Below are 72,089 nucleotides of genomic sequence, written 5' to 3'. Positions count from 1 at the left end.
TCCTCAGCAGCAATCAATAACCCAGTCAAGAAGGAGCTTGCATCTGCTGCTGCTTCCTTGTTCTTCCAATTTTTATTCCATGCAAGCCATCATCCTATTGGTTGGTGCTGCCCACACTTAGGGAGGGTCTCCATTTCAGTTGGCTATCCCACATGCCAATCATTCCTAGACATACCCTCATCAACACACCTGTAATCCTTGGCATCTCTTAATCCAATCAAGTTGACAATTCAGACTAACCAATTGTGTTGGCCAAAGAATACCTTTTCTCCTTCCTGGTGACCTTTTTTTTGGGGTTCCAGTAGATGAACTATATTATCCAGGTAGCTAACCCGGGAAGTTCACCTTGGCAGGCAGACAATATGAAGATACTATGTGTTCTCCCTCCTGTGATTCAGGGAGCTTCAAGAGACTGTGTGTATGTGCTGTAAGTGTTGATCGTTTGCCCTTTGTTGATAGAAACTGTTAGAGAGCCATGCGTGGCAGTCTCCTGTCTCAGGATTTGTCTAGAGCCACTCTATCCAATGCTACTGTCAACAGCCACACAGGGACCTGAAATGTGGCAAGTACAACTGGGAACTGAATTTTAAATTTTGTTCACTTTCTTTTCTTTTCTTTCTTTCTTTCTTTTTTTTTTTTTAATTTTGACAGGGTCTTGCTAAACTGCCCAGGCTAGTCTTGAATCTTACAGCCTTCTGCCTCAGCCTCCTGAGTAGCTGGGATGACAGGTATGTGCCACCAGGCCCAGCTAAATTTTGTTAAATTTCAATTAATTTAAACATACACTTAAAAACTGAAACTTGATTGGCTTATTTAAAACATTCTTAAGTGTGTTTGAAATAATTTAAATATGTTATCTACTTTTTCCAGTGTTATTTTTATAAATTATAGGTATAAACCAAATATTTCTGATGGAACTTTAGCATCATGATATCATCAAATCAGGTTGCACTGTCAACTCTAAAATACCCACGGGATTTCAAAGGCTTCGTAGGAAAGAGAAACAAAGATCTCTCATTAGCAAATTTTGCATTGATTACATTTGAAATGACAAAATTGTGGATAGATTGGAGTAAGTAAAATACTTCATTAATATCACCAGCTTCTCTCCTTGTCTCTTTCCCCCCTTTGGTACTGAGAATTTAAGCCAGAGGGGTTCTACTTCTGAGTTAAGTCCCCAGATCTTTTATTTTTAAATTTTGAGACAAGTTCTTCCTAGGCTGTGGAGGTCGGCCTTGAACTTGGGATCCTCCTGCCTCAGCTTCCTGAGTCTCTGGAATTACAGACCTATGACCCAGCACCTGGCTAACCAGCTTCTCTTTATTTCTTAAAGCAAGGCTATTAGAAAGTTGAAAATGACGCCTCTGGCTTGCATTATCATTCAGAGAGAGAGAGAGAGAGAGAGAGAGAGAGAGAGAGAGAGAGAGAGAGAGAGAGAGAGAAAACGAGCACTGCTTTAGATTCTGCCACTAAGACACCTCAATGCTGTTTTGATCTCAGGGACAATCACACAGCTCAGGAACCACGATGAACTTTCAGCAGAGATTTAAGGTTCCAATGACACGGAGGTACTAAAGGAGACAAAGGGGGACATGCAGGCACAGACGGGCATGTGCTGATGAAGTGGGCCAGGGTGCCATGTCCGAGTCTCCTCCCTGCTTCTGTCCCCAGTGACCTTGTTGGCTCCTGCTGCTTTACTCCAGCTTCCTGTTTCTAGGGACACAAAGTTCTGGTCTCTTCAGTCCAGACTTCTGGACCCCCTTCTCCTTATCCCTCCCTGCGCTCCCTCCCGGGGCTCACGTCCTTCTTACTCCATACACCACCCATCTTTGCAGAAACGCAGGACAGAAACCCGACTGTCCAGCAGAGGCCGGCAACCTCTTGCTCTAGAGGGCCAGAAAGGAAATATCTGAGGCTCCGTGGGCCACGGAGTCTAACTAACCACTGATCACTTTGGTCTCTGAGTGTGAAAGCAGCTACAGACAGTATGTCAATGAACAGGCAGGGCTGAGTTCCAATAAAACCTGAGGTGTGGACCCTGGAAATTAGAGCTTTGTGTGTTTTCACATCAACATTTATTCTACTTCTTTTGACACCCACCCTCCCCATTCTTTCAAATGCAAACACCATTCCATGGTCTTGGGCTGTATAAAAATAGGTGGGCAGGATTTGGCCTCAGGTCCTGGATTGCTGACCCCTGCCATAAAGCCCAAGCAAAGGCGCAGTGTCTTATCCTGCTGCCTCTGTAACCACCTGGAATGCTGGGGTTCAGTTTGGAACATACCTGCACATGGCCACAGGGAAGCCATCTTTGGTCCTCCATCTGGGAGGACCAAAAGGCCTGTTTTCTTTTCAGTGTCTTGGAGATACTGAGGCAGAAGGATGTGTCCATTCACTGAAAGGGGAGCACCTGCCCCTGTAGGTGCTCAGCGCTTGGCCTGAGTATTTGGAATTTCGGGAGCCTCTTGAGAGCAATGTGCAACACTGGATTGTCAGAAGACCCGACATTGCGGGGAGCTTCTGCATAGTCATCGCCCTCAGACTCAGGAGAGAGGCCTCCCTGCCCTGACTCCGGCCTCTTAAAGGGCTGCTTTGGTTTTGGTGATGAGTCTTCAAGGGCACCAGGGATGTCTGTCCCCTGGAGCCTGACCCCACTTCTGTGCAGTGAGTGTGTGGGGTCCTGAAGTTCCTTCCCAATGACCTCAAGTCAACTTTTAAGTGACTGTGGCCTCCTATAGCTGAGAGATGGCCAAGACTGCAGCTGTGTGCCCTGGATGCAGCCCAGCTAGAGCCTGAGCATATCCAGGGTGAGAAGAGGGGGGTTAGGGCTGCGGAAGAGGGCCAGAGATGGCTTCTACATGGCCACGTTCAGACGTGTTCTAAATTCAATCCTGGCATTCTGTGTAGTCAGGAAAGCAACAGGATCAGACATATAATGGAATCATTTGTTAGGTTGATTTGTGACTTAAATACTTAGATATCCAGTATGGGGGTCTCCCTTGGCACCCTGACCTTGCACTCACAAATGTTAGGGGTGAGCCTGCTTCTGCAGTAAAGATGTAACTTTGAAAGGGGCAGGGACAGGGAGTCAGGGGATGATGAAGCAGCTTGTGCTGCCTGGACAGCCAGTCCACTGTGTGCATTTCTTCTCGGCTCTGTGCTCAATGACACCATCTTGGTAGCCCCAAGTTGGCCAAGACAAGAGTGTCTACACCATGGAAATGGGTAAATACCACCACCCAGAGCTCAGTTGCCAAGCTCTGGGTGCTAAATGCTCACCAGGACACTGCACAAGGTGATCGCCCACTCTCCTCTGAGAGATGCAGGCTTCTCCCTGCCCTGCATAGGGTCTCTCCCACAAGAACGTAATTCTTATTTGAGATTCTCTTCAGGACATGTGTTCAGCACAGTGTGTCTGTGAGCTCTCCCAAGGTGTGAACCTCCCCACTGCCAAGTCTTAGTGTTTGCAGAATGCATCTAGATTCAGATAAGCACATAAAATGACTTTTATGGTGAATACCTGGATTCCTTTCCTTGAGAGAACCAATAACTGCAAACAAACAAGCAAACAAACAAACAAAACAACAAAAACCCCCCACAAAACCCCACCAAAAAAAAAAAAAAGGTTCGCCTCCTTTTCCTTTACATGCCCGCCCTCTGGTGGTAAATTGAGAGAAATACAAGTGAATTCCTATCTCACAGTTTGGAACTGTCATAGGTAGACATCTCCTGGGGCCAAGCAGGAAGAAGAAAGAAGACAGTAGGATGTGAGGAGATTGGAGATGTGTAGAGTGTACAGCCTTATCCCAAAGGGAAGGACCTGACCCGATGTCTCAGACTACTTCTGGACCAAGTCTCGAGCCGAGGTCACGGCCCCCTGGGTGGAGGTGGGTGTCTTGTGGTGGACCCTCAGTGTTGATCCAGTGTTTCAAAATAGTCAAATGAGTTGCATGAGGGAGAAAAGACGTATTTCCAGATTTCTTGTGGCCATCTGAATATTTGGCAACCCCAAGTTCACACTATCATTTGGCAGCTATCTGGCGACACTGTTTAGAGAACTTTTGAAAATGACAAGTGGTTATTTAAGAACGAGCTACTGTGATTTTCTCAGGCAAAGCAAAAATCATCTCTGAAATGTCCCCAACAGATATGGTTATATATTTTATGCTTTAGAAATTCCAGATATCGGGCTGGGGATGTGGCTCAAGTGGTAGCGCACTCGCCTGGCATGTGTGTGGCCCAGGTTCGATGCTCAGCACCACATACAAACAAAGATGTTGTGTCCGCCAAAAACTAAAAAATAAAACTAAAAAATAAATATATATATATAAAAAGAAATTCCAGATATCGCTGGGAGTACTGTAGTACAGGGGCAGAGCCCTTGCCCAGCATGAGAGAGTTCAATCCCCTGCACCTCAAAACAAACAAACAGTAGACCCTACAGGGCAGTGGCAGACACGGTGGGGCACACCTGTAATCCCAGCCATGTGGGAGGCTGCATCCTGAGGAGCACTGGAACCTAGGTGTTCAAGACCAGCCCTGGCAACGTAACAAGAGCGGGTCATTAAAAATAAAAAAATAAATTCCAGAAAAAAAAATAATCCTTTATTTTTGAAAGTTGCTTTAAATTTCTTTAATATGCTATATTTTATAAACAAAATCTCTCTCTCTTTCTCTCTCTCTCTCTCTCTCTCTCTCTCTCTCTCTCTCTCTCACACACACACACACACACACACACACACACACTATGGAATAATAAATTGAACAGTCTCTCTGGCACCTGTGTCCACTGAGGAGAAAGACCATCCTGTTGCCTTTATCACCCCCTTGATGAACTCTCAGTGATTCTAATGATGTGTTTATAGTCACTTTAGGTTTCTAAATAGGCAATCAGTAGAAAATTCCTGTCTTTCCCTTTCCAGTTGTAACAGCTCTTTCTTTTTCTTCACCTGGGGTACCAACCAAGATCCCTGAGTCAACACTGCTGGGGAGCGGTCAGAGTGGGGGCTTCTTTTCTTTATCTTTGGTTTGAGAAAATTCTCCTGTTTCATTTTGATGGGGATACTTTATACTAATTTAATTTTATTAAATTTCCTTCTATTCCTGGTTTGCTGAGAATAGCAATTATCAATGAATTATGAATGAATGTAGAATGTGACGAGATGATATCTGTGCATCTATTAAGATGATCATATGTTTAGCTTTTTATTTTATATTCACAAAAGTAGAGAGACCCAACATCTAACTTCAATGTTTACCTATTTCCTACTGTTCTTGTATCGTCTCTTGCCTCTTTCCTTGTTTTGATGGAATATTGGAGATTACCCCAGGCATCTTGTCACCTCATCTCTGAATGCAGTAGTGCATGGCCATGATACTCGTGATCACATGAGGTCCATACTATTCAGAATAACAGTAATCACTTATTTATCATCTAATATCCAATGTGTTCAATTTTTCATGATTTCCCAAACTCTTGTATCTTTACTGTTCATGCGAAAAGGGGAACACATTCATTTCGTCAATACATTTCTAAAATCTCTTTAAATCCTTAAACATTCCTCTTTTTTTTAAAAAAAATAAACTCTACTTATTAGATGAAGAAATGGAATTATTTGTACTATGGGGTGTCTTGCCTTCTGTATTTATTTGATTTAATGTTTGAACATGTTATGCCATCCTCAGTGTTTCTGAAAACTAATAATTGGAACCAGAGATTGAATTAGATCTAGGCTTTTTCTTTAAGAAAATGAAAGTGTCTATTTGTTGGGAAAACTGCCTGCAGGTGGCGCTGTGTGCTCTGTCTTGCCTCTCATCAGGCGGTCCACGCGGCTGGTTTTCTGACTTGGGTGATCTTTGGTACTGGGGAGCTGGTCAGGCCTATTCTGTCCATCGTAAAGTTTCCCATCCACCTTCCACCATGCTTTTGGCAGTCATTGATGATCATGATCTGTATCCATGATTTCATTTTGAGTTGCAAAATAGTGGTTTTCTGCTGGGTGTGGTGACTTGCTCCTGCAACCATAGAGAATTGGGAGGCTGAGGCAGGAGGATCACCAATCATAGTCCAGCCTCAGCAACTTAGTGAAACCCTAGGCAACAAGACCTTGTCTGAAAATAAAAAAATAAAAAGGGCTAGAGATGTGACTCAGTGGTTAAGTGCCCCTGAGTTCAATCTTCAGTAAAAAAAAAAAAAAAAGTGTTTTTCTAGATCATAGACTTTTCTTAGCTGTGATTCCTTATACAAAGAATTTCCCCCAGTCATTGGGTTACCCTGAAAATACAGTCTGAATAGAAAAGGTAAGAAAAGTGCTTGACTCCTTTCCTTTAATGTGTCATTCAGAACACATAGGTATCCTGTCAACCTCCAAAAGTATCCAACAGTGGCTGTATAACATTGTGAATCCACAAATTTTTATTATTTGCTGTTTCAAAAATGTATCTGTATAAATTTGCTGTATTTCAATATATTTAAATTATTGTTATCTTTGATGCTCAAATTTTCTCATCTTTGGCCAACGGGGACTCCTTCAAGTTGGCTCCAAGGTGCTATTAGCAGGCCTGGTCCTTGATGAGCTTCCTTAATATGCATTGTGATAAGCAGCAGGATATTGCAGAGAATGACAACACACTAAAAGACTTCTGCATCTCCTTTCCCAACTCCTCACCCACTATTAATGTTTTGTCACTCTTTGAATCAGGATGCTAAAAGGGGAACACATTATTATTCGTCTCTCTCACAGATGTGCATATGGTTTTCTTTCCTGTTTCCCTCCAAATCTTAACAAAGACTTAAGTATTTATTCCCTAAGTCCAAGAGTACTTCTCTGATACAATCACAGAATACTTAACAAAATCAGAAAATTTAATATTTATCTAAGTGCTACGCAATTTGACATTATCTAACACATTCCCATATTCCACTTTTGCCAAATGAAGGTTACATCAGACGTCGTCACTCTTAGACTTTAGAGTCCCTTTAATCTGGGATAGCCCTTCAGAGGTCTGTTAGTCTTTCACGACATTTACACTTTGGAGAGTATCGGATGGTGGCTCTCTCATCTGGAGTTTGTCTCATGTTTCCTTATTTTTAGATTTTAATTATGTATTTTTTTTTTGACCCGGGGATCAAACCCAGGGGTGCTTAACCACTGAACCACACCCCAAATGCTCCCCATTTTTTTGTATTTTATTTAGAAAAACAGGGTTTCACTTTGTGCTTAGTGCCTTGCTAAATTGTTGAGGCTGGCTCTGAACTTGCAATCCTCCTGCCTCAGCCTCCTGAGCTGCAGGGATTACAGGTGTGCATCACTGCACCTGGGTGGGTTATTTATTTATTTATTTTCTGGAGTACTACATAAGTGACATTGTTTGCTTCTCAACAAATAATATTAGATGTCAATGGATGATGATTTGTGATGATAACTTCGATCACTTGGTTAGGGTGGAGTCTAACACTTTTCTATACTAAAATTACTATTTTAATTTTGTATTAAATAAATAATTGGTTGGCCTGGTGGAAATATTCTGCTGCTCCACAATTGAGGTTTAGCCCCAGTATTGACTCTTGCTGGGCATCAACTTTACCATGCATGGTTGCAAAATGGTGATTTTCTAATACCTTCTTTCCCTCTGGGTTTACTAGTTGTCATTCTAACCGTAAGAATGAGTATTTCCTTCTCCCTCTGTTATTAATTTTATTGTTTTTAAATCCCAATAGACTCTATGGCTTTGTCTTTTTAAAAAATTTACAATGTTGTTTATTTGTACCTTTTTCCTTTCTTAGTCAAAATCTGCCAGAACTTTGTGTATCTCATTAAACTTTTCAAAGACACCACCTTCTGATTTGTTGACTGCCTTAGGTCTGGCTCCCCCAGAGGTGGACAGATCCCTAGGCTTTCAGATAATGGTGCCGGGAAGGTACAGTGAGTGGACAGGGAAGGCTGACCCAGAGCCAGAACGCATGTCACTCTTAGTTGGAATGCATGGCTTTCCTTGTCAGGGTAGAGGGATCCAAGGTGATGAACTTGCCGCTGATGGATTGTGTGTCCTTGAGGGACATCAGGATTTGGTGCAGGTCTCTGCCCCTGACAGTATGGTGGTGAGTTCCGCCTTGGTCAGGGGGATCCCAGAGTGATAGGGGATTCATTTGCTTACAGGTGACTTTGTTAGGACTGAGTTGTGAGGACACAGGCTGAGTGGCATTCACTGGACAAGTCAACCTGCCCCCCTTTTTATTTAGTGCTTTAGGGGCACACACGCTCTCTGTTAGGTACTGCATGGGACACAAAGATTGACACATGGTGCAGCCATTCCCGTAGCTCCACCTCCTGGCCTCTTCTGCAGACATCCTTATTTCTAATCTTTCCGTCTTGCTCTCTCAAGTCTGTTCACCACACTGTCTTAGAAGTCCTTGTTTCTGGTCACTTCCTCCCCAGCTAAAAGTGGATGACCAATTGCACTTGAAGGGCCACCTTGGGCAGGTCTGCATACAGCAGCGTCCATTTTTAGCTCACGCTAACATACTGTGCTGACTTACCATTATAAGGCCCTTTCCTAGAGAAATCCCCACGGGCCCTAGGTGTGAGTCATAGGTGTCAGGGCAGGAAAGGTAGGAGGCACGAGGGTCTGGGCCACCTGTTCATAGGATAATCATTTCCTCCATCCTTGCTGGAGCCTGATGTTAAATGTACCATTTTCATTGTATGACAGATTGCAATTGTGCCTGCCTGAGCTGATGATTTGGCAGATCTGTCCCAGTTTATGATGTACCATGATCAGATACAAATTTTCCCAGCATCCAGCAGTGTGTGAGAGCTGTTTTTGGAGTGGCAAATAGTTCTCTGCTGTCGACAGCATGCTTTGCCCCAGGACCTTGGGGTCTGGGCTGCAGCTCCCCTGCAAGGGACTGTCAGGGACTCTACAGAGTGCCCTTAATGACCACAGATGCCTCTAATGTCGTTGGGTCTGCAGACCATACGGCCCAAGCAGTAGGGCTCCTTGTATTATATCCTGAACATGCTTCAGAGCTCTCTCTTGCTCTGGGTCTCCTTCCAAACTGACACTTGTCCACGTCACCTGTACTGGGTGGCAGCCACATTCTCCAATGTGGTACATGCTATCTGCCAAACCAGAAGCAAGCCTCAAGTTTGTTTCTTAGTGGTTGGTGGCACATGTCTTATCCTTTACTTTGGAGAAGATGGCATGCCCCAGACCACTGATTCCTAAAAATGTCACCAACTTAGGAGTTCTCTGAACCTTCGTTAGGGGTTCTCTCCCACTGTCTGGTAAGAATTCATATTTCAGGGACAAGAAAATGCTTGATACTTTGGGGGCAATTAATGTGACGTCATCAGTATGAGAGACTGACTTCTTCGGAATGTCAGGGTGGTCACGATTACTTCAGACCATATTGTAACACTGTATTGTCACATATTGTAGCAAAGCGTGCTGTCTGTAGCTGTCCATCCAACAGTGAATGCGCAGTGATGTGATCATCCGTCCTAATGGGGCCAGATCAGAGGCTGTGTCCATCTGTTCTAATCGACCTCCTGACTCTATGGGGCTCAACACCTGCAAACGTGGCCTCCATCTGGTTTTGCAGGGTTTACACCAATGAATTAAAAGGGGTGTTCTTATCCTTTTAGGCCTTTGAGAGGGGCACTTCCTGGGTATTCATGTCACTTAGCACCATTTACACAGCAGAAGTTGAAGGTCTGCCTGTGCACAGCTGTTGTGATAGACGGCACCCGGTTCCTCTGGGATAAGAATGGGGAGAAACACTACTTTCATCACTGATGTGGAGTCTTCCTTGGTGGGACCTAGTCTTCTGGGTTTGAGAAGTGTCTCATTTGGGGGGATTGACAAGTGGCTGTGGTTTCTCATGGCTGTGGCAGCCCCCAGCCTTCTGCCCACATTGGCTTAGGATCTTTTTTTGGTCATAACAGTGAAGAGCAGCTCCTTGGATTAATGATTTTTTATTTTTACTTAATATAACAAAGCCTAAAGTTAAACAGTGTCTCATCTCTCTTCCTGAATCAGAGCTTCCTCAGACACAAACCACTTTCATCCAGCTTACATCTATTTTTGTTTAGGATTTCAAATCTATTTTGTTATGACTCTGTTAACCCACAATGTGGACCTCGTTATTATTATTATTATTTTTTAATGGAATCAATGCCTGTTCAGATTTGCTCCTGGATCTCCCAGTTCCTTTGTCCTCTACCCCTTCCTCTTGGGTCATTTCCCTGCTTTCTGAAGTGCATCCTGGAAATTCTTTTTGAGGAACCATTGGCAACGAATCACCATGATTTTTTATCTGATGGGTGTCTTCACCACGTTCTTTCTCTTTTTTCTTTTCATGAACTTTTATGTTGAATTATAACCCAGGTAGTAAAATTCACGCCTTGGAGTCTTAGCTCCCTGAACAGCTCCAGGGGCACAGCTCCTCCTGACATAGGAACTGGCTTCACTCCTATCACCAGAGAGCTTTTAGCTCTTCTTAAATTTCATGTAAACGGCACCAAATGCCACATAGGGCTTTCTTTCTGGCCTTCTGTTTGTGAGTCCATCCACATTGTCTTTTTTTTTTTTTTTTTGGTACCAGGGATTGAACTCAGGGGCACTCGACCACTGAGCCACATCCCAGCCCTATTTGTATTTTATTTAGAGACAGGGTCTCACTGAGTTGCTTAGTGCCTCGCCCTTGCTGAGGCTGGCTTTGAACTAGCGCTCCTCCTGCCTTAGCCTCCTGAGCTGCTGGGATTACAGGCATGTGCCACTGCACCCCACTTTTTTATTCTTTATACCCAAACATTCAACTGTTTCTAGGCCACTTTCACTCAAGCTTGCCAGTGCTCCTCTTAGGATGCGGTTCCGAGTTCTCCATGTGGTCTGACCAGCCCAGCGAGGGACAGGAGTGTTTCTCATTAGGGACTGGGCTGGGCACCTGCTTCCCCATGGCACCTGGCTTCATTGCACTGTGTCAGACAGCTCTGTTCTGGTTATACCCATAAAAAGCACTGCCTATCTTGTTTTAATTTTGAAGAGCCCAGGGAAGGTCTTTATATTTACCTCGGCTAAAATTCATTGTTTTGATTTCTTTCTGGGTCGCCTTTTGTTTGTAGGGAGAAGCTTCTTCAGAGTTGATGCGAGTTTCAGCCTGGGAGTTCAAAGGACCTAAGAAATGGTGAAGCCAGTTCCCTCAGTGCCAATTTCAGCCACGTGACAGAGGGTGAATTACTTAACTTCATTGAGCTTCAGACTTCCTCTTTATAAAAGCAAACTCCGAGGGATCTTTCTTGTTAATCCAGTCCCCTTCGGGTCTGGTGTAGTGTCTGACATAAAGTAGGTGCTCAGTATGTGTTTGTTGACTGTATGAACGAACATAAATAAGGTCATTTGCAGGGATGTTGTGAGGTTTAGATAAAATGTAAGTCTGGTGCTAGTTCAGAGGAAATGGCACAGAAGATACTGGTCCCATAGCAGATATTCTTATCAAAAACTTGGTCCAGGGAGCCCAGTAGCTTTCCACACTTTTCATGCTGGGAAAGAGCAAAACCCAACATTTCAGGCTCCTGATGGTGTACCAGGCTTACACTGCCACCTAGCTGTCATTCCCACTCTTCCCACTACGGATCTGGACTGTTGGGCACCACACCATCCAATATGGTAGCCACTGCTACATGTGCCAACTTCCACTTCAATGAATTAAAACGAGTAACATGAGAAACTCTGTTACTCAAATGCCCAGTAGGCACAGCATATTGGACAGAACCGATCTAGGACATTTCCATTATGGAAAGAAGTTCCACTGAAAAGCGCTTTTGAAAGTAGCAGATGGGGGCTGGGGGTGTGGCTCAAGCAATCGCGCGCTCGCCTGGCATGCGTGCGGCCCGGGTTCGATCCTCAGCACCACATACAAACAAAGATGTTGTGTCCACCAAAAACTAAAAAATAAATATTAAAAAATTAAAAAAAAAAAAGAAAGTAGCAGATGGTGTGTGGGTCACGGCCACCAGGGAAAAGGCTGAAATATAGCTGTGTTGGGACAGGCCCCTGGGTCCCAGAAGATGGAGAGGAAGGGCAATCCTCAAGGGCATTTAAACAATATTTATTTTTAATTGTTGCTGGACACAATACCTTTATTTTATTTATTTGTTTTTAAGTGGTGCTGAGGGTCAAACCCTTGGCCTTGCATATTCAAGGTGAGGGCTCTACCCCAGCTCCAGCCCCCCCCCCCCAAGGGCATTTTAAAGAAAGAATGTACAGAAGTTTGTGGCCTTGTGAGGCAGGCAGACAGAGCACAGGCTCTGGAGCTAGGTGGGGTTGAAATTCTAGTTCCACAGCTTACCAGATAGGGGGACAGCATTTAGCCCCTCTAAGTCACTTCTCAGCTGTAAAATTGGAGTAATAATTTCCAACTCTCAAGGTGGTCATTAATGGGGTGGTTGACTGAGTAGCAGGTGCTTAGCATGGGAGCAGACATCAAGGCCTAGGGGATGGAAGCTGTCTGCTATTAAGTTTTTACTTGGTTGTATGGTGAAGGAATGTTGACTGATAAGAACACATCTTGAAAACTTGGAATGGAACCACCATTTGACCCAGCTATCCCATTCCTCGGTTTATACCCAAAGGACTTAAAATCAGCATACTACAGTGATGCAGCCACGTCAATGTTTATAGCAGCTCAATTCACAATAGCTAAGCTTTGGAACCAACCTAGGTGCCCTTCAACAGAAGAATGGATAAAGAAAATGTGGTCTATATACACAATGGAATATTACTCAGCCTTACAGAAGAATGAAATTATGGCATTTGTTGGTAAATGGATGGAACTGGAGAATATCATGCTAAACGAAATAAGCCAATCCCAAAAAACCAAAGGCCGAATGTTTTCCCTGATATGTGGATGCTAACTCACAATAAAGAGGGGAGGTGGCTAGGGAAGAATAAAGGTACTCTGGATTAGACAGAGGGGAGTGAAAGGAGAAGAGGGGAGCATTACCCTATGTGCATAGGTCACTGCAGGACCTGTGTGATTCTACATCGTTTCCGACCAGAAGAATGAGAAGTTATACTCCATTTATGTACGATGTGTCAAAATGCATTCTACTGTCATGTATAACTAATTATAACAAATAAAAGAAAACATATCTCATTCTATTTTTCTTTTTGGGACTCTCCCTTTTCCAAAAACACCCCACATCCTTTTCTCCAGGTTTTTAAATCTCCATGGGCCTCCCTGGCAAGGCCTCAACCATTGGGTTCTTTCCCCATGAGCATAAAACCTTTTCTGTTTCATGTACCATCTGCAAGATGACTTAAACTATGGACCCAAGCCTCAGGCTGGAAGGGACCCAGATGTGTCTGGGGGCCCCTCTCCTCCTGTCTGTGGGAGCTGTTCTACAATAAGAGGGCCTGTCACCATGTCTGTACCTTCCCTATTTGAAGGTCCTCCTGTGCTAAGACTCTACTAGTCACTTTAAATGAAGTGTCACAGGAGCCATACGGTGTCCCCTTTCCCAGAGGAGGAAACTGGGGTCCAGTGAGAGGTAGAGAGGCCCTGGTTGCCCCCTTAGAGCGGAGGATGTTGGAGATTTCCCCAGCTTGGTCAAGGTCTTCTTCATTATTGTCTGGCTGCTATCCCCAGGTTACCAACCAGCTGGGGAGCAGCAGGCTTCAGAGGAAGTGTGAGAAAGAGTGTGATAGGGAGACCTCTGTGTTCCCCAGGTCCACGGTGGAGGACGCAGAACAGAGAGGGGTGGCCTACTGGTCTGGGTCTGGGGTGTGGCTGTGGGGCTATGTGCATTCCCTGGGGACTTAGGCATAAAGGTCGGAGCAGTGAGGGGTGGGGGTGGAGGTGGAGAATATGGTCTCACAGCATCGCTGGTTTCTACCACCACACCTCAATTCCTGTTGGAGCTCTACTGTGCAGAGTCAGGTTCTTTATGCACAAGCATTTTATTCATCTCAATAACCGAGTTTGGGTAACATCATTGCCCTTCATGGATGTTTGTTAAAACCGAAGGCCAGAGAAGTGATTTTTCTACCTAATCAGCAGCACAGGGGGCATTTGAACTCACTTCACTCTCTGCTCACGTTTTTGAAAGAAACTCTTGTTTTTTTCTATAATAATTGTCACTCTTATTTGCTTTTGTACAACTTCTAGAAAGTTCTCTGCCTTATTACTCCAGTATGCTTTTTAACGCATTTCTTTGTACATTTTGGTTGAACTGGCTGCACTTAAGAACTTTTGCCAGCAGGTGGCGCCCTAAACAGTCACTCAGGATGTCAATCCCCCACTTTCCTAGCAGGGAAGGTGACTTGCTGTAGTGTCCTGGGCAGGCTGGAGGACTGGCCTTGGCCTGTGATTCCTGAGCTATGGGGTACTCCATCTCTGCTACCTGGGAGCTCACCCTGGTTTCCTAAGGTCACCAGGACAAAATCCTCACAGAGTAACTGTTTTACTCCCTGCTCACAATGACCCAGTCTTACTCCCAACTCACAAATCTCAGGTGGTTTAGTGCCCTTCTGTCCACCACGCTCTCTTATAGGTCTGGCCTTTGTCTCTGCGGGATCCTCTGTCTGGAGGACCACCTTTGCCCTCTTGGAATGGTTCATTTTTTTCTTATCCAACGGGATTCAGCCTAAGAGTCACCTTCAGGGAGCCTACCTGTCCCCTGGGCTAAGAGTCACCTTCAGGGAGCCTACCTGTCCCCTGGGCTGGTAGGTGAGGCTCCTTCCTGTGTCTCCCTGTCACAGCACTGGTGGCCTCGGGTTCTACTCTTGGCAGGGCTGCCTTCCTCCAACAGTTCCCTAGGAGATGAGAGCTATTTCCTATCTATCTCAGCATTCCCGGTGCCAGGCACACAGATTCCCCAGTGCTAGTCCGTGCAGGAAAACAAACAAACAAACAAACCAAAAAAACCCCCCAAAACATGAGTGAATGAATGAACAAATGAGTATTTACAGAGAAACTAAGTGGCCTGTCCTGGGAGACTCTCTCCAGAGGCTTCCATGAAGCCCTGAGTGTGGGGTCTTTTGTAGTTGTAGCTGCCACTCCCCTCTCCGGGGTGGGGTGGGCAGCCTCTGCTCCATCGGGCGGGGGGGCGGGGGGGGGGCGGGGTGTCTGTGTTTTCTGTTTGGGTCATTTTCTGCTTCATCTCCGCAGCCTCTTTGAATCTCCCCAAATACCTCCAAGGAAGGATACATTTTCTCAAAGATGTAAAAAAAGAGTGATTTAAATAAGTGGAAGGGAAAATGCATTTTAATTGCGTTATTATACTAATTTACGTCTCCTGCCCCCCTTGAAAAAGTACTTTGTCACAGTATGGAAACACATTAGGGTTGAGAGCTGAGACTAATTGTTTGGAAGTCTGCTGAGAGACAATGGGTTTTGTTTTTAGAGCTCCCAAGGCAGGTGGGTAAATGGGTCTATTTTATCCTCTCTGCAGGGCCCAGATTGGATTTTCGCAAGCTCCCTCGGGGCCCACAGCTGCAGTGTCCTAGCGCAGAGCCTGGCACGTAGTAGGTGCTTAGGAAGGATTTGCTCAGTGGACACATAAACGAGTCACAGAGAGGTGGGTCTGGATGTGAGACTGAGGAGGACGGAAGGTACTGGTTCCCTGGCTGTCCTATGAGGTCTGGTTGCAGGGAACGGAAGAAATGGGCCAGCTCTGCTAGCACCCTCTGTACTGGCAGGGGCTGGCAGTCACTGGACGCAGGATATTTTGCTAAATCTTCACAAACATCCTGTGAGCTTGACCCAGTCTAGAGATTAGCAAGTCGAGGCTTTGAAAGAGTTTGTAAGTAACTTGCCCAAGGTCTCAGTGCTGGAGACGGGCAGCGTCCATGTGAGGACTGGGTGCTCAAGAGAGCGCTGTCCTTGCCATCTGAAGTCCCCACCTGCTAATACCTTGACCTCGGGTTAGGTTTTAACACATGAATTTTTGGGACACAAACATTCAGTGCTTGGCACCTGCTGTGTGCAGGCATTAAAATAGGCACCTTCTGTATATCATGGTAGCCTGACAGTGGGTGTCAGGTTAATGGTAGAAATCGAAGCTAGTAAGTATCCTCACAGAATCCATTAGAGGGAGGTGTTGTTACTTCTGCTGTGTAAGCCAGAGCTTGGAGAGTCTAATCAAATACAGATTCTTATTCTAGTCCTGGGGCGTGGCCTGGATTCCACCTGTTTGACACACGTGTTCAGGTTGGTCTGAGGAGCATCCTTTGAGTAGAAGGGATGTAGACAAAAGAACAGGGGCTCTAAGAGAGAATTCTCTACCTGCTTGTCAGGCCTGTGTGTCCAGGCAGTAGACCTCCTGCAGGGCTGTGTTCTTGTCTGGTCATGACTGCTGTAGGAGCCAGCCAGGGTGCCCAGGCCAGGCCTACCCTGACCCCTCCCATGAGGACCACTGCTCCAGGCCTGATGGGCCTGTCACTTTTGATTTTGTCTGGGTGATGTCTTTCATTACACGATCACTGAAAAATACAGCTTTATTGAGATCTAGTTCACTTCCCATCAACCCATTTATAGTTCACAAGTCCATGTTTTTAATACACTCAGATTGCACAACTGTCCTCACCATTAAGTTCTGAATATTTTCATCACGCCTCAAAGAAATCCTGTACCCTGTAGTGGTCACCTTCCAATCCCTCCATCCCTTGGCAATCACTGATCCACTTTCTAGCTCTGCAGGTTTACTTATTTGGGACATTGAATGTCAATGGGATTGTAACAGGTGGTCTCTTCTGACCGGCTCCTCCTGCTGGGCATGACATTTTGAAGTTTTGCTCATATTGTAGGGTGAATCAGCCTCATTCCTTTTTAAGGTCAAATAAATTCTCACCATATGGATTTATCTATGCATCAGCTGATGGACATTTGGGTTGTTTCCACTTCTTTCTTATATGCACGGTGCTGTGTGTGTCCAAGTTTTGTGTGGCTATAACATGTTTTCATTTTTCTTGGCCTGATACCTAGGAGTCAGTGGGCTTTCTGAATGAATCAATAACTTTATGTTTAGCTTTTGGACAAACTGCCAATTGTTTTCCAAGTGGCTTTCTCTCTTACATTTCCAGGAGCAATGAATGAGGATTCTGGTTTCTGCCCACACTTGTTATTATCTGACTTTTTATTACAGCCATCCCAGTGTGAAGTGGACATCTCCACTTCCTGTGGTTTGTTGTGTGTGTCCCTCCAAAATTCATGTGTTGGTACTTGAGCCCCGAGGTGACAGTATGAAGAGGTGGGGCCTTGAGGCCACAGGGACCCCACCCTTGGGAATGGGATGAACGCCTGGCAGCTCTTCCACCCCTTCCTGAGGGTGCAGTTGCCAGCCTTCTTATTTGATGCAGAGAGTCTTCACCAGACCTTGGGGTTTCCAGCCCCCAGAACTGTGAGAAATAAATTTCTGTTGTGTACAAATTATCCAGTCTGAGGCATTTTGTTATAGCAGCAGGGATGGTCTAAGACACCAGTTTTTGAGACTTCTCAAATACTGGGCCACACAATAATTTTTTTCTGATAGCCACCTCCCAGCTGTGCATGTCAACCTCTCCATTCCAGATGCCAGAAGCTGTTCCTGCATCAACATCTGGGCCATATTACCAAATTTTCAGCTACTTCTAGTTATTAGAATCATCCTGTTCTAGTAGGAAAAACTCAACCTCCATTACTTAAAAGAAAAGTGCAGTCTCAGGTATGATTCAAACCTCTCCCTGTCAGCCTCCTGCCAGCTGGGTCCCTCATTTTTGGCAGGGTGGGAGTGGACAGGGAGTGACTGCATCACCAGCCTTCATCCCCTTCTCTAGGTTCTGGCCTCTCTGGTGGGGATGAGAAGCACCTGTCTCCTTGTTTGGCAAGGAAGCTACCGTCCTCTCTGCGGCTTGGAGCTGCCTCTGACCTCAGGGTTTGGGATGCCCTCTTGTTGGAGAACAGCCCGTGTGGGTGTCTTCAGCCTGCACTGCTGAGTTCTTTCCAGGGCCTCCTCACTGCACAACTTCATGATATTGGAGATATCCCCCCACCAGCTCTGAGCCTCCCCTTCCCCAGGCAGCCGTTTCACAGTTCCTCCACTTACCATAATGGGTTATGTTCCAGTGAATATATTTTAAGCTGAAAATACCATAAACTAAAACTGCATCGGATACACTGAAGCTACCGAACACCCTAGCTTAGCAATGCGGCCCTGCAGAGCGTGGCTTGTCTCTTTGTGTGACTGGGGGGCTGGCGGGGAGCTGAGGTATAGCTACCCAACAGCAGGAAAAGATCAGACATCTGAATTCAAAGACACCCTGAGTTGGGGCCCATTTATGCAGGTCTCCAGTTTTGACCTCCACTCCCCGATGGTTGGAGTCTCCTCCCTTGGACCCCGATGGAGAGGAACGCAAGGTCAGGGAGCAAGTGGCGTCTCTGATCACTGCGGCCTTTCAAGGGCCAAGGCCCTACCTCTCTCTTTGACAGCTCTTCTTCCTCTGGCTAGGGCTGGTGGGGGCTGGGGGAGAGGCCAGTAGGGGACTGGAGCCCCTCAGAGGCCCTGTGAGGAGTGCATTGCCCATGGCTGGGGCTTTCTGAACTCAGAATGTGGAGAAGTTTATTGATCCCTCCACACCCCCTTAGCTTTGGGTTTCAATGGTGCTTCCAAGAAGAAGGAGAAAACCCCGCTGTCCGATCCACGTGGCTGCTCTAAGGAGACCTGCACACTGAGGGGCCGATGCGGCCAGGCACCTGTGTCCCCCAGTTCAGAGGCCAAGTCCAAGATCCAGGCACCAGCAGGTGTGATCTCCCAAGGGAAGGGTGAGGGGTCTCTCACAAGCAGGAGGGCTCTGCTTGACATCCTCATCCACCCCCCCCCCAGTACTATAATTTTGGGGTAAGCATTCTAGCATGTGACTTTGTGGGGGGGGACACCAACCTCAAACCACAGTGTCCACACCAACCTCAGAACTTCCTGTTCTGTGGGGCAGGAGGAGGCTTTCCATGGCACCTGGGTGGGATGAGGAAGGGCTGCTTCTCCGGAAACTCCAGCTAGGCAGACAGACAGACAGACAAACAAGACCCCCCAAAACCAAAACCCCCAAAGGCCAAACAACAACAACAACAACAACAAAAACCCCACCAGTGGCCTCCATGATTATAAATCTGAATGACAAGTAAAAAATGTCTGAAAGGATTTCCCAGGTTGGGGTCAGCAGGGGACAAGGCCACAGCAGTCAGCCCCCACAGGTTTGTCCTGCACCTTCTCAGCTCTGACACCCTTGCTGTTTTGGGAGTGGCGGGGAGGGGACGTACTTCCCAAGTCCTTCTCAGGGCCGGTCTGCAGGCCTGAGGGCACTCTAACTGGATTTGCTGCCTGGCTTCCAATCCTACTCTATTAGCCACTGGGCGTTTCTAAGCTCTGGGCTCATCTGTAAAATGGGATTATTAACACTGCCTCCGCCACAGGCCCGTGGGGTCTACAGATAGCACGCGTGTCTTATTTGCCTATTTTGGAGTCTGGACAAATTAAGTGCTCAGTTTTTCCTCCTCCATCCCCACTACAATTTGTTCTCAATGAATAATTTAATATATGAATTTAAGCCACTGCTTTCTCTAATTGCAGAAGGGAAGACTCATTTCCCGGGTAGGGAAAGCGGGTCAGCAGTGAGGGGGAGGGGAGCGTGGAGAGGTTTGACAGACACCCTCGGAGGCTTCTCGCCTGCCACCCAGTCTGCTTCTCCCACCTTCTTGCAAGGTTGGCCTGGATGCCAGAGGTCTCCCCTCCCCCACGACCTCTGGCCCACGAGAGGGTGAGAAGATGCACGAGGGATCTCAGCCTTGAGGTTGCCTGACTTAGAGCTAGGTTAGTAGACAGGTCTGCCTGATTCAGATGACGCGCTAGTGAGGAGTTTTTTCTTTTTTCTTTGTGATGCTAGGGATCAAACTCAGGGTCTTATCTATGCTATGTAAGTGCTTACCACTGAGCTACACCCCAAGCCATGGAAAGGAATATATATATATATATATATATATATATATATATATATATATATATATATATATTTCTTCCCCCCTCATTTTTTTTTTTGTGGTACTGGGGATTGAACCCAGGGGCACTTAACCACTGAGTCACATCCCCAACCCTTTTTTTGTATTTAATTTATAGACAGGTTCTCACTGAGTTGGTTAGGGACTCACTAAGTTGATGAGGCTGGCTTTGAACTTATGATCCTCTTGCCTCAACCTCCTGAGCTCTGGGATAACAGGTATGTGCCACTGTGCCCAGCTAGAAATAGATAATTTTGAAAGCTTTGATTGTGTTTAGATCTGGAAAATAGAGCACTTTCAATTCTATTTAAATTTACTCTAAATTTTGTGAGAAGGGATCACAAATTATTACTGCCCATCTCAACAAGGAAGACTGCTGAGATTTTTTATTTTTTTCCCAAATGGGGATTTTGTATTTAAAAAAAAAAACCAGAGAGGCAGGAATTATTTAATTCTAAAAGGTTAATTTAGAATTATTTAATTCTAAAAGGTTATTTTGAATTAACATTTTAATTTATGATGAGTTACAAGTACTGTGACTGAACCATAAGTTATCTCTTCTTCTCAGTGTTTCATGACATGCCACAATTTCCTTGTATGAGTTTCATACTATACATCTATACAAATAAAGGGGTGTCATTTAGACAATTAAAGAAAACCTCAGCAACATATGAAAGGAAATCTTGCCCGAACTACAGAACAAAGCATGCTTCTGTCTGGTCTTATCTGGGATCTGCGCCTCTGTTAATCAGGCAACCCGAAGCTCTTTGCTTAGTTCCCAAACTAGAACATTCTTATCATTTCACAGATAGATAGCATCTTAATTGTAAAAGCACGTCTGGGTCCTAGGAGATGGGTCTGTATCTTCCTCCTGGTTGGATATGATTTTCTCATTAGAGGGAGATGGACGCTCAGATTTCTCGGCTCTCCCTTGTGGAAGTTTGATCCCGCAGCCCTCGCCTCTCTTCTTGAACCTGGGAAAAGGTATCAGGCCAGGATAGCAAGGATGCTGGCTGCTTTTCAACCAAGGGCTGGAGTCTCAGGTGCCTCAATGACACATGGATGGTGACCTCCACTCCATGTGCCTCTGCCTTCTAGATGGAGTAAGTTTACCAGTCACTTCATTCTGTGAGGGGCAGAGATGACAAATTATGCTTCAGTCTATGTCTGGCACCTGCCGTTCCACCCGGTAGCTCAGCATACCAGCTCTTTCTTAGGGTGGCTTCGCCCTGTTCCTATTGCTTTTGTTTATCCACATCTTGGAATTATGGGCTTGGTACTGATTCTCCTCCCACTACCCTGTGCCAGTCAGTGTGTCACCAAGACCTGACCAGAACACCTTAGAGGATGAGAAGTTTATTTTGGCTCATGGTTTCAGAGGTTTAATCCACGGTCAGCTAAATACTTGTGATGCTGGGGATCAAACTCAGGGCCTTATCTATGCTATGTAAGTGCTTACCACTGAGCTACACCCCAAGCCATGGTGGAAGGGTGTGGTGGAGAACCAGTATTCTGCTTGTGGTGTCCAGGAGGCAGAGAGAGAAAGGGGAAGGGACCACCTGGGAGATGCACCTACCAGGGCACTCCCTCAGTGAGTCCCTTCCTCCACCCATGCCTCTAGTTACCACCCAGCCAGTCCATTCAAATGAGCAGGAACTGATTAGATTTTAGCTCTCCTAAGCTAATTATTTCACCTCTGACTATTTCTGCATTAACACAGGAGCTTTTGGGGGACACCAAATATTCAAATTATAAAACACACCTATGCGGCTGCTTTTTGTCTTTAAGGTTATACCCCTTTACCATTATGTACGTGCATGCATGAGTGATCAGTGTCTGGCCTGGAAGAGGACAACTTCTCCAAATGGATAATATTAATTAATCATTGTGCATTTCATGTATAGAACACTGAACTCTCTTTCTCTTCCTCTGCGTGCACACACACAAAAAAAACCCCACATAATTTAACCTTAAATATAAAACATTTTAAGTGTATGGGAAAATATAGTTAGCATAAGTACCTTTTGCATTTTCTTTCATCTTTAGTAGGTTTTCAAATTGGATTTGGCCTGGGAGACTCAGTCCTTATTTGTTTGAGATAACCTCACTGTGAAATACTAGTGTAACTAGTATCTGGAGTCCTATGTTGCATCATATTGTCAACATTTTGAAGACATTTGCCATAGTCTTCCCAGTCTAATTCTTATTAGAAATTCATCTTTGTCTCCAGTTGGTCATAAGAGTTTCCCCAGGTCCTGGGTACTCCGTACTTCACTATGATGGGTGTGCTGTAGTCTGGATCTTGCATATTCCCCACAGGCCCTTGGGTTAAAGCCTTGCTCCCAGCCCTTGGTGCTGTGGGAAGTGGTGGAACCTTTGAGGCAGGGTCTGGTGGAAAGCAGGTAGGCCATCTGGCCTGCACCCTTGAGGGGGACAGCAGATCCTGGTGCCTTCCTCGGTCAGGTTCTTGGCTTCATGGCCAGGAGGTGAGCATCTTCCTCCACTACATGTGGGCTTTCCTGTTGGGATGGACCACGGTGCCACCATACGCCAAAAGGCCATGTGACCATGGACTGAAGCCTCTGAGCTCATAGGTCAAAACAAGTCTTTTCTCTTTCAAAGTTGATCCTCTCAGGTATTTGGTATGCAACAGGAAGCTGATAACACAGTGTGTCGACCAGGTGGAGATTTACTTTGATCTAATCTTTTCATACCTACCCCTTGTGTTTTCTTAATGTGATGAAGCCATGTCTTCATCAGTTCTGGAACATTCTCAACCACTGTTTCCTCAAATACTACTTCCCTGCTCACTCCACCTGCCCCTGGAAATCCTATTAGGTAGAGGTGGGTATTATTGTCCTATCCTCAGCTTTCATTAGGGTTCTTCATTATTTCCACCTCTTCTGATCTCTTTGTGCTAAGTCTGGGATTTCCTCACGTCCAACTTCTAGTTCATCACTTTTCTCTTCTGCATTGTCTAGTAATAGTCTGCAAAACCTCTCTCTAGGTTTAAAAATATGATTGCAATGGCAGAGTTTTTAACACAGACCTCATTGGGACGTAGTTCATCCATCCCACAGTTTACCCTCTAAAAGTGTATAATTCAGTGATTTTTATAAATGACTGAAAATTTAATTTCCAGGAATTCCCTTTATTTTAAAAATCCTCTGCTCTTCTCCTTCTATAATTCCTTGTTCTTCTCTTACAGTCTTGTTTTCTTTATTTTGGGTTGTTATTTTAAAAATCTGTTACACCGTCTTATTATCTGAAGCAGTTGTGAGTGTGTTTTTTGTTCAAGTTGTTCATTTTGCTGATTCTTGCTCAAGTGGGTTGACTCCTCAAATTTTTAAAAAATTTGAGCCTTTCTTCCACATTCATCTTCTGGAATTGAGCCCAGTGTAGTAAGCAATTGTGTCCTTCCTCCCTTGTTTTTCATTTCCTTCTGCCAGGGCCCAGCGATGTCACTGACTGATAACAACTTTCTTTGTGAATTCATCAGCTTGGCATTTTCTGGACCCAACTGTTATTGTAAACTTGTTTTGTTTGTTTCTGGTGCTGAGAACCAAACTCAGGACCTGATACCTGCTGAGCACACACTTTACTGCTGAACTACACCCCTAGTCCACAGGAGTGTGAATTTTAACTCGAGAGCTGTGGGAAGCAATGGGGGTCTTTAGCTGTTCTGGAAATACTCTATATCCAGATCTGGGTTGAGCTTACATGGCTTTGTGTGTGTATGTGATTAATTGGAAAAAATGAAAGAAATGTGCTCACGTTAGTGACCTCAGCTGGTGATGTGTATGTGTTCATGTGTGTGTGTGTGTGTTCATGTGTGTGCATATATGTGTGTGTGTTTTATCTATGTAAATTGTTTTATGTAGGTGTTTATATATATAAATTCATTAAACTCTATACTTAAGAATTGTGCTTTATTGAATACTAATTATACATCAAATAAGTAAACAAAGAAATAAAAACTAAGACCTCCCAGAATAGCCACAGGTGGCTAACATTTACCTCTCTGGTTTTCAGCATTTCTGTTTCTGAGCCCTGCAAACTTTGTACTCTTTTTCTGTGAGTTAAGCTGAGAATCTGAAGGGTTACTTGTGATGCTTCCCGGCACCCCTGCCCTTACTTTAAGCATGGCTGTTCGAGTCTGCCATGTGGCTGACCTGGAAGTCCTGAGTCTCTTTCGACAGAAATCGTTTTTGCATGTGTGTAGCAGGTAATTCATTGAGTAAAACACAACCTATTTTATTTCTTTTTATATATTTTACTTCAAAAAATGTACATATTTACAGGATACAGTGTGATGGTTTGGTACATGTATATGAAGTATAGTAATCAAATCAGGTAATTAGTGTTTCCATTTCTTCAACCATTTACCATTATTTTGTATTGGGAGAGTTCAAACTTCTCTCTTCTAGTTCTTTAGAAAATACATAATAATTATTGTGGACTATTATTGTTCTGCTGAGCTGCAGAACACTAGAACTTATTTCTCCACTATATTTTAGCATCCATTATCTGATCTCCTTCATTCCCTTCTTTCCTCTACCCTTCCTAGCCTCTAGTGACTACCCTTAGACCCTCTATTTCTATGAAATTAACTTTTCTAGGTTCTCTGTATGAGTCAAACCATGAAATATTAGTTTTTCTGTGTCTGACTTATTTAACTTAACTTAAATGTCCTATAGTTCCATCTATGTTGCTGCAAATTACAGCACCTTTTTCTTTTTTATGGCAGAACAGTATTCCACTAAGCATGCAACATATCTTTTGCATAGTTGTTTTTCTATCTAGGTGTTCACAACAAGTCATTCTCTGAAATCTGACTTGGTATTTGGGCTCAAAATTGGAGTCCAAGAATGATGGAGGAGCATTTCTGACATGATATGGATGAGACAAGAAGCCATTTCTGATCCTGCCTCTCCTGCATGAGAGTTATATTTGTGGGATGATTGCTATGCATGTGAGCGTAAGCTTAAATAATTTTAAAATGAGAACCAAGCATGATAGCAGCCCCTGTTTAGGGATATGGAACAAAAATCACACTCTCTATAGAGTAGAGGTGGGGCTGACTCATTGTGTGGGACCGGTTGTTACCAATGACCCTGCCTTGCAGCAACACATTCAATGGCAGATGGAAAGCGGATGTTCCTTGTGGACAGGAGAGATTCTGGAATTCTTACTCACCTGGCCTTCAGGGTGAATAAACTGTAGTGATGAGGTGGACTCAGGGGCTTCGTTAACCAAAAGCCATTCGCAAGTTTTCCCTGCTTGCTTCTCTCCATGATACAGGGTGAGAAATGAACTTACTCAATTTCCATTTCCTCTTGCAAGATTGGGCTGGTCATGTGATCTAGTTCTGGCCAATAGGATGAAGGCATGTTTCCCATTTCAAATTAAAAGACAAAAATTTCTTTGCAGGCTCCTCCTTCTGCCTACCTGGAGGTAGCTTTACCTGTGACCACAAGAGTAAGGATGTTGGACTAGGACCCTGGATCCTTGAGATGTTCCAGTCCTGGGCTGCCTAATGCTGAATGTCTTTTTATGGAAAGGAAATGCACCCCTAATTTTTTAAGCCACTGTGAGTTGGATTTTCTGTTGTTTGTAATGTGACCTGTTCCTAACTGCTTCGGGGGTGAGGCCTCAGGATGTAGGTACTGTAAGGTTTAATGACGAGGGATGCAGCTACTCAAGTGATTAATTGGAAAAAATGAAAGAAACGTGCTCACATTAGTGACCTCAGCTGGTGATGTGCCTCATGCAGTTTGAGGTATTATCTCATTCATTCCCAAAATAGCTCTATGTCAGACACAAGCAGGTGTGCACCCCTGAGGCCAAAGCCCAGAGATGTTCAACAAGGGATTTTCTAATTATAAAAGCCACACATTTTTACTGCACAAACAGTGGAAAATATACAGAAAAGTATTAATAAGAAGTTACTTGAAATGTCCTCTACAGAACAGTTTGATGCATTTTGTCCCTGTCTTTTTCCTTTGTGCAAACACATACACACACGCACTTTACAAAATTTGAATCATACTCCTGGGATAATTTGACTTTTTTTTAAAACAGGGATTGAACCTGGGGTGCTTTACCACCCAGCATATCTCCATCCCTCGCCCCTTTAAAAAATTTTTGAGATGTGTCTCACTAAGTTATTTAGGGCTTCAGTAAATTGCTGAGCTGGCCTCAAAATTGTGATCCTCTCTCCTCGGCCTCTCAAGTCATTGGGATTACAGGCATGTGCCATTGAGCCTGGATGATTTTTTAAAAATGACTTCCCAAAGGTCATGCTGATGGCTACTGCAGAAACCAGGGTGGAAGCTGGGATTATGGTGTGAACTAAGAACAACTCTTCTGCTTTAATAGATGGTAGTATACCTTATTAGCTTTTATGTTCTGAAGAACAAGAGAGGACTCAGAGAAGACCAGGGAGGGCCATTAGGGGCCTGCGTGAGCAAATGGAAGCTCTCTCCCCCTCACTCTGCTGTGATCTGTTATTAGTAGAACACACCGTCCTCTGCACAAAGATCATCTTGTCCAGAGTCTCCCCAAAGGGCTCAGAGGGATGCTCAGCATCATAGTGGAGCCACCCGCATCCCTTCAGGCCATCAGGAGTCCTGGGGACCCAGCAGGTCCTGGGGACACAGCAGGCCTGGAGGAGAAGCCTGGAAGAGGAAGAAAAGGATAGTAGGAGGAGGGGAAAGGAGGGAGGAGGAAAAGGAGTAACCACAATGGAAAATCCTGTAGACTCTGGTGGGTGGGTTTCTTCCTCCCCCACTCCATCCCTGTTTTCCTGGGGTGGCTCTTCAGCCCCATTGCGACTGGTGAGACCCAGCTTCAAATTCTGCTTCTGCTTCTTTACTGGCTTTGACTTTACTTTTAAATTTCCAGTAGACTCCTTTCCTTCCTGTGCCTGGTGGAATAACAGACAAGGCTTCCCCTGAGTTTGCAGCCCCGCTCAGCCTGTAGTGGGGGTGGTGGGAGGAGCCCTGACACTTTGACTCTCCCTGGGGCTCGCTCTCCAGGCTCTGGAGCAAGCATCTAAAGCACGCTCTGGCTTAAGCCAGTGTTGGGCAGGGTGGTCTGTGTTTGCTGAGTTCTTTGCTCAGAGTAAACTGATTCTGTCTTCTAATATGATTGGCGTGATTCTGAAAGCAGAGGGGGAGGAGAGACATCTCTTACTAATTTCATTTACATACAAAGCCTAGTTTTGGAGAGAGGGAAGGCCAACCCTGCAATCCTCTACCAGCTCCTTTTGCTAGGATATGAGAGATCAAGAGGCGGAGCTGGAGAGCAGGCATGGCTGGGCTCCGGGGCTCTGAAACCAGCATCTGGGGCACTGTTACGAGAGCTTCATCTCTTTGTTTTTTTCTCCTCTTGGCTCTTTGTAAATATGCTTCATTCGCTCCCTGCAAATTGGCAGCTCTTCTTTTCCCACCGGCTGAAACGTTGCATCCTGCACTTCAGAGATGCAGATGTTACAGCCTCACCACGGATTCAGACCAGAGGGCGATGGCCCACTGCCTCTCTGGTCCCAATGCCAAAGATCCCAGGGGAGCATCTCTGGCTGAACGGAGATTAGATGGCCGTGTCCTGACTCATCAGCTGGGGCCATGGAAGGGCCCTTGGTATCCCAGAATCTATATGGATGGGTAAGGGTAGGGGTTTAGACTAAGGGATGTTAGTAAGTTCCCTGGGTTTTCCCTGGGGGAGTTCACACGGGAGCAGGGTCCCCAGGAGGAGGGCTGGAGCCACATTCCTGGCAGGGTTAATCTCGAGGGACCTCAGAAACACCTGAGCAAAGCAAGTGATGAGCAGGGGTGCCTGATGGGCAGGCTTAGGCTGCTGCTTTGCTGGGAAGTCAAACTGTTCTTTCCCCTAAAACCACAAAACCTGACAGATTGACAGACACTTTTAAAATAAAGATCTTAATTGGCTTTACTATTTTTCTAATAGAATAACCTCATTTATTAATTAGTTAACTTATTCATTTCTTAGTTATAGTCATCAGTGCAGATCAATTGTACTAGCGGGTTTCACTGTGACATTTCCATACAAGCCTGTGTCATGCTTTTGTCACGTGTATGATATCTTTTACCCTCCCTCACTCTCCTTTGCTTCTCCGTCCCCCCCTCCCGTTCCCTTCCTGCTCCCTAATAGCACATTTTCTACTTTCAGATGATTTTTTTTCTTTTTGAATTCACATATGAGAAAGCGTGCAAAGCTTGTCTTTCTGTATCTGGCTTATTTTGCTTAACACGATATACTGTGGTTCCATCCAGCTTGTGGCAACTACCATGATTTTTAAAAAATATATATTTATTTTTTAGTTTTAGGTGGACACAATATATTTATTTTACATTTATATGTTGCTGAGGATTGAACCCAGTGCTAAGCAAGCACTCTACCACTGAGCTACAACCCCAGCCCCATGATTTTGTTTTTTTATGGCTGAGTAATATTCCATTATGTATAAAGACTATACTTTCTTTATCCTTGTCTGTTGATGAACACCTAGCTGATTTGTTATCTTGGCTATTGTGAATAGGGATCAATAAATACAGGCACGCTGGGGCCTCTTTCATATTCGGACGTCATTTCCTTTGGATAAATACCAAGGAGAGGTGTAGCTGGGTCATATGGTAGTTTCATTTTTAGTTTTCTGAGGAACTTCTGTACTTTTTTCTAAAGTAGCTATATTAATTTGCATTCCAATGAAAAGTGTGTAAGTGTTCCCTTTTCTTTATATCCTTGCCAGAATTTTTTTGTTGTTGTTGTTAAGTAGTCATCATGACATGATGAGATAGAATCTCAATGTGGTTTTTTTTGGTACCGGGAATTGAACCCAGTGCCACTTAACCACTGAGCAACATCCTCAACCCTCAGTGTAGTTTTGATTTGCATTTCCTTGATGGCTAAAGAAATTGAGCATTTTAATATATTTATTTGCACATTTGACATTTGTACATCTTCTTTTAAGAAGTGCCTATGACTGGGGTTGTGGCTCAGTGGTAGAGCGCTCACCTAGTACATGAGAGGTCCTGGGTTCTATCCTCAGCACCATATATGAATAAATAAAATAAAGGTATTGTGTCCACCTACAACTAAAAAATATTTTTTTTAAAAGAAGTGCCTGTTCAGATCATATGCCCATTTTTAAAACTGCATTACTTTGTCGTTAAGTTTTTTGAGTTCTTCATATATTTTGGATGTTAAGTCCCCTGTCAGATGAATAGTTTGCAAATATTTTCTTCCATTCTGTATATTAACTTGTTACTCTGTTAATTGTTCCCTTTGCTGTGAAGAAGCTTTTCAATTTCATGAAGTCCTATCTGTCAATTCTTGTGTTTGTTAACGGAGGTACTGGAGTTCTATTCAGGAAACAGTTGTTTGGGTCAATATCTTGAAATATTTCCCTTATGTTTTCTCCTAGTAGTTTCAAATTTTCAGGTATTACATTTGATCCATCTTGAATTGATTTTTGAAGAGAGCGTGAGAGAGACAGGTCTAATTTCAGTCTTCTCTATGTGGATGTCTAGTTTTCCCAACACCATTTGTCTAAGAGGCTGTCTTTTCTCCAATGTATGTTCTGGGTACATTTGTCAAGAATCCATTGGCTGTACATGTGTGGGTTTATTTCTGGGTCCTCATTTTATTCCATTGGTTGAAATGTCTATTTTATGCTAATACCATGCTGCTTTTGTTATATGGCTCTATAGTATGATTTAAAATCAGGTATTGTGAGGCCTCCAGCATTGCTTTTTGCTCATTATTAGTTTGGCTATTCTGAGTGTTTGGTGTTCCCATGTGAATTTTAAGGTCTTTTTTTTTTTTTTTAAGTTCTGTGAAGAATCTCATTGGTATTTTGATAGGGTTGTATTGATTCTGTAAGTTGCTTTTTAATAATGTTCATTCAGTTTAATTATTTTATCCTTGAACATGGGAGATCTTTCCATCTTCTAGTGTCTTCTTCAATCAGTTTCTTTCTTCAATGTTCTGTAATTATCTCTTCCTTTTCTTTTCATGTTGGGGATCAAACCCAGGGGTGATTTACCACAGAGCTACATCCCAGTCCTTTTTATTTTGTAAGATGGACTCACTAAGTTAAAGCTTTACTAAATTGCTTAGAATCTTATTTTTTTAAAATCCAACCAATATTATCTTTTAATTGAAGAATTAAGACCACTTATATTCAGGGTTATCATTGAAATGCATAAAGTGTTCCTGACATTCTGTTTGTTTATCTTCCAGTTGAAATTCTGTTTCATTTCTTCTCATGCATCTTAGAGGTTTGGTGGTTTTCTGTATTAATAATATTTGATTCTTCTCTAATTCTCATTTTCTTGTCTATTCTTCTTGTGAGATTCTTCTCTGTGCTCTCATGAATGTATTTAATCTTTCTCCCTCTTCCGGGTGTAGGGTTTCCTTTAGTGTCTCTATAATGCAGGTTTAGCGATCATTAATTCCCTTAGTTTATTCATATCTTGATAGAACCACATTTACTTTTGATTCTGAAGGACAACTTTGTTGGTATAATAATAATCTAGGTTGTTAGTGATTTTCTTTCAGGACTTAAATTATATCATTTCATGTTCTCCTCGTTTTTTTTTAGCATTTCTTCTCAGAAATCCATTGTTATTCTGAAGAGTTTATCTTGAAATGTGAGTTAATGCTTCTTCGGATTTTATATTCTTTTTTTATTTTAAATTGGTAATTTGGCAGTTTAACTATTTTATGCTATAGAGAGGTTCATTTCCGGTTATATCTACTTGGGGTTCTCAATGCATCCTGTGCCTGGATGCACATGTTTTTCCTAAGATTTGGGCATTTTTCTGCCATTATTTTGCTAAATAGGTTTTCTATGCTTTCATCTCCTCTCGAAATTATGTGCATGTGTAGTCTTTCAATGGTAAACCAGAGATCTTGCATATTCAGTCCACACTTGATTCTGTTTTTCTTATTACCATCTGAATGTGGTAATTCCCCAACATTGTCTTCATATCTTGATAGTCTTTCTCTTACTTGCTGTAGTCTATTGATTGGACTTTTAACTGAGCTTTTCAGCTCCAGGGTTTATGCTTGGTGTCTCTCTCTTCCTTCCTTCCTTCCTTCCTTCCTTCCTTCCTTCCTTCCTTCCTTCCTTCCTTCCTTCCTTCCTTCCTTTCTTTCTTTCTTTCTTTCTTTCTTTCTTTCTTTCTTTTTCTCCTTCTCTTTCTTTTTTTCCTGGGGATTGAAATCAAGGTGCTTTATCACTTAGCTATGCCCCCAGTCTTTTTATAAAATTTAATTTTTTTTTGGTACCTGGGATTGAACTCAGGGGCACTCAACCACTGAGCCACATCCCCGGCCCTATTTTGTATTTATTTAGAGACAGAGTCTCACTGAGTTACTTAGCGCGTCACCCTTGCTGAGGCTGGATTTGAACTCTCGATCCTCCTCCTCAGCCTCCTGAACCACTGGGATTACAAGTGTGCACCACTGTGCTGGCTTTTTTTTTTTTTTTTTTTTTAAATTTTGAGACAGGGCTTTACTAAGTTGCCCAGGCTGGCTTTGTATTTGGGATCCTCATGCCTCAGTTTACCAAGTCACTGGAATTACAGGCATGTGCTACTGTGCCTGGCTATTTGTTCTCATTTGCCCCCAATCTCTCTCTCTCTTTATTGAATTGTTCATTTGCATACTGCATTGTCTTCCTTAATTCATTCAGCTGTTTACTGTGTCCTCTTGGAATTGATTGAGCTTAAGAAAAATCATTCTTTTGAATTCTTTGACATTACATTCACTTCAATGTCTTCATTACTAGACAGCTGTAAACTTTGGGAGATGTCACATTGTAATTTTTCATAATTCTGTGTTTCTCTGTTGAGGTTTGTGCATATGTTAGGATGGATATTTCTTCTTCTTTCATGTGAAAGCCTTCTTAGTAAGCAGCCTTCTCTTGATAACCTCATCTGGGACATGAGTTGTGTCATGTTGAGTTGAATTCCAGTTGGACGTGTAGTCCCATTGGACTTTGCCTGTGGCTTCTTTGGCTGTGATCAGTGGGATTTGACACATGTGTATTGTGTCCAAGTCTGAAGGAGCTGCTCTCTTTGTTGGTCTTTGAAGGGTTCCTCTGGTACTTCAGGCAGGTGTGGTATCGTTGGCAGAATACATGGGACACAGCCTTTGTGGCTATTCCCCCAATCTTGGCAGCCAAGTATGGTCTGGTAGGTTACGGGTGTGATCTGTCCTGAGCTCGCTTATAGGTGCAGTGTGCACAGCCCTTGTGTTACTTCTCTGCTGTTTCCATGGGTGTGAATGTTCAGTTTCCCCCTAACTGTGCCTACTTGGGGCCAGATTGATGGCTGGGGCTTTCTTTTCCTCTATTCTCTCCATATCCATCAAGATTCAAGTGGGGCTGGGTCATGGCTGGGCTGGGAGTGTAGCTCAGCAGCAGAGCACCCTCCTATGTGCTCAGGTGCAGACTTAATCTCCCACACCATAAAAAGAAGAAAACAAACAATGAACACAGCAAAGGCAGCACACGCCAGATAAAGAAAGAAAGTAAAAACCCCCAAAAAGCAATAACAGCCACGCCACCAGAAACAGAAAAGATAAACTATATAAAAAGAGCAAAAATAATATAAACTAAAAAGTTAAAAAATAATAAAAATAAAATTAATAAAAAAAGGAAAAAAAAAGACAAGTTAAAAAGAGACAAAAGGGGAAATCAGAAGAAAGGTTAAAAAAAAGTGAAACAAGAAGAAAAAAAAAGAAAAAGGAGAAAAGAAAAAATCAAATATTAAAAAAAGAAAATAAAGAGAAAATATATACGAACAAAAAATAACAAAAAAATATCGATAAAAAATGATAAATGATAAAAAAAATGGAAATGCGCTCTCTGCTCAGGTGTGTGCACAGGCACAAGGGTTGTGCCTGCTGCCACTCAGCTTCTTGGGTTCGGAGGCTCTGCGCCTCTTGGAGGCAGCAATGCCTGGGGGTTATTCACCCCTTTCTTCTTTCCTTGGTGCGTGCCAGGTGACAGCGGGACAGCCTAGTGGCTGGAGTCCGCTGCTCTTCAGGCCAGAGCGAGCTGGAGCAGGGCTCGGTGCTCCACGGGCCAAGGTTTTTTTGGAGTCCTGAGCAGCACACCTGGGCCCGAGCTGAGGTTGGGTGCCGTCTGTGCTGCGCCTTGGAGGGCAGGTGGAGGTGACAGGGTGGGGGTGGGGTGGGGGGAGTACAGCTGTCTGGGCTGCGCACAACCCATCACTGATGACCCCTTTGCTGAGGTTTGGCACCTGTGGCTGCCCTTCCCTACCTCTGTTCCTTCCCTGGGGCACCCACAGTCCAGTTTCCCACATAAGCTTCTAAGCAGGTGTGTGTCAGAGACTCTGCCCAGGGGCTCAAATTAACCTTCAAGGGAACCACCCTCGGGCTTTGTATATTACTGTGGGGATCTAGAGACAAAAAGACAGGGCCTTTGGCTGCAGACCAGTAAGCTGGGACCAGACCTCCTTGAGATGGCTCCCCATCACAGCACTGTGAGAGGATGCTGGCGATTATGCAGAACTCTGCAGAGCCAGCTCCCCAGGCAGATCCAAGTCTATTTACTGTTCAGACTGCAAGGTGCCCATTCACTCATTAGAACTCTCCCTCTTTCACCTCGATCCCCAACCTCGCCACTGCTGTGTGGTGCTGGGTCACTCACTTTCACTCCTATTCTACTATCCCAAAACTCTGGGTCTCTCCAGACCTCTGTCTGTCTACTAAGGAACTTCAGTGTTCTCCCACGGCCCCCCATCTCCATATGCACTGCTTTCTAGTTACTCTCATCCTGTCTTGGGGAGAAGCAGGCAAGCGCTGGGTGCCTGTAATTCACCATCTTGAATCTCTCTCCGGCTTTAGTTTTGATTCTAGAATCAAGAAACATTTTATTCCATAAAATAGAATCATGTTCTGATAGGCAGAACAAAGAAGGTTGGTTTTAGAGTCAGAAAAAGGCTAAAGAAAGCAGAAACAACAAAAATTCCCCAAAAAACAAAAAGCAGATTGACCATTTCTAAGTTACTTTCTTTGTAAAGGAGGAAGAGAGGGACGGGAAAATAAGAAAACAACTGAGAAGTTATAATACCAATTGAAATTGGCCTCTTTGGGGGAATTTAGCTGTTATCTCTCTAATCCCGTTTTCCTAGAAGGTCAGATAAATGGGATTTTTAGCATGAATGACCCCATTTTGACGTTTAGCCTGGTCTATTGGAGATCTGTGCAGGAGCTGAGTCCAAAACAATGGCCTCCTCTGATTTTTACTTAATAATCCCCCCATTTGGTTAGACTGCCACATGCTTTTAAATGCCTTGTGTGAGGGATCTGGGTCATCAGAGGCTTTGCATCATAGGTCTGGACTGTGCCCAGCAGAAGGAGATCCGCTTCAGGCAGTGAGGATAGTGAGGTTAATGCATTTGGAGCTGGAATTTGCCTCAAGAACATGAACTTCCTGGGAATTTTCAAAAATTGAAAATAGTATTGATTTTTTTTTTTTTTTTTTTACAGAATAACAGGGGTGCTTAAGCAAACTTTAGTTTAATATCGGTGGATTCAGGACTTCAGGTGACATTTGTTTTAGTGAACAAAGTGGGTGTAGACCCTATATCAGCAGACAGGATTAAACGGAGCAATGCATATATACAGAGTTTAGTGTTCAGTGAACAGGCAGTAAATGATAGTTCCTTCTCCCCAACCCATCCTTTTTCTAATATTCAGGAACAATGACTTTAAATTCCTTTTAAGATTTGCTTTTGTGTGAAAGAAAATATCTTTGGAAGAGTAGGGGTTTTGGAAATAGCCATTTCAAACTTTTTATCCATCTTTGCCTCAGTAATTTCTGTAATATATCTGACCTCCCATACATCAGGGTCTGAATCTGCACACGGGGTAATCACGGCTCCTCTGGGTCACTCGAGGTCAGGTGAGAGGTGTAGGTGAGGCAGCCCAGTGCTCAGTGCCCCTTGGTGCCCTTCAAACATTGATTCTATCCCTCTTAAGTGTTCAGATATAAGAATGCCATGATTAATGATATTTTATCTTTGTAAGCCACTATGGTATTTGCACCTTTTTTTTTTAAAGCCTTTTTCTCTCGTTTGATTTGGAAATGGTTTTCTGAAGCAGGTGGCTCCAAGTCTTATTTTTCCCTCCTTAAGGCGGAGCTAACTCAGGTGTGCTGAGCCCTAGGCCTGGCGTGTGTGTTGGGAGCTTACTGTTGAGTGGGCTTAGAGTGAGTTCTGCCGGTATAGACACTCCATGCCTACTCTCTGAATCCATCCATTTGTTAATTCATTCAGCAAATATTGATTGACCACCTGCTGTGTGTCCATCTGTGATGACAACAACCGCCCTGTCCTGTGGCATGTACCTTCGGGGAGATAAATGAATGGTTCACAACCAAATGGATTGGGAAGACAAGGCCAGGAGATGCTTGGATACCTGTCTTGGTGGATGTTTTCTTCCTGACCTTGGTTAAGGAATATCTGTAGAATTTTAGAAGGACCGAGGTGGCAGGGACCTTGAGGAATATAGCCAGTGCCACGGAAAGTGCTTTTTAAAGTCTAAGAACACTGTTCAAATGAGAGCTTACTGCTGGCAGCCAATTTATAAAGTGGATTAAGAAAAACAGAGTTTTGTTGTAACTATCTGCAGTTTCTTGACCGCCAATCTCTTTGCAGCAGCTAAGCAGCTACTCCTGCAAAACTAGAGCAGATGTGAACACACGGTCTCCGGGCTCCGTGCCCCTCCAGCCCTCTCCAACCCGGTCCTGCCTGTCTGATGTGGTGCCAGCCCTCCATCAGAACTGCCCTGGGCAAAGTTCCCAGTGTCCTCCATGTCAACAAATCCAGTGGCGCGCGTCTGTTCTCTTTGTACGTGACCTCTCTGTGGTCTCCACACAACCACGTCTTCCTGGACATGCTCTCCCCTCATCTGCCCCACCTCTCCAACATCCTTAGTCTCTTCCCTTGGCTCTCCTCCCTCGACGTGTTGGAGTTTCCTAGGATTCGGCCTTGTTAGGTCTTACTTCCATTTCTCTCCCAATTCAGTCAGTCCCTAATTATTCTGGTTGATGCCCTTGGCTTTAAATATCATCTATATTTTGTTATCTTCTAAATTCTATCTCCAGCCCAAGTTTCTGAATAACTAGAGTTAAAAAGCCACGTGGCTGCTTTACATTTCATATCTCACAGCCAGTTCAAAATTACTTACCCACAGCTGAGATCTCCATCCTTACCATATTCAAATGATGTCACTGCAGTCTCCCTCCCTTGGTAAACTAACGCACCACTCCGCTACCTGCTCAGTCCAGGGAGTCTCTCTGATTTATCATTATTTTTTTGTGGCTTTGGGAATGGAACCCAAGGGCAGGCCACCACTGAACTACATCCCTAGCCCTTTTTGTTTTGAGACAGGGTCTTGCTAAATTATTGAGGACCACCCCAAGTTGCTGAGGCTGGCATCGAACTTGTGATCTTCTTGCCTCAGCCCCCCGAGTCACTGGGATCACAGGCTGGTGCCATCATGCAGAACTTTCCACGATCTTTGTCTCTCCCTCGAACTGAGCACCTGATCCTGCAAGCCCGGTCTCTTCCCTTCTCTTCAGTGTTTTTCTCGACTTCCCGATCATTTCACTTCTGCTGTCCCTACTGTGGTTTGGGTCATATCAATTCTTTCTGGATCACTGTCCTCACAGCCTCTTAGCCAATCTCTCTTCTTACTCTTGCTCTTCTCCATATTATTCTCCATGAATAAATCTTTAAAACTATAAATCACTTCATTGAACGCTGAGGCTGAAAGATCTTGCATTGCCTTGGAGTCAAGGTCAAGTCCCTTCCTGGGCATGCCCTGCCCTGTGGGGATGGACTCTGCAGCTCCCAGGTGTGGGTCTGTCCACCCTCCCTTGCCACTGTGTTGGGTCTTGGGTTGCTCAAGGTCCCCACAGACTCAAAGACTTTCTTGTGTCAGGGCTTCTGCACACAGAGCTTCCTCTCTGAGCCTGGAACAGTCCCCTTCCTTTCCTGGCCTTTCAGTTGTAGGCAAGTGGCATCCTCTCTGCAACCTCTGCACATGGCATCTGAAGAGCTGCCTGATTTCCTTTGCCACTTCACCCTATCGGTTCCTGATGTGATGCTTGTCCCAGTTAGTCACTGTTCATTTATTTCTTCCCCTGCTCATTGTCTGCCTCTCATTAGATGGTGTGTGCATCAGGGTAGGGCCAGGTCCCTAGAGTAGAGGTGAGAGGCAGAGGAGGTGGTGCTGGAGCCCTGGGTGTGGTTGCTCTAGGACTAGCACCTCCTGCCCTTCTTTAGGCCTGTCAACCCATCCTCATTTTGGGGGGGCTTTGGTTTTCTGTACTTACAGAGACAAAACAAATAGAGCATACCTGTAAGTCACTCCACCTCCCTGAGCCTCAGTTTTCTTGTGTTTGACTTTAAGAGTTCTCACGAGGCTCGAGGAGAGACTTTCCACGCAGCTTCTCGGAGGTCCGTCTTTGTGATCAGGACAATGTGCACATTTTGTCCCTCATCATAGACAGGTACAGTTTGCTCTTCTCCCAGGAGGGTTTCTGCACTTGGCATGAGCAGCCGGCTGTGTGATTTAGGAGACCTATTTCAGGTCCCTGTCATGGACAGTCCCTGAGCACACTCAGGTCCTGGAATGGCCACGCTCCGTTTGCTCGTTACCCCTGACATTTCCTGACCTTGACACGCTTGTTCACAGAAATTGCGAATATGGAGGGGCAGGCCTCTATTGGAGGAATGTCAGAGCCTTTTATTTTCATTATATATATATTTTTTTGTTCTTTGAGCTGCTGGGAGACTTTCTTCTTCATTAACAGTGTCACACGGAGAGCCTGTGTGCCGCAGGCTTTGATCTGAAACTGTTGAAAGCGAAAGCAGCTGGGTTTGCTGAGCAGGCTCCTCTGGGGTCCCCTGAGAACGCAATTGGGTAATGAAAGGCAAACAATTTGACCAGGGCTCTGCTGGTGGAGATGCCTAGCCTGTGCAGCAAATATGGAGCATCCTCAGCCTGGCTTCTGGCAGCCTCTCCAATAACCTTCTCCATTTCCAGCTGTCCCCTCCCAGCCATTTGAAACATCTGAGACCTAAAATGCCCACATAAACTTCAAGTGCCCCCCCTAGCTGTTATATGCATCTAAACCTTTGCCAGTCTAATTTCTTCCCGGTGCCAGTGTCTCAGAGTGCCTGGTGCCCCCAGCTACCTGGTGATTGCTAGGTAACTTAGGTCTTCTGAATTCCGGTTCCACGTTGTCCCTAACTGGTAATTGAGTTTCAGTAGACTCCTGTCACTTTGAACACTCAGAGGGTTGAAGTGGAAGTCATTTTGCTACCTCACGGTTCCTAATCTAGTCTTTTAATTTCTTTTTGTAGTTCTGGGGATTGAACCCAGGAGCATTCTGCCATTGAGCTATAATGGCAGGCCTTTTTATTTTTATTTTTAAAAAATTTTCAGACAGAGTCTCCCTAAGTTGCTCAGGGTGGCTTTGAGCTTGCAGCCCTCTCAAGAAGCAGGACGGACGATAGGTGTGTGCCACCGCACCTGGCTCAGCTTTTTCATTTCTCATCTTTCTACCCTTGTCCTTTCCTCTGGATCCCAGACTCTGACCTTCAGACTCATCTTGACCTTTCTCTTGAACTTGCTTTGCAAGTGTAGCACTTTGTCCTGGTAATTTGTTGATTGATGATTGTTCCTGCAACCAAATTGCCAAGGACTCTCTGTCAGGTCCGGTGTAGGTGCCAGGGAGACAGAAAATAGAGCTGCTGTCTCTTGGTCTAGTGCCTGGACCACTGAGGCAGAACAGCCCTGCTCCTGCACGAGGCCAGATGAAGTCTTCTCAGACTGCTTTTCTCTGCGTTTTGCTTCTCTGGTAGAAATCCATCACAGCCCGCATTGTCTGTAGAATGAAGTCCAGCTTGAGTCTAGGCACCAGTCATGTGTGGCTCTGAAGCACCTGAAATATAGCCACTCTGAATTAAGTGGTGAGTGTACAATATACATAGGATTTCAAAGACCAGTTCAAAAGAAAAAAAAAAGAATACAAGATAGCTCATTAGGTTTTTAATCAATTACTTGTTGATTTTTTTGAAATATTGGGTTAAATAAAATATTATTAATTTTTACTTAAATTTTTCGACATGGCTTATAAGCATTCTCTAGAGAAGCAGAGGAGAGAGAGAGAGAGAGAGAGAGAGAGAGAGAGAGAGAGAGAGAGAGAGAGAGAGAGAGAGAGGTGTATTGGGGTTTTATTTTTTTATTATTATTTTTTAATTTTTAAATTTTTTTATTGTTGGTCATTCAAAACATTACATAGTTCTTAATATATCATATTTCACAGTTTGATTCAAGTGGGTTATGAACTCCCAATTTTACCCCGTATACGGATTGGTGTATCACATCAGTTACCCTTCCATTGATTGACATATTGCCGTTCTAGTGACTGATGTATTCTGCTGTCTATCCTATTCTCTACTATCCCCCCTCCCCTCCCCTCCCCTTTTCTCTCTCTACCCCCTCTACTGTAAATCATTTCTTCCACTTGTATTATCTTGTCTTACCCCTCCTTTCCTCTTATATGTAATTTTGGAATTGGCTCATGTGACTTCGGAGGTGGAGAACTGCGTCTATTCTTTCTGCATGCTGGAGGAGTCATTCAGTCTGAGCCCTCAAGGCTGCTCCTATCTGAGAACAGCAAAGGATGGGTGCCCCAGCTCCAGGAGAGAGTGAATTCTCCCTCCTCCACCCTGCTGTCTATTCTATCTGGCCTCAGGGGGTTGGATGCCTGCCCACAGGGGTCAAGGTGCAGATTCTTTACTCCATTGATTGAAAAGCTAAGCTTTTCCAGAAACACCCTCACAGACACACCTATAAATAATGTTTTACCAGTTATTTGAGTATCTATTAACCATCACTAATTTTATGTGGTGACATATAAAATTAACCATCACGTGTGGCTAATAGAAAAACCAAGAATTTTATTTGTGGCTTGCACTATATTTTAATTATCAGCAGAGGTCTATAGAATATGAGGCATCCCATAATATTACTCCTAATGACAGACTCAAAAGCCAATTCCAAAACAAATCCCTAATACATATCTATCTATCTATCTATCTATCTATCTATCTATCTATCTATCTATCTATCTATCTATCCATCCATCCCTTCATCCTATTGGTTCTGTTTATCTGGAGAACCCTATATACCTTGTTAAAAATTTTAAAGTAAAAATTATTAATTTTAATAATATTTAACCCTACTTAACTTGGTTGTGGGGTAAACTCACTTACATTCTCTCTTCTCCTTTGAGGATTATCTACAGTCAGTGTCAAATATGACCTCATTGGACTATCTGCTACAGTGGGGTACAAAATTAGTATTAGTTTGAGTCAAGTAATAGAGACTGTAAGATTTAAAAAAACCATATTTTTTTGAGAATTATACTAAAAGTAGGTTCCCGTTCTCTAGACTTTATCATGTACCTTTATTAGACATCTGTCTGGCTCATTTGCAAGTGAATATCAGTGACTCCATTATTTTCATAATATTTGGATGATTTGAAACAATTTACAAATCATTTAGAGCGCTCCCATATAGGTGGAAAACATAGATACTGCTACAGTATCTCGACTTTCAGATTCCATAGTATTGTTTTTATTAGCAATAGCTTTGTCGAAATGTTGTTTTAGTCAGCTTGATTTTTTTTTTTAAATTTTTTGCTTTTGTGACCAAAAAGATGTCACAAGAACAATTTAGAAAAGGAAAAGTTTATTTTGACTCATGCCTTCAGAGGTTTAGTCCGTCCCTGGTCAGACAACTTCATTGTTCTTTTTTTTTTTTTTTTTTTTTAAAGAGAGAGTGAGGAGAGAGAGAGAGAGAGAGAGAGAGAGAGAGAGAGAGAGAGAGAGAGAATTTTTTAATATTTATTTTTTAGTTCTCGGTGGACACAACATCTTTGTTGGTATGTGGTGCTGAGGATCAAACCCGGGCCGCAAGCATGCCAGGCAAGCGCGCTACCGCTTGAGCCACATCCCCAGCCCCAACTTCATTGTTCTTGAGCCATGGTGAAGTACAACATCATGGTGGAAGGAATTGGTGGTGGTAGGGGAGTTGCTTAGCTCATGGCATCCAGGAGCGGGGGTGGGGGGGGCTCAGCTCATCAGGACTAAAATATAATTCCCCCCAAGGGCATGCCCCCAGTGACCTACTACCTCTGGCCACACCCCACCTACCCAGTTACCATCCAAACTATAGTCCATCATATGAAATGATCAGCTACTTAGGTTACAGTCTCATCATCTAATCATTTCACCACTGAACATTTCTGCATTGTCTAACATGCACTTTTTGGGAACACCTTAAATCCACACCATAATACATTGTCTCTCCCATTTTCCCCTCTCCATTTTTGATGAGCCGGGCCACTTATACATGGTCAGGATGTAGAGCACTTACATTCTGTGTCCCCTGACCCCAGTTTTTCCTAAACTTAATTTTGACATCAAGGTCTACAAGGTCACCTTTGTGCTGTAGTTTGTGTCCTGCGCTCTCTCTTGGTTAGATGATGTTTGATCTTTGTAGCTCCCTCGGGGGCAACATGACATACATCCACACATTTCAAAACCGTGAGTGGCCTCCTTTGCTTGGGAAGGGTGTTCTTTGCTGGATATAAAGACCTTGGCTCATCGTCTCTTTCTTTGGCTAGATCGTAGATGTAAACTCCATTATCTCCTGTTCTCTGTGTTGCTTTGAGATGTCTGAGTCGTGTTGGAGTTCACCTCCTACCTAATGGGGTGAGTCTTGGCTTGGATGGCCAGAGAGAATTTCTTCTCCCCCTCCCTAGCTCAGCCTTCCTTCCATAGCTGTCTCCCTCCTGTGCGCTCTCCATCTGTCTCTCTCTCTCCACCTTCCCAGGATGTATCTCATTGTTGACTGTTCTGATTAAATTTTCCCTGTCCATGGCATGACCTTTGAATATGGAGAATCAAGTCATCTTTTTATTTACCCACTTCCGTGGTTTCAGCGTTATTCTCTAATCATGTGTGTGTTGGCTTTCGCTGCCGTTACTCTTATTTTCTCTCTAATCTCCTTTAATTCTCTCTTCATTTCATTTCATTTTGGTTGCTTTTCTTGTCTCTGTCCTTTATAACCTTCATTGCCTTTTTCTGCAATGTTTGATCTGCCTCATGCCCTTTCCCAATGTCTCTTTCATTTCTCTGATAGATTTTTTTTTTTTTTTTTACTTTTTGGTAACAACTTCCTGGAGTTCTGCTAGTTCAGATTTCATTTCCTCTTGTTTTCTTGCTTTGACGTGCCTGAATTCTGGTATTTACATTTTGTGATATTCTTTTAAAGGCATGGCTGCTTAATTTGTTAAAAAAAAATCTGTGGTGACATGATTACAGATATATATTTTTCTTCATAGCAACACTTTTGGGGGGGACAAGTTCATTTATTGGTAAATTCCACAACTTTTTTCAAATTTTTATTTTACATTACTTTGCAGATGCTGTACCATTTCGCTTAAATTACTTTCTTTAACTTGTTGCATTTTTCATTTTCAATCACCTTCACTGATTTCTGATGGCACGATTCACAGCTCAGAGCTTTCTCTTTTCTTGTTGTTCACAAAAAAGACTGACAGGTAGCAATGAGTATTGCCTCTGCTGTTCTTTGTGCAGCTCTTCCTCCTGCTCCTCTGGACTCTGGGGAGTCCCCCTGGGAGTCTGGTTCCCTTCATCCCTGCACCCTATTGAAAGTGGAGAATATAATTTCCACACTTCAGGGTGAGCCCTGGCTTCAGGGTTTTTTTGTTTTCCATTTTCCCTCCCAGCACTGCCCAGATCTGGCAGCGTGAGGTTCTCTCACCACTCAGTCTTCCTTCCTCCATCTTCCCATGAGGTTTCTATTTGATTCCAGCTGTTTTTGTCCACATTTAAGCATATTTGGGAGCCTGTAGATTTTATTTGGTTCCTAGTTTCACTGAAAATGGAGTTTGCAGGTTGTTTTCAAGCTTACTGTTCCTTTCATGCGATTTTACAGAGAAGATGGACACAGAAGGTGGTGGTCACAGCCTCGTCCATTCCAGAAGCTCTGAGGTGACTCTATCTACTGTCCCATCCTAGGTGTTTCCTGCAATATGAGAGCCCTTGCAAGACCCCTCTTCATTTAATAAAAAAAGGGAATTGTCCAACACACAAAGCACCCTGCATAACCTTGGCTCATAGCAAGCTCTTTTAGCTAGCTCTGAGTTAAAACTTTAGGTACTATACTTTTCCATCTGAACCATTTCAGAAGGCAATCCTAAACACTACCATATTCTTGGATTCATGGGTTTTAAAGAATCAGCTGTGTGTGGATGAGTGGAAACTATGTGTTACTATGACAGTACTGAACTAAAATACTGTTATTCCATTAAAGAGTGGAGGGTCTTCACTTCCACATGAAAAGATTTCAATAAGTAAGTTGTTTTTGTCCATGGATAGTGTCTTTCCCTTTTCACCTTGTGAATAGATTTTCTTCAGGTGCCCTTTCTTGTAGCAGTTACTGTGTTTGCCTGTTATAGTCTGTTTTAGTCCATTTTGGCAGCCCATTGTGGCAGAAGGGTGTGGTGGAGGAGAGCATCTCAGGACACTGACAATCAGGAAGGAGAGAGAGCGTGAACTCTGCTCACTAGGGACAAAATATATACCCCAAAGGCAATGCCCCAATGATCTATCTCCTCCAGCCACACCTACCTGCCCACAGGTTACCACCCAATCCATCCCTGTAGGGATGATAAGCTCTCCTAACCCAATCATTTTACCTCTAAACTTTCTTGCATTGTGTCTCTCATGAGCTTTGGGGGACACCTAATATCTAAATAATAACAATGTGCATATAGTAAGTGCCAGATAAACAACAGCTATTAGCATCAAAATCACGGTATTAATATGTCTCTTCTCCCCAACTAAATGGTAGGTTCATCAAGAGTAGGGATCGTCTATTTTCCTTCTTTTTGTACCCCCCAGACAACTTATCCCAAGGTTAAGCAGATACTAAGTACCTAGAAAACACTATTCTGAACCTGTCTTGTTTAAAGTTATTGTAGAAAAAACCCAAGGAGCCACAGAACTGGTTTTCCCTGTTGTAAGAAAAGCAAAGCTATCTTAAAGCTGTCTTTAAAATGCTGTCCGTTGCCCTGGCTGTATCTGAGGGTGCATGGTGTATTCCAGGGGAGGTGCCGTAATGGATGGGAGGTATGTTTCTGCTGAGCTAGGGGTTATCATGTGCTCTGCATCCAGGCGCCAGATTGATGGGATATGCCTCTATGATTTATAATACACTAATCTCACTGGAGAGTGAAGCACAATTAATCTTAGAATCTTGCAGCTTGCACTTAACAACTTTAGAACCTTCCCGATGTACTCCACCTGCATAGTAAACGTCTGCCTCCCCCCAGACACCAGAACAGCTGGGCACTGAGAACACAAAACACCTTCTCTGCAAGGCAATGGAGGCTACAGCAGTGCTTTCCTTAGACTCTCCATGATATTCCCACAGAAAAGAGATTAAATGGGAAGGGGTGTTTTAAATTATAGTCAAATGTTTCAATGACAATAATATAATATTAATAAGCATACATAAAATCAGAACTACAGAAACACCTGCTCTGTCAGAAATCTGATGTCTTTTGTTGGCCCCGGACTTGCTGGGATTCAGGAAATGGGATTCCCAAGTAACAGAAGCAGATATTTGTTACAAGATCTGTGCACTGGGTATCATTTTATTTGTGGGAAAACTCCTCATGTTGTATATATTTACTTTTACTTTATGTGGAATGCCAGCAATCTTGGTTGTCTGAATTCGGAGTCTTCACTAAATTCAAAGAAGGACCATGTTATAGTTTAGATATTATATGTCCCCCAAAAGCTCATGTGTGAGGCAATGCAAGAAAGTTCAGAGGTAAAATGATTGGGTTCTGAGAGCCTTCACCTAACCAGTGCATTGATCCCCTGATAGGGATTAACTGGGTGGTACCTGTAGACAGGTAGGGTGTGGTGGAGGAGGTGGGTCACTGGGGCTTTGCCTGTGGAGTACATATTTTGTTCCTGGTGAGTGGATCTCCTCTCTGCTTCCTGATTGCCATGTTCTGAGCTGCTCTCCTCCACCACGCCCTTCTGCCATGATGGGCTGCCTCACCTGAGGTCCAAGGCAATGAGTTGGCCTTCGAGGGACTGAGACCTCTGAAACTGTGAGCCCCAAATAAACTTTTCCTCCTCTAATTGTTCTTGTCAGGTCTTTTGGTCCCAGCAGTGAAAAACAGACTAAAACACATACCAGTTGAATACACTAAGAGATTACGCATGAACATGCTTCAAAAATAAATGCTGGAAGTTCAGAGAAAGAAGAGGGACATGCTGGCTGGAGTAGTCTCTAGGGACCTACTGAGGCAGGCCTGCACCGGGTTGGTTGGTGACTCCGGGAGATGGTGCCTGCCGGGTGGTGTGTGTGTAGATGCTCCAGGGCTAGAGTTAGGGAGATGAAATGAGCTTCCTTGTCTCCCTTTTCTCTCCCTCTTCCCTTCCCCCTTTTCTTATTGTGAAATAATAGTTCAAGCTTCTGTCTCTATTCTTGCTTCTTCAATTCTTCCTCTTCCTGGGCGCCAAGCTCGGTCCCTCCTTTTGGCACCTGGTTGCACACTGCTCCCTTGGCTTCTTTTATTTACTCATTCATTGAACCGGTAGCTCTTGAGAATTCCACATTCATCCTCAGAAAATATACACTCCTATAAGGAGGATCATTAAAAATACTTAAAATAGATGCGGCAAGAGAGAACTACAGGCTGCTCTGGGAGCAGAGAGCAAGGGCACTCATGCTTTTAAGGGGAGGAGGGCATTTGAAAATAAGCCACATATAAGCTGAGACCTAAAGGATGAGCAGAGATGTTCTGAATCCTCCTCAGGCAGCGAAGGACTCCCTTGCTTGAGCCGGGGAGCTGCCAAGCCTTCCAAGGTTCTGGGTTGCTTTTTGATGGCCACCACCATTCTTGGCAGGAAACCAGGCTATTTATCCCATTAAATATTTCTTGAGCAGTTCTATGATATAAAACGAGTTCTAGGCTGTGGAGGTTCAGCTGTGACTGAACAGGACATGCACCTGCCCTCAGGGGGCTTACCTTCTAGGAAGGAGCAGATGATGGATGAATAGGCAGAATGTAATGTGTTATTGCCATGGGAAAAACAACAGAACAGAGCAGGAAGAAGGAGTGTTTGCTCTTGCACGTGTGTGTGAGAGTGCACTGTTTTTGAGGGAGAGGCCTGGGTCTCTCTGTGAAGTTGACAGTAGAGAAAGAATTGATGAATCGCATGAGTGAGTGATATGATTTTCTGGGATTGAGGGCAGCACTCGGGGCAGAGGAGGGACTGGGGCATAGGCTCTCTGGAGGAGCCATGCTCCGTGTGTTCAGGGAACTGTGGTGAGGCCAGGTGCGAGGGCTCAAGGAGGATGCAGAGTGAAGGAGGTGGTGGCCTGGGGCAGTAAGGCCTTGTCCCCACCCCCCACCTGCAAGCTCTGTATCTAAGAGGCTCTCCCTGGCAGCTGTGTGAACTCTGACACTCAAGGGCAACAGGGAGGTGGAAGATCAATCAGGAAACTTTTGCAGAGGTCCAGGCAGGTGGCCATGGGGCATGTCAGGGCCAGGGAAGGAGAAGTGGCTGGTATTTGGAGTTATTTGAGAGAGAGAATGGACGGGATGCTGATGATTTGGATGGGATGCAAGAGAAGAAAGTGGTCAATGGTGGCTCAGGCTGTGAATTCCAAGGCAGAGTGTGCCTGCAAGTGGCAGGTTGAGACCACCAGGGGCACATCTGGAGAGAGAAGAGATGACGTAGGAAGGCTGTGTGCTAGGGCCTCTGTGGTTTAGAGGCTGAGGCCGGGAGGGAGCAGCTGGGGAGGAAGAAGGAAAAAGCAGTGGAAGCCAACCAAGAGGGTGTTTCAGGAGGAAGGAACGGCCACCTCTGTCAGTGCTACTGAGTGGTCACTGGAGATAAAGGCCAGAGGTCCTTGGGGACCGTGCCACAGTTGGCTTGATGGAGGGGTGGGGACAGTCATGATGGAGGGAGATCCAGAGAAAACGAGAGGAAGAAAGTGGACACAGCTGTGACAGTCCCCTCTTCCGTGGAGTTTTGCCACAGAGAGGCAGAGCCATGAGGCTACACCTGGTAGAGGCTGTGGGGCCAGCGGAGGATGATGCTAAGATGAGAAAAAGCAACGTGCGTAGGGGAAGATCCAGCAGAGAGGGAGAATAGGGTGCAGAGAGAGGGGTACACACGGGCAATGGCCTCCAGTAGGGGAGAGGACAGGGCATCTGTGACCACATGGACAGGAGTGGGGCAGCTCCTCCCTGCATCAGGAGGACAGTGGGCGGGTGGCCTGGGGTGTTCCATCTGATGGCTTCAAGATTCTCAGTAAAGTGAGAAGCTGGGTCTTCAGCCAAGGGTGAGGTGGAGAAGGAGGTGTGTGCAGAGGGGAAAGGTGTGGGGCAGCTCTCAGGGTGGGAGGGAACCGCAGGGCGATGAGGAAGCCCTAAGGGCCTCTTGAGGGAAGTGAACTTAAAAACAGTCCAGCTGAAATGTTGCAGGCAGCACTGATCCTGGTGAGTCAGACCTTGGGCATGTGGATCCTCTGAGGGGGACTGCCGCAGAATGGCTGGGCACAATTCAGGAGCCACTTGTCAAAAGAAACTAACTTTATTTTTAGAACTACAAACGCCAAACAAAACAGCTCCTCAGGAAAAAACCCTCAGAGCCCAACTGCCACCACCGGCTTCCCACAAGCCTCTCACCCCCACACCAGCCTATCCACCTCCCACAATCCTCCTGCTCTTGAGGCCGATTGGCTGGGTTGTGTGGGCGGAGCCAAAGAAGTCCCCCAATGAGCAGCTCCGTGGTCTGAAAGGGCAGGGAAACAGCCCAATGAACATCACCGCAGAGGAGCCAATCAGCTAGATGTTGCTGGGCCGCTGTGAGCCAATCATCAGCCGGCAGCTGGAAGTTTGCTGGGGCCCCTTTGGCTGTGGTTCTCAGCAGGGGACGTTTTTGAAGGACATCCAGGGTGGTACTGAAGCCTATTGCTCTCAGTCTCATGTCCAGAGCAGGGCTCTACCTACAACGGGTGGCCTCTGGCCATAACTCTACAAGGTAGGCTCAGGCTGGGGGCGGGGGCTTCACACAGGGGATCAAGACCCCAAACGATGGCGATACGTGGTTAACACAGGTTCACCCTCTACTTCCTCCAGCTGTCCGTGGAAAGACACACCCACACTGGGAGGTTTGTTAGGGTTAATGCATAAGGATTTGGGGCAGAGGCGAGTGCAAACACACCAGAGCCCTTGCATGCACAAGAGGTATCTAGGCAGCGAGGAGGGAAGGAGTTTCAGGTGGGTGATGGCTGGATGGTGCGGGGAGCATGGGGGTGGGGAGGGGCATTGTGGGCCTGGCAGATGTTTGGGGTGCTGGGCTGTAGGTGCTCTGAGCAGTTGTCCTTCTCACTGTCCTCACCCTGCCATTCTTGCATTAGCCTCTAGGCCTTAATCTCGCTGTCACATCATGAATGCCCTCCATTTCTCAGAGCCTCTGGGTAGCCCAGTCTTGGAGACTGCCGCTCCATGGTACTTCCTTCTTAACCTCATCTCTTCCATGACAGCTTGTTTCTCTGTTCTAAGCTACACTCACTCTGTCTTCTCTGAACTTCTCTTATAGCTAGAGGGTAAGGTTGCCAGATTTAGCTGAGAAAAATACACAACACACAGTTCAATGTTTCCTAGGACATACTTATCCTAAAAAATTAGTCATTATCTATCTGACATTCAAATTTAATTAGGCATCCTGAAGTCTATCTGGCAACCCAACTAGAGATGGAAACAGTCACGTGTTCATTCATTTATCCAGTGAGGGGCCTGCAGAGGTGCAAATACCAGGCCCTGTCTCAGGGAGGTCACACTCCAACACAGTTGCACTTAAGAGGGTGTGGTAGTGCACAGGGACTAGCATGACTAGGTGACACAGAGGAGGCAGAATCAAGGGTGCTTGAGAGAGAAACAGTGGCTGGGGAAGGCATCACTGAGGAGGTGACATCTTGCAGAAATTGCTGATTGGGGAAGAGAAAAGTGCTTATCCAAATCTTTAATGAACACTAAGAGTTTCCATGAATATCACTTTGCCATCAGCACACAGGTAATAAGAAAATATATTTTTGAGGTTCTTCTAGGTACAAAGCCCATGCTAGGCTCTTTTCTAGAGAGAGGTTAGCTTCTTGTCAACCTTTTGAAGTGGATATTCTGACCTCCATGACTCAGGTAAGGAAATTCAGGCTTGGAGTAGTTTGGGACTTGCTGAAAGTAGAAAGTTATTATTTATTCGATGAATTCACTCATTTGTTTATCCATCCAGGAATTTGTCAAGCACCTGCTTTGTATCAGGCAATGTGTTTGGTGCTGAATAACAGCCGAGAACCAAGGAGAACTAGACTTGCCCTGTAAAGTTTATGATCTTGGGGGGGAAGATGAATATTGGTCAAGTTATATATCTGTATATGTATGTGTGTGTTTGTAAATTTGTACACATGTGTATGCACGTATGTGTATTATAAATGTGTGTGTGTATATAATATATATATATATATATATATTTACATATCAAATTTTCCTTCTGGGAAGAAATCTTGGGTGGTGATGATTAGGAACACCTGGGTAGGATCTGTAATTCCAAGTGTCCTCTGTCCTCTCCTGGCAGGCCTGTGTCTAGGTTAGAGGGTGCAGCTGTGAGTGAAACCTCCAATGCAGCTCCACAGAGTCCTCTGGACCACTGTGCTCTCTGCAGGGAGCATGTGGGCAAGCTCAGAGGAGCCACTCTGTCAGGCTGCTCTGAAGGGAGGCACAAGGGACTGGAGATCTGCATGGGGACAAAAGCTGAGCTGAGAAGTGCAGTCCAGTGCTCTTATTCTAACACTGGTTTTCCTCTTTGGTTTTCACTAAGGGAAGATAGACTTCCGGGAGGGAGAAGCAGGCCGGCCGCCATGTTGATTCAGACCATGGTTCCCAGAGGTGTGTAGGAGATACCCTCGTAACAGAAGATGGCTCTGGGTGAGTTTAGCGCCAAACAGTCTCTGCTGGGAACGAGATGTAAGCATGGGTGTTAGGAAGGCTCAAGGACAGGGTCAACGTTTCCTAAGACCAAGCTTTTGCTTCACCAATTTGAGAAGGGCTGAACATGGAAGGCATGTTATTCATGTATGTTTGGTATAAGATTTTTGATCATAAGCCACAGAAATGGATCCTGTCTAATGTAACCAAATAATGGAGGAATCTTAATTCACCGGAGTATAAGGATCAAATGTTTCGCTTCATCCGCCTTACCTGTGATTCTCAAACTGTAATGTGCATGACATCCCAGGACATCCTGCAGGTGCTGAATCAGCAGGTCTGGGCTGTGGGCAGAGATTCTGCTTTCCTAAGAAGCCAGTGCTGCTGGTCTGCCTTCCCCACTTGGAGCAGCAAGGAAATTGACCTGTGGGATGCTCTTGCCTCTTGTCTCTCTGTCAACACAGCCCTTGTTCTACTCTGCAACTTTCTCACACTTGAAAATTCTGCTCATTCTGGAAGTTAAAGCTTATTTCTTGTTCATTTTTGAAAAAACTTCAGTCTCAATGTTTTTGAACCATTGTTTTTGTCCAGAGCAGGTTAGAACTTGGGTCCCAACTCTTAGATTAAGAAGGGCAGGTGTGTTGTGGCCCTAAGATGCACCCCACTTCCCCAAGTGCATCTCATTGGATTTGGGAACAGGGAAGAGAAATGGGAGGTGGTGAAGGCTCCCTCCTTATTCTCCTGCATGCCAGCCACTGAAGTGTCTCAGGCTCCTCTCTGCTTGAGGCTGGCTCCTTTGCCTGGGGGTCTTTGCTGGTTGTCTTCATTATGGTGCTCTGTGGGGTTTTAGGGCATTGCTCACCAAGATCCCTCTATCTCTTAGAAAGTTACCAGACGGGCAGCCTTTACCTCTCTCTGGTTCCTGGAAGCATCCTCACTGCCCCTTCACCAAGCTGGGTATCCTCTCACATGGTCCTGGAACCCATTGTCCTACTCCTGTGGTCCCAGGGTCTATACTGGTACTGGGGCTGGCTCCAGGCATAGTTTAAGGGATGGTCCCACTCACACAGAAAATCCTCCAAGGAGGAGCACAATGTATGTGTCCTTTCTCCAGGACACCAGCCATCCTCCTGTAGCCTTCTTGGACAAGGTAGAAGGGGCTGAAGTCCCTTATAAAGGTCTCTCCATCTGTCCCAGCCAACTTTGGAATTCAGTCTCTCCCCTCTGGAATTCCCCCTTGAATTCAGTCCACACATCTGACTTAAGACTCAGGTTTCTTTTTGATGCTTTTTTCCCAAGGCGAACCAATTTCAGGGAAACGGGGAAGGAAAGGACGAGTCTCACAGTAGGATCTTTGTTGTGCTGGTATCGATGGCTTCCAGTCATTAGTGGCTTTTTGTTTGGCTCCTGGAACTCACAGTGGGAGGGATGTTTGGAAGTGATTTCTCCTTAATTCAGTTCCTTGCACATAGCGAGATAGCTCTGCTCCTCTCCTCCCTGGACAGGACCCTGGCCTCTGGGCAGAGCAACTAACCCAGGGAGGCGTTTTTTGACATCCTGTGTATTTTGGGCTGTCAGCTGCTCACCTTCTACAGGACCTGGCATCATGATTGTCACTCTGGTCCCTTAACTGGAAACCCTGGAATATTTACCTGGAGAGACCCGCCAAACCAGACCAGTAAAAAGGAGACAGATCTTTGTATTTGTGAAAGCTCACAATTAATATTTCATGGAGAAAAGATTAATAAAACATCACACAATTAGTTGCTTGCCTTCAGCGATCACATCTCATTAAGGGTGGTAGGAGGCAGCTGACAGGATTCCTGAGCAGGCAGCTGGCTGGCCCTGGCTTGTAGGACCAGTTACTGGTTTGGAGAATGACAGCCTCTGTTCTGCCTTATTTGCTGAAGAATTTTCTCCTGTAAATGGTGATAAATGGGGTCAGCTCTCAGCGGGACCACTTCTGGCAGCCACACCTTTCTCTGTATCTCCATTCCCTGCATGTGCCATTCACTTATTCATTTGTTCATTTGTGTTATTTGTGTCGTCTTCTATGCACCAGACACTCTGCTGGGTGGTAGGAAATGAGCAGGGCCCAGTATCTCCATCTCCAAACCTCTGATGGCTCTGTCAGACTCGTCTTCCCTCAGGGCCAGTCACCTGTCCTGCTTCCTTCTGCTCAGGCTTCTACCCAGTGACTAGGCACAGGCACATCCTGCCCTCCATTTGAATCTTGAGTCCTACAGTGGCCAGCAGGTAGCCCTTGGCAGGTGGCCACACTGTCCCAAGCCTCAGGTTCCTGTCCTGTGTGTGGGGATAACAGAACCTCAGCACGGTAGCACAAGTATTCACACAGGGAAGCTGAGGTGGTTACAGGTGGGCAGCGCTGTGTGGGCCATGGCTACCAGAGATTCTGGGCCCAGTGGCCAGCTCTGCTGGACCCCAGGGGATGCGACTTTCCTGCTGATGCAGAGCACCCACAGATTTCTGTGTGGCATCTGCCATCTTGAAGTGGTACTTCTGCTGGTTTGACACTCTCTCTGCTTGCAGTTCTTCTGAGAGGCTGTGGCTGGGTCTGGATCAGTGTGCTGACAGACTCCCAGGGTCCCCAGAGACACAGCTGACAGAGCCATCTGATTTCCATCAGGCTGCATTAACTCCACCTTCCCGAGAGGGAGTGATGGTGACGAAGCCCAATTAGACATGAGGGATCAAAGAGCAGTGGGCTGAGATGTCACAGCAGGCAGTCTGACAGTCTACCCACGTGCCAGGCCACCTTCTCTCGGTACCTCGGGGCTGGAGGGAAGAAAAGATGGCCTCAGTGACAGCATCTTCAGAGCCCAAGTGACAGACGAGGGGATGCTGTTGTCAGTCTTGTTTGATCCACCCATACAGGTTATCTGGATCATTCCAACTCTGATGCTCCAAAATAAGTGGATTAGGAAAAGAAATTATCTGGGCAATTGCTTCCACTCACCACCCAGAGAGACATTAGCAACGTTGATTTGGTTCGTATCGAATTGTGGTGAAGACAGACTTTAGGCCATGTCCCCCCCCACCCCAGCACTGTGCAGACGGAATCATCTGACAGCTTTAATCAAAGAGGTGATGCAATTGGATGTGTTTGTTGGAAAGGTCGTTGTAGTGGAGGTGGATGGTGCCCTGTCCAAATTCTTTTTTCATGCTAGTGATCATTCCTAGCTGCTGTGTTTGCTGCTCACAGCTCACAGCTGTCCCCCTGGCCAAAGAGTTGTCCTTGGCCAATTTGTTTTCAATCTGCAACTGTCTAAAAAATGATGTCCACTCCTCCCCCTCCTCAAGTCCATGGCCAGCAGACACAAGAAGGCCACCTGCCTTGCTTCCAAGTGGGACCAGCTCTGGTACAATTAGTGATTGGTGCCCCTGAACTTATTGACCACATCCTTGCCTAATCCCTCTGCCTCCTGCTTCTTCTTGTAGCATCCCTACAATAAATTACTGAACAAGAATCTCATCTTAGGCCCTGCACCTAGGAAACCTGATGGAAGTCCGTTGTCACACCACAGAAGTAGGAGGACCTCATGGAGTGAGATGGGCAGGAGGCTCTCCCATGGCTCAGGCACACAATGACCAGGTTGTGACCTGGGGAAGATGCAGTGAGAAGAGATCCGGATGGTGGACCTACCAAGACCCCGGACCCCGCCAGGTAAAGAAGGAAACGAACATGATGGATGCTTCAAGTCCAGGTGAGCCAGAGCACAGGGGGTGATCCCAGTTGTTGATGGAAGGAGGAATCTTCACTTGCTCATTTTGTCTCCTGGGAATTGCAGCCACCTCCAGCTCGTGTCTGCCATCCTCCTGCACCTGCCTCCTCTGCTCTGCTCCTGGGTCTCTCCTCTTGACCTGTCAGGCTCACAGCTGCACTCTGCCCAGCAGAGTCTTGGTCTCTCATATGGCTGCATCTTTTCAAGGGATGGTGCCACCTTCTGCTCTGTGTAAAGGGAATTGGAAAGTGTTTCTGGATTCATTACTAGGCTGGTTCCGAATCTCCCTGGGAATGACTGCGAGCCACAGCCAGTCCTCCCTGGTTGGGCTAAGGGCTTCCTGGCGAAGGATGTCACTACCTGTAGACCTTGGTTTCTGGACCATTCACTGATTTCTTTTTCTTATCAACATTATTGAGAAATAACGCATGTGAGATAAACCACATCTGGTTAAAGTGTGGGACTCAGTGAGTTCCTCAGTTGTTCACATCTGTAAAGCCTTCAGCACCACGGTCAAGTCAGGACAGCCTTGTGTTCCCTTTTATACTTCATTTCCTCCTGCCCCTGGACCCACATCACCACTCATCTCTCACTCTGTCACTGTAGTTTGCATTTCACAAAGTTCAAGCTAAAATAGTTTGGGTTTTATAAAAATGGAATCACACAATATAGATGAAGCTGCGTTTGACTTCTTTTGCATCAGGATTTTGAGATTCACCGTGTTGTTAAGTATGTTAGCAGTCCTTTTGTTTTCTTATTAAATTTTCATTTTGACATCATTATAGATTTGCATGCAGTTGTAAGAATTCATGTCAAAAACAACGTTGTGTGCCTTACCCAGTTTTCTCCGAGGGCAACCTCTTGCAAAAATAGTACAGTGTGGGTTAAAACCAAGATGTTGACAATGGTGTGAATGAATCGCCACAGGAAGGAGGTCCCCTGTGTCGCCCTTTTCTAGTTACGCCCACTTTCCTCAGACCCAATGCCTTTGCTTTTTTAAAATGAATTTTAATTTTTTAGAGGAGTTTTAGATTCATAGAAAAATGGGTTGGAAGGTACAGAGATTTCCCATGCACACTCTGCCTACACACAAGCAGAGCCTCCTGCAATACCAACATCCCCTACCCGGGTTGCATATCTGTCATAATTGATAAACCTAATGATACATTTTTATCCACCAAAGTCCAGAATTTATATTAGAACTCGCGCTTGGTATTCTATGTTCTATGGGTTTGGAAAAATGTATGATGCTGCATATCCACCATTGCAGTACCACACAGAATAGCTTCATTTCCCTAAAAAATCCTCTGTTCTGCATGTTTGTTTCTCCCTATGCCCTGCCCCTGACAGCCACTGATCATTTTATTGTCTCCATAGTCTTGACTTTTCCAAAATGTCATATAATTGAACTTGTATAGGATGCAATGTTTCCAGACTGGATTCTTCCATTTAGTAATATGTATTTAAAGTTCATTTACGTCTTTTCATGGCTTGATCATTTATTTTGAGCACTCCATTGTCTGGAAGTACCTGTCTATCCATTTACCTACTAACGGCTATCTTGGTGGCTTCCATTTTTGATGGTATACCTAAAGCTGCTATAAACATCTGTGTGCAGGCTTTTATGAGAACCCAAGTTTGCAACTTGTTTCAGTAAATACCAAGCAGCTTGATTGCTGGATCATATGGCAAGGGTTTATTGACTTTTATTAGACACTGACAAATTGTCTTCCAGAGTGGTTGTAGTATCTTGCATCCCCACCACCAAGGAACATTGTGATCTTGGACTTCTCAGAGTCCATAACCATGAGACCTGTTGCTTCCCATCCTCACCAGCATTTCTGAATTTGGCCAGTCTAGGATGTGTGGAGAGGCATCTCATTGTTTTAACTTTCATTTCCCTTATGACATATGATGCGAAGCATCTTTTCTTATTTGCCATCTGTGTCTTGTTTGGTGAGGTGTTTGTTAAGATCTTTGGTCCATTTTAAAACAGATTATTTATGTTCATGTTGTTGAATGGTAGGGGTTTTGATTTATTTTGGGTCCTTTATCAGATATGTGTTTTACACATTTCCTCTCAGTCTTTTCATTCTCTTGATGATGTTTTCCCACTACATGGATATTTTAATATTAATGAAGAACAACTTATCAGTTCTTTCTTTCATAAATCATGCCTTTGGTGTTATATTTTAATAAGTCATTGCAAAGTCCACAATCAACTATATTTTCTTTTGTTATCTTCTAGGAGCTTTATAGTTTTGTGTTTTATGTTTAGGTCTGTGCTCTATTCCCAATTAATTTTTTGCAAATGGTATAAGATGTGTATCTAAATATATATATATATATATATATATATATATATATATATATATATATATATATTTTTTTTTTTGCAGATGGATGGACAGTTGATCTGTGCAATTTGTTGAAAAGACTTTTTTTCCTCCATTGTATTTCTTTTGATTCTTTCTCAAAGTTCAGTCGACTGTGGACCTATGTATGTGGATCTATTTTGGGGCTATTGGTTCTACAGATCTATTAGTCCAAATTCTTTCACTAGCTCCATACTGCCAAGATTTCTGTCACTTTTAGGGTAAGTGCTGAACTCAGGTAGTGTCAATCCTCCAACTGCGTTCTGCTCCTTCAATATTCTGGTGGTTCATCAGGTTCTTTGGCTTTTCTATATAAGCGTAGGGTTAGTCTGTCATTATGTACAAAATAACTTGCTGGAATTTTGATTGGGATTACATTGAATCTTTAGATCAAGTTGGGATAAAAATGTATGCTCAAATCCATGTGTTGAAATCCTAATCCCAAAGTGTACTATTAGGAGGGGGCATGGGTGGAAGTCATGAGAGTGGCACCCTCGTGAGTGAGGGTAGTGCACATATTAAAAAAAGACATGAAAAGCTTATTTCCATTCTCTTTCTCTTCTACCATAATATAGATGATTGTGGACTTTGCAATGACTGATTGTGAAGCTGCAACCAGAAAACCACTATATTCAAACCAGGAAGTGAGTCCTCCCCAGACATTGGATCTGCTGCCTTTGTGATTTTGGACTTCTCAGAGTCCATAACCATGAGACCTAAATGTTGCTGTCTCAGCCCATGATAATTTGTTACAGGATCAAGAAAACAATATTGTCTCCCTAGACTAATGGAATATATCTCCACTCATTTAGTTCTTATTTGATTTCGTTCATGAATTTTCTTGTTTCCCCCTTATTAGTCTTGTACATATTTTGTTAGATTTATACCAACATATTTCATTTTTTAGGTGCATTGTCAATGGCAGTATGTTTTGAATTTAAATCCCACTTGTTTATTTATGGGATATAAAATGATTGACTTTTGTATATTAACCTTGTATCCTGCAGCATTGCGTCACTGTAAGTATGCTACTTTTATCTCCTTTGTGTATAGACCGAGGAGAGGGATAGTTGGGTCAAATGGTGGTTCCATTCCCAATTTTCCAAGGAATCTCCATACTGCTTTCCATATTGGTTGCACCAATTTGCAGTCCCAACAGCAGTGTGTGAGTGTACCTTTATTTCCCCACATCCTCACCATCACTTATGTTGTCTGTATTCTTTTTTTTTAAAGAGAGAGTGAGAGAGGAGAGAGAGAGAATTTTTAATATTTATTTTTCAGTTCTCGGCAGACACAACATCTTTGTTGGTATGCGGTGCTGAGGATCGAACCCGGGCTGCACGCATGCCAGGTGAGCACGCTACCGCTTGAGCCACATCCCCAGCCCTGTTGTCTGTATTCTTGATAGCTGCCATTCTGACAAGAGTGAGATGAAATCTTAGAGTAGTTTTGATTTGCATTTTTCTAATTGCTAGAGATGTTGAACATTTTTTCATATATTTGTTGATTGATTGTATATCTAGGTTTTTTTTTGATCCAGTCTCACAATCTTTATTTTTTATTTTTTAAAATTTTTATTATTGGTTGTTCAAAACATTACATAATTCTTGACATATCATATTTCATACATTTGATTCAAGTGGGTTATTAACTCCCATTTTTACCCCATATACAGATTGCAGAATCACATCGGTTACACATCCGCTGATTTACATATTGCCATACTAGTGTCTGATGTGTTCTGCTGCCTTTCCTATTCTCTACTATTCCCCCTCCCCTCTCCTCCCATCTTCTCTCTCTACCCCATCTACTGTAATTCATTTCTCCACCTTGTTTTTTTCCCTTTCCCCTCACTTCCTCTTATATGTAATTTTGTATAACAATGAGGGTCTCCTTCCATTTCCATGCACTTTCCCTTTTCTCTCCCTTTCCCTCCCACCTCTCCTCCCTGTTTAATGTTAATCTTCTTCTCATGCTCTTCCTCCCTGCTCTGTTCTTAGTTGTTCTCCTTATACCAAAGAAGACATTTGGCATTTGTTTTTTAGGGCTTGGCTAGCTTCACTTAGCATAATCTGCTCTAATGCCATCCATTTACCTGCAAATTCCATGATTTTGTTATTTTTTAGGGCAGAGTAATACTCCATTGTGTATAAATGCCACATTTTTTTTTTATCCATTCATCTATTGAAGGGCATCTAGGTTGGTTCCACAGTCTAGCTATTGTGAATTGTGCTGCTATGAACATCGATGTAGCAGTATCCCTGTAGTATGCTCTTTTTAGGTCTTTAGGGAATAGACCGAGAAGGGGAATAGTTGGGTCAAATGGTGGTTCCATTCCCAGCTTTCCAAGGAATCTCCATACTGCTTTCCAAATTGGCCTTACCAATTTGCAGTCCCACCAGCAATGTACAAGTGTACTCTTTTCCCCGCATCCTTGCCAGCACTTGTTGTTGTTTGACTTCATAATGGCTGCCAATCTTACTGGAGTGAGATGGTATCTTAGGGTGGTTTTGATTTGCATTTCTCTGACTGCTAGAGATGGTGAGCATTTTTTCATGTACTTGTTGATTGATTGTATGTCCTCCTCTGAGAAGTGTCTGTTCAGGTCCTTGGCCCATTTGTTGATTGGGTTATTTGTTTTCTTATTGTTTAATTTTTTGAATTCTTTATATACTCTGGATATTAGGGCTCTATCTGAAGTGTGAGGAGTAAAAATTTGTTCCCATGATGTAGGCTCCTTATTTACCTCTCTTATTGTTTCTCTTGCTGAGAAAAAACTTTTTAGTTTGAATAAGTCCCATTTGTTGATTCTTATTATTAACTCTTGTGCTATGGGTGGCCTATTAAGGAATTTGGAGCCCGACCCCACAATATGTAGATCGGAGCCACCTTTTTCTTCTATCAGACGCAGGGTCTCTGATTTGATATCAAGCTCTTTGATCCATTTTGAGTTAACTTTTGTGCATGGCGAGAGAAAGGGATTCAGTTTCATTTTGTTGCTTATGGATTTCCAGTTTTCCCAGCACCATTTCTTGAAGATGCTATCCTTCCTCCATTGCAAGCTTTTAGCACCTTTATCAAATATAAGATAGTTGAAATTTTGTGGATTGGTCTCTGTGTCCTCTATTCTGTACCATTGGTCCACCTGCCTGTTTTGGTACCAGTACCATGCTGTTTTTGTTACTATTGCCCTGTAGTATAGCTTGAAGTCTGGTATTGCTATACCACCTGATTCACACTTCCTGCTTTCCATATGAATTTCATGATTGCTTTATCTATTTCTACAAGAAATGCTGTTGGGATTTTGATTGGCATTGCATTAAACCTATAGAGAACTTTTGGTAATATTGCCATTTTGATGATGTTAGTTCTGCCTATCCATGAACAGGGTATATTTTTCCATCTTCTAAGATCTTTTTCTATTTCTCTCTTTAGGGTTCTGTAGTTTTCATTATATAGGTCTTTCACCTCTTTTGTTAGGTTGATTCTCAAGTATTTTATTTTTTTTGAGGATATTGTGAATGGGGTGGTTGTCCTCATTTCCATTTCAGAAGTTTTGTCGCTGATATACAGGAATGCCTTTGATTTATGCGTGTTGATTTTATATCCTGCCACTTTGCTGAATTAATTTATTAGCTCTAGAAGTTTCTTGGTAGAACTTTTTGGGTCTGCTATGTATAGGATCATGTCTTTTGCAAATAGTGATAATTTAAGTTCTTTTTTTCCTATTTTTGTGCCTTTAATTTCCTTCATCTGTTTAATTGCTCTGGCCAGTGTTTCGAGAACTATGTTGAACAGAAGTTGTGAGAGAGGGCATCCCTGTCTTGTTCCAGATTTTAGAGGGAATGCCTTCAATTTTTTTCCGTTCAGAATGATGCTAGCCTGAGGCTTAGCATTCTTAGCCTTTACATTATTGAGGTATGTTCCTGTTATCCCTAGTTTTTCTAGAGTTTTGAACATAAAGGGATGCTGTACTTTGTTGAATGCTTTTTCTGTGTCTATTGAGGTGATCATATGGTTCTTATCTTTAAGTCTATTGATGTGGTGAATAGCATTTATTGATTTCCGTATATTGAACCAGCCTTGCATCCTAGGGATGAATCCTACTTGGTCATGATGCATGATCTTTTTGATATGTTTCTGTATCCAATTTGCCAGAATTTTATTGAGGATTTTTGCATCTATGTTCATTAGAGATATTGGTCTGTAATTTTCTTTCTTTGAAGTGTCTTTATCTGTTTTAGGAATCAGGGTGATGTTGGCCTTGTAGAATGAATTTGGAAGTTATCCCTCTTTTTCTATTTCCTGAAATAGCTTGAAAAGTATTGGTATTAGTTCTTCTTTAAAGGTTTTGTAAAACTCTGCTCTATACTTATCCGGTCCTGGGCTTTTCTTAGTTGGTAGTCTTTTGATGGCTTCTTCTATTTCCTCAATTGATATTGGTCTGTTTAGGTTGTCTATATCCTCCTGACTCAATCTGGGCAGATCATATGACTTAAGAAATTTATTATTATTTTATTATTATTTATTTATTCGCTATCTTCTATTTTATTGGAGTATAAGGATTCAAAATAATTTCTAATTATCTTCTGTATTTCTGAAGTGTCTGTTTTGATATTGCCTTTTTCATCCCATATGCTAGTAATTTGAGTTCTCTCTCTTCTTCTCTTCATTAGCATGGCTAAGGGTCTGTCAATCTTGTTTATTTTTTCAAAGAACCAACTTTTAGTTTTGTCAATTTTTTCAATTGTTTCTTTTGTTTTAATTTCATTGATTTCAGTTCTGGTTTTAATTATTTCTTGCCTTCTACTACTTTTGCTGTTCCTTTGCTCTTCTTTTTCTAGGGTTTTGAGATGAAATGTGAGATCATTTATTTGTTGTTTTTTTAACCAGTCATTGTGTTCTTTATTTTTAAATTAATACCATATCAATTTGCAGTTTTACAGGAACCAAGATTCAAGATCCTTGTGTGCTACTGTATTTTTATGTTGCACACACAGACACGCACACAATTTCATTAGTACTTTTTTGTCTATGTTTTCCTTAAAAAAAAAAATTCTGCATGGCACAAACATCTCTCCCATTATCATTAACACAGCAACAACAAAAGAAAAGAACCAGGTGTGGGGCTTCCAGTGCAGAAAGAGGTCCTTTGGAGGGGAAGCCTGAAAGTCCATCAGTGCATCGACTTCCTGGGAGGGTAAGGAATGGTGATGGAGAGGGAGTTTCTTAATATGTCAGAAAATGTTAAAAATTTCAAAAAGAAAGGGGGCAAGAAAATAAGAAAAGGGAGTATGGGGAGAGTTCCTTTTACTCATCTAAATTCCCCAGTAATTAAAAAAAAAATCCTCCCAGTGCTTCCTGCAGAGCTGCAGTACTTTGGGACCAACAAATATTGTAGCCCTTACAGCTTGCTCCCTCCTGGAAGGGCAGGACTACTTAGGAGCTACAAGCTTAAGGAACTTAATGACTGCTTTCACACTGACTTGAGTCTCCATGTGGAAAAGGGAGGAAGAAACTTTGTCTCAAACAGGAATCAATGATTCCCAATCACCCTCCACCTGCTGTGCCTGTGCACTGCTCTGTTGTCTCCAACTGAAGAAAGCCCATCAATACACTCTGGCCCTGTCTGGTCATCTTAACTTAAAAGTCCACAGGAAGCACTCTCCAAAGGAGCATCCTGGGCCATGGTACAGGGGCTGAGCATTTTGTGTGTCTGAAAAAGGAAAGCACCCTCAAAGCAGAAAGACTCCACATGAACAACAAAATGCACGTCCCCACACTGGCGTGCAGTCTCTTAGCCACAGACACACAAGATCTCCCCTCAAGCCAGCTTGGCTTTGGTCCTTACACTAAACTGATGAGCACACATTAAAGCAACAGCATGTGAGGAGAAAGCAGTGGTGGTGGTGGTGGTGGTGGTAGATAAAGAAAAACGTTTTCTTTTCTGGTAGTTCCATCTTTTGAGACTGTTCCTCCTCCACAGACTGAGACAGGATTACAATAACTTAATAACTAGGGAGCCCACATGCAGATTATTTTTCTCTAACAAGTGTACAGCAGTGTACAGCAGGTACAGACATTTATTTCATAATAATAAAAGTACAACCATATTTATTAAACTTGAGGTGAGGTGGGTGGGCAGGAAAGAGGGGAAAGCACATTCAGGAATGAGTTCTCAAATTAACTCCCAGAACTGGCATCCAAGAGATGATGTGGACACCATGCTCCCAGCTGGTGGAGCCCTTCCTTCCCTGTGGGTGAGTGGCAGAGGGAGGTGGCCATTGTTGTGCCCCTGCCACACCCTTTCCCACCCTTTTCTGTTTCTACTCTTATTTCTCAGATGGCATTCTGGAGACAGGAATTATCACTACTACCTATAAGTTACTCAGAGCTGGAAGTTATATCATTAAGTCAAGAAGAGGAATATTAAGAGTAGCTGCTCACAGAGTGGGGCAGGAGGATGGGATTGGTGGGCTGCAAACAACCCAAGGAAGGCATCCCCCTCCTGTCCCCAAACCATTTCTTCATAAGTTAATCATTATTTCTTAAAAATAAAGGCAAAACTATAATGGGAGTTGTGTAAAACTAGTCCTTGAAAACTGAATAGAAGAACCCAAGAAATTTTTCTACTATTCACTTTCTCTTTTTCTAATCTTTCCCCTTTTCATGCTACAGGTAAAAAGCTCCACCACCACTAAGGTATAATTTATCCTATTAATTTTATTCTTTCTTTATTCTTTTGAGTTCTAAGATATCAGTTCTTTTTGTTCAGCCCACTGTTTCTTGTGCTTGATACTGAGGGTAAAGGGAAAGGAGGGGAGAAAATACTAAATTAAAATAAAAATAAGCTTGGAATGCAGGCTCAAGCTGACACTGTGCATGTCCTCCATGGTACAAGTAACATCATTATAACTATTAAGTGGTGTTTTAGTAACTGTTGCATTTCTGGTTTCCATGTGTTTATTCTGACTTTTTTTTTTGGTGATTTCAGGGAGTTTTGCTTGGATCTTTTCAACAATTGACTTGGTTTGATCCTGGACGATGCCAACATAGTGATCAATCTGGGTCTTGTACTTCTCATAGACAATTGGGACGCTGAAGACGAGCAGCTCCACAAGAATCAGAAGGGTGATTCCATTAAAAACGGCACCAACATAGGTCATCAGCCACATGAAGACAGCCAGCTTCAAGGAGTCGACCAGATCTTCCACCAGAAAGAGACAAATGATGAGTTTTAGGGCCTTGTTGACATGCACCATGGCAGCATTCATGTAATTATGGAAAGCTTCTGAGGACAGTGTAATGTCCACATCCAGGTAGGCTTTGAATGGATGGCCTTCTTCTGATTTCTGTATAGCTTGGATGACAGACTTGTTGACTCTGAAGCTGATGGTGACAGAGAGAAGGGCCAGGATAAGGTAAGAAACCACACTGATGACACTGAAGGCTGCCAGGGATAGCAGCATGATCAGTGTGGTGCCAAAAACAAACCCAGTCTTCTTCACATCTAGCCAGAAAATCAGATCGTGCACCGCACAAGAGGAGCTGCAGCTTTTCGCCCTCCAGGGCGGGGCTGGCTCCCGGGCTCCTGCCACCGCCAGCCGCTGTCGGATGGGGCCCCGGAGGACGACGAGAGATGGATGGGGACTGAGTGCCCACTGATGACTCCGCCATGGCTACGCGAGCAAGGGCGGGAGAGGAGTGAAGAGAGACGTGGGGCTGGAGACAGGGAGGGGAAATAGAATAAGTAGGCAGCAGGCTCTCCGAAGTCCCTTCGCTCAGCCTGTTCCGAAGACAGACTCCGACAGACTGACTCGGTTTTTTTCTATTTTTAAGGAATGAACTCCAAGCAATAAATTTTCCTCTTAGAACTGCTTTCATTGTGTCCCATAGATTCGGATATGTTGTGTCTGTGTTTTCATTTATCTCTAAGAATTTTTTAATTTTCTCCTTGATGTCTTTTGTAACCCATTGATCATTCAGTAACCTATTGTTCATTCTCCAAGTGATGCGTGATTTTTCCTTCCTTCTTTTATCGTTGATTTCCAGTTTCATTCCATTATGATCAGATAGGATGCATGGTATTATCTCTACTTCTTTATAATTTCTAAGAGTTGCCCTGTGACATAATATATGATCTATTTTTGAGAAGGATCCATGTGCTGGTGAGAAAAAAGTGTAACTGCTTAATGTTGGGTGGTATATTCTATATATGTCAATTAAGTCTAGGTTATTAATTGTATTATTGAGTTCTATAGATTCTTTATTCAACTTTTGTTTGGAAGATCTGTCCAGTGGTGAGAGAGGTGTGTTGAAGTCTCTCATGATTATTGTATGGTGGTCTATTTGACTCTTGAACTTGAGAAGAGTTTGTTTGATGAACACAGCTGCACCATTGTTTGGGGCATATATATTTATGATTGTTATGTCTTGTTGGTGTATGGTTCCCTTGAGCAGTATGTAGTGTCCTTCTTTATCCCTTTTGATTAACTTTGGCTTTAAGTTTATTTTATCTGATATGAGTATGGACACTTCTGCTTGTTTCTGAGGTCCATATGAGTGATAATGATTTTTCCCAACCTTTCACCTTCGGTCTATGTATGTCTTTTCCTATCAAATGCGTCTCCTGTAGGCAGCATATTGTTGGGTCTTGTTTTGTGATCCATTCTACTAGCCTGTGTCTCTTAATTGGTGAGTTTAAGCCATTAACATTTAGGATTATTATTGAGATATGGATTGTTCTTCCAGCCATATTTGTTCATTTATGTTACTTAGCATGGTTTGTTTTTCCTCTTTGATTATTTTTTCCCTTTACTGTACTACCTCCCGCTGTTAGTTTTCATTGTTATTCTCCATTTTCTCTTCCTGTAATGTTTTGCCTAGGATGTTTTGAAGAGCTGGTTTTCTAGCTGTAAATTCTTTTAACTTTTGTTTATCATGGAAGGTTTTAATTTCATTTTTCATCCTGAAGCTTAATTTCGCTGGATACACAGTTCTTGGTTGGAACCCATTTTCTTTCAGCGTTTGAAATATGTTGTTCCAGGATCTTCTAGCTTTCAGGGTCTGTGGTGAAAGATCAGCTGTTATCCTGATTGGTTTACCCCTAAATGTAATCTGCTTCCTCTTTCTTGTGGTTTTTAAGATTCTCTCCTTATTCTGTATGTTGGGCATCTTCATTATAATGTGTCTAGGTGTGGATCTCTTATGATTTTGCACATTCGGTGTCCTGTAGGCTTCTAGGATTTGGGATTCTGTTTCATTCTTCAAGTCTGGGAAGTTTTCTCATTATTTTCTTGAACAGATTGCTCATTCCTTTGGTTTGGACCGCTATACCTTCCTGTATTCCAATAACTCTTTAAGTTTGGTCTCTTTATGTTATCCCTTATTTCTTGGATGTTCTGCTCATGGTTTCTTAACAGTCTCGCTGAGCTGTCTATGTTCTTTTCAAGTTGAAATACTTTGTCTTCATTGTCTGATGTTCTATCTTCTAAGTGATCTACTCTGCTGGTAGTACTCTCATTTGAGTTTTTAAGTTGGTTTATTGTTTCCTGCATTTCTAGGATTTCTGTTTGTTTGTTTTTTATAACCTCTATCTTCCTGTATAGTTGATCTTTTGCTTCTTGGATTTGTTTATGTAATTCATTGTCAAAGTGATCTTTCATTGTCTGATTTTGCTGTCTAATGTCTTCCTTGAGACTCCAGATCATCGGAAGCATGTATATCCTGAATTCTTTATCTGACATTCCATCTGCTGCCAATATTACCTCTTCTAAAGTTGAGTTGACCTGCATTGCTTGTGGTCCTTTCTTTCCTTGTCTTTTCATACTGCTCGTGTTTCTTTCTGCTTTGTGAAACTGTTGTGTTATTGAATTTTCCCCCTATATATTTATATTGCCCTTGTATAGTTGCAAAGTCTCCCTTTTGTGGAGAAAGACAATGTTAACAGTTCTCAATATCAATAGTACATCATCTGAGCACACGTTTTCCTTATTACTACATTTATAGCTAGACTCTATGTCTATAAATGTTGGTTTCGATTATCGTTTACAAATATAGTCATTAGTTTCATGAAAGGCATACCATTTCTGGTAGCTTGAAGAAAACTGAATTTCAGGTGTAGGATGTTATGTTTAGGGGGAAAGGAGTGAGGGTATGGGGTTAATCTAACTTAGTAACTTTGGAGAGCTCTAACCAATAGATGGGTAATTTATGGAAGAATGTATAGATTCAAATTCCTATTTGTATTTATAAGATTGCCCTACTTATGAATAGTAAAATTTAGGGGGTTGCAAGTGGGATAGAGGGAGTAAGAGGGAGGAAAACAAATAACAAGGAAAGGAAGAGAAAAAAGAGAGTGGGAAAAAGAAAAGAGAAAAAAGAAAAGAAATAAAAAGCGGGGAGGGAGGGGGGCATATGCAATTCCTCTATAGTATATTATTCTGGTGATTCAGTTGTTAAAGATCTTTTTCATGCACAATTTTTGGTTTCACATATGTTGAGGTTGTGAGGACCAGAGGGGGAAGGGTACAGGAGACTGGATGAATGGATGAAAAGAGAGAGAGAAGAGAAAAAAAGAAAGAAAAAAAAAATGTCTCAGAACTCTGTTATCATTTTTTCCAGTTGGTGGCGTTGTCTATTCCTAGCTTGAGTCTCTGGGTTCAGGCTGGTGGTGGTAGTCAGTGTGAGAGGACTTGAGCTTCCACCTGTGGCCTCTCTACTTTTATTCTCTGAGATGTAAACCAGGTGCCTGATCCGATGCAGAACCGAGCTGGTAGCCACGCCCACCAGTTGGTGGGTTTTAAGTGTTGGTGGGATTTTTCAAGATGAGTTCCATCAGTTTTTCTCATAAGGTGTTTGATGAGGTGGGGGTGTTGGGCTCCTCCTCCAGATGGGGTGGTCTCTCTGCCTCGCCAGCGGGCCGCTGGGCCCCTTCTCTGGGTGGAGCGGTCTGCCTACCATGCAGGCGGGAGGCTGGGCTCCTCCAACTGGGGTGGTCTGTCTACTGTGCCGGCGGGCCGCTGGGCCAATCTTTATTTTTTAATAGGTATATTTAAGCCATTGGCATTCAGAGTGGATAGTTGGATTAATATCTATAATATTTGATTAATATCTGTGACACTAATCTGTTATATTCACAGCTACATCAATGCTTATAGCAGCACAATTCACAATAGTTAAATTGTGCTAGATGCCCTTCAGTAGATGAATGGATATAGAAACTGTGGTGTGTGTGTGTGTGTGTGTGTGTGTGTGTATATATATATACTTAACATTTAATGAGAATAAAATCATGGCATTTATAGGCAAATGTATGGAGTTGGAGAATATTATGCTAGGTGAAGTAAGCAATCCCTAAAAATCAAATGTCAAATGTTTTCTCTGATATGAGGATGCTGACTCATAATGGGGATGGCGGGGCAGCATGGGAGGAATGAAGAAACTTTAGATAGGGAAAAGGGGAGGGAGGGGGTATGGGGGTAGGAAAGATGGTGGAATGAGATGGACATCATTACCCTAAGTACATGTATGAAGACATGAATGGTGTGACTCTACTTTGTGTACAACTGGAGACATGAAAAATTGTGCTCTATATGTGTAATATGAATTGAATTGCATTCTGCCATCATATATAACAAATTAGAATAAATAAATAACTTCAAAAAATCTGTCATATCTGTTACTGTTTTCTATTTGTTGCTTAATTCTTTGTTCCTATTTTTATCATCTACTCCCCTTTCTTTTCAGTCTTTTGTGGTTTGTTTGTTGAGCATTTGAAATTCTATTAATTTTTGTGTGTATGTGGTGAGGGGCTAGGTATCAAACCCAGGGCCTTGCACACTCTAGGCGAGCTTCTACCACTGAGCAATCCCCCCAGCCTGAGCATTATAAAAACATGATTTAATTTCTCTCCTTTCTTAGCATATCAATTGTGCATTTTCTTTCTTTTATTTTTTTTAAATGATGTCTTACAGTTTGCAATATACATTCACACCTAATTCAGATTCATTTCCATATGACACTATACTTCATGGGGGGTGTGAGTACCTTGTAATAATAATCCTAATGCTTCTCTTCTTTTCCTTGTGTTACTGTTGTTACTGATTTTACTTTTTTTTAGAATATATTTTTTGTTTTCTTTGATATGAGGATGCTGACTCATAATGGCGATGGGAGGTGGAGCATGGGAGGAATGGAGGAACTCTAGCTAGGGCAAAGGGGAGGGAGGGGAAAGGAGGGGTAAGGGGGTAGGAGTGATGGTGGAATGAGTTAGACATCATGACCCCTAAGTACATGTATGAAAACACAAATGGTGTGAAAATACTTTGTGCACAATCAGTGACTTGAAAAATTGTGCTCTATATGTATAATATGAAATGGATTGCATTCTGCTATCGTGTAGAACAAATTAGAATAAATAAAAAAGAAAATCTTAAAAAATATAGATGTTATATGAAACAACAAAGTATGTTTGAATTTCAGATGAACATGAGTTATGTAAGCTATGTTAAATTTAGCCAGAATGCCACATCTACTAAGTTGTGTTGTGTTCTCTTTTGCTTTCTGCCCATATTTAATTGTGATACCAGTCTGTTAAGTGCCTTATAAACAGACTTGAAGATGAAAGGTTGTGGCTACTTCATATAGGGCTTACCTATATATAAGGGCAAACAGAGTAACTATAAATGTTAAAGGTTCCATTTTTAAAGTCAGTGTGTAGCTTATCATCTATTATATATATATTTTTCTATTTTAAGTAAATGATCTTACTATAAATATTAATTTTACTGACCAAAAAATTTATTCACTCTGGCTCAAAAAAAAGGTATTATAGTTGAATTCAATACCTTTATTTTATTTATTTATTTGTATGTGATGTTGAGGTTCAAACCCAGTGCCTTGCATCTGCTAGGCAAATGCTCTATCACTGAGCCACAACCCCAGCCCACTCATTTTACTTTTATATAAGCATATGTATTAAATATAACATTTATTTATGAATACATGATCAAATAGTGTTACTATTATATTGAAAACAAAAAAAGTTATGTAACCTTTACTTATTCTTTCTGTGGTATTTATTCGTCCTTTCTTTGTGTAGATCTGAGTCTCCCATCTATTCAATTTTTCTTTTCACTAAAAAATGTTTAGCTCTTTCCAGCCAGCACCAGGTGATGGGCATCAGGATAACAGGCACAAGCGCTGCAAGACTGGAAAGAGAAAGCCCTACCCCAAGAAGCGGAAGTACGGGCTGGGGATGTGGCTCAAGCGGTAGCGCGCTTGCCTGGCATGCGTGCGGCCCGGGTTCGATCCTCAGCACCACAAACAAAGATGTTGTGTCCGCCGAATACTAAAAAAAATAAGTAAATATTTAAAAAATTCTCTCTTTCTCTCTCTCTCTCTCTCTCTCTCTCTCTCTCTCTCTCTCTCTAAAAAAAAAAAAAAGCGGAAGTATGAGTTGGGACGCCCTGTTGCCAACACTAAGATTGTCCCCCGTTGGATACACACTGTCAGAGTTCGAGGAGGCAACAAGAAGTACTGTGCTTTGAGGCTGGATGTGAGGAACTTCTCCTGGGGCTCTGAGTATTGTACTCGGAAAACAAGGATCATTGATGCAATGCGTCCAATAATGAGCTAGTCCGCATCAAGACCCTGGTGAAGAACTGCATTGTGCTCATTGATAGCACACCATACAGACAGTGGGACGAGTCCCACTATGCAATGCCCCCTGGGCTGCAAGAAGAGGGCCAAGCTGACTCCTGAGGAGGAAGACATATTAAACAAAAAGCGATCTAAGAAAATTCAAAAAATTCAAAAGAAGTATGATGAAAGGAAGAAGAATGCTAAAATCAGCACTCGCATTCTTCTGGAGGAGCAGTTCCGGCATTGCATCAAGACCAGGACAGTGTGGCCGTGGCCGAGCAGATGGCTATGTTCTAGAAGGCAAGGAGTTGGAGTTCTTTCTGAGGAAAATCCAAGCCTGGAAGGGCAAATAAGTCCTCCTCCCTTCTGACTCAGCTCATAATAAAGGTGTTATTTGTTCTAAAAAAAAATGTTAATGTTTAGAATTTCTTTTAAGGCAAGTCTTCTGGTAAAATTCCTCCAATTTTTGTTTTTCTGAGAAAGTCCTTATTTCTTTTTCACTTTTGAAGGATAATTTTGCAGAGTACAAAATTCTAGGTTGATGGTTTTTTCTTTAAATATTTCACTCCATTCTCTTCTTGAATGCATGGTTTCAGAGTAGAAGTCAGATGTAATTTTAATCTTTTCTTTTCTATAGGTAAGTTGTCCCCCTCCACTTTGGTTTCTTTCAGGATTTTCTTTTCTGTTTTCTGTAGTTTGAAAGTGATGTGACTAAGTGTAATGTTTCTGGTATTTATAAGGCTTGGTGCTCTCTGAACTTGTAGGATTTGTGGTTAGGTGTTCTTTCCTAAGTCCTATCTACTAATGAACCCATGCCAACTATTCTCCATTTTTGTTACAGTGTTTTCTTTTCTTTTCTTTTTTTTTTTTTGAGAAAGCAGTGGGATCTTTATTGTCCAAACAAAAGATCATAACAGAAGACACAAATAAATTAATTGTTCTGACAATTTTAGACTTCAGGGCTTCTCTATAAGAGGGTCAGCTTCTTATGTAAACAAAAATCCTAACCAAAACAAAAATGGCAAGTATCTGAGACAGTGTTCAAGACAAATGTACAAAGTGAGGAGAAATAAAAATGCAGTTTCTAAGATATGTTGTATAAAGACATAAGGTTCATTTTGGTGAAAAATGCTTTTCTTCTTATTTTGAATACTTTCACCTCCCCTCCAAAAAGTTAAGCCCTGACCTATACAAAGAAACTGAAATAATTGACCCTAATTTCAAATGGATTCCATTTATTCTAAAAGCTTACCATCCTAGGGCAGGGGTGGGGGGTGGGGTATAGCTCAATGATGGTAGAGCACTTGCCTTGAATGTGCAAGGCCCTGGATTCAATCCCCAGCACCACAAAATATATCTCAAATCAATAGACTTAATTTTCTTATTTTAGGAAGTTTAAACCAAATTGGAGTTAAACTCATCTTACTTTAAAGTGCAAGAAAGGCTATGCAAGACTAGTGTTTATCTGTGACATGTAAATGAGAAGCATCCTTTCAACAGCAGCAGCTCAAGAGGTACCAACAAGCATGAAGAACTGGTTATAGGACAAAGCAATCCATTAGACTGACCAAAAAGCAAGGAGACAAGTTTTAGCCTAGAAAACAGGGGTCCCTGAGAAGTCTGGCTGTTAATTGTACCCAGACCTTAAACAGGTCTTAGGTCCCCCTACCTGACAAGGCTGGAGCACAGCATCAGCGGAGTCAAAAAGGCCAAACTTGTTGACGGACACCTCTATACCATGGTGTGTTTATGCTGATGGTGGTAAAGAGAAGCCTAGGTTTTGGAATAGCATAAACATTTACCTACAATGATCAAAGTCCTGGTCTGGGGTAAATGATACAAGAACGCGTAATGAAGTTCCCCAGACATCACTGCTGAGATTTTTTTAGTTTGACTCTACAGCACTACAAAACGGTTTCTTCCACACAAGGACAAGCTTTGCCCTGATGTTTCTCAGAATTCATTATGTCTCCACCTCTAGCCTCAGTTTTTCTGTTTGTTTTAATATACCATTCCTATGTCAGAGCTAAGGTAAAAGGGGAATAAAGGACAAGAAACCCTCTGTCCCAAGTCCCTGGAATAGATGCACTCTAGAAGCCAGTGGATGTGAGCAAATT

General features: G+C 43.3%; 3 pseudogenes; 1 reads left to right on the top strand and 2 right to left on the bottom strand.

Moving 5' to 3' along the window:
* Nucleotides 1-62,970: 62,970 nt before the first annotated feature.
* LOC144376270 (reticulon-3 pseudogene) lies at nt 62,971-64,020 on the bottom strand (annotated as a pseudogene).
* Nucleotides 64,021-67,086: 3,066 nt separating this feature from the next.
* LOC144375687 (small ribosomal subunit protein eS8 pseudogene) lies at nt 67,087-70,346 on the top strand (annotated as a pseudogene).
* A 1,716-nt stretch (nt 70,347-72,062) lies between these two features.
* Nucleotides 72,063-72,089, bottom strand: part of LOC101972864 (putative monooxygenase p33MONOX pseudogene) — a 1,024-nt pseudogene continuing 997 nt past the window's right edge.

The sequence above is a fragment of the Ictidomys tridecemlineatus genome, chromosome 3, assembly GCF_052094955.1.
Source record: "Ictidomys tridecemlineatus isolate mIctTri1 chromosome 3, mIctTri1.hap1, whole genome shotgun sequence".
NCBI classification, from domain to species: Eukaryota; Metazoa; Chordata; class Mammalia; order Rodentia; family Sciuridae; genus Ictidomys; species Ictidomys tridecemlineatus.
This window is presented reverse-complemented; position numbering and strand designations above follow the sequence as displayed.